Source organism: Mytilus edulis, chromosome 8, assembly GCF_963676685.1.
Source record: "Mytilus edulis chromosome 8, xbMytEdul2.2, whole genome shotgun sequence".
In the NCBI taxonomy this organism is placed as follows: Eukaryota; Metazoa; Mollusca; class Bivalvia; order Mytilida; family Mytilidae; genus Mytilus; species Mytilus edulis.
This window is the reverse complement of record NC_092351.1, coordinates 22532101-22596329: the sequence shown is the minus strand read 5'-3', so window position 1 is coordinate 22596329 and position 64229 is coordinate 22532101. Positions and strand designations below refer to the sequence as shown.

Here is a 64229-nt window from a genome sequence, read left to right as displayed (position 1 = left end):
AATTACTGATTTAAGCGTATGCGAATATTTATACGCCAAATTAAGAAATGAATTGATGGGGAATTCATTACCGAGTTACTCAAATGCACCAAAACTTTTCTGTAAGTATTCAATATGTCTCAAACGATTGTCATTATCTTGTACTACAACTTTAATTTTTATTTGTTATGACATGTTTTCCTTAATTGTAACTATGTCGTTACAATGACACACACTATTCAAAAGTTTAATTTTATATGTTAAAGATTGTATGGTTCATATGTTCATACAATAAACGAAATATGTTTTTGACATCTTTGATGTTTCAAATTGTCTGAGGGACGACTATACCTCGAAATCGTTAGTCTAATCGATTTTTTAACAGCAACACTCCATCAATAATACAGTTATAGGAAATGCAAATTCTGTAATATCGTATCAACTGGAAGATAGCATGTAAAAATGTTCTATCAAGGCATTGCTTGAATTTTGATACATAAAAATCATATCGTTAAACTGAATAGTGAATACCTTAATGAAAGCCAGTGTACAGAATGGAATACCTCATAATAATAAATACAAAGAAAAACAGTTGTACATGTATATGTATATTAAATAAATTAGATTGAAATACTTGACCAATGTCATTATATTGTTTTTAAACTGACCGGCTGTTCGCATAGTAGATCCATGCTTGTCATGTGTACATTACATCGATTGGCAGTATATGACAATACAAGAATCGTGTCATAGTTGTTGGCAACAGTTGAAAATAAAGGTAGTTCACGTTAAATATTACTTTGTTTTGTCTTGCTGTAATATTTAATAATTCTAAAAAAAAAGTTCTTACTCAAGCTATGTCATGTAATCTTTTCAGGCTTCAATACACATATCACACATATCATAGTACAATACGTTAAGGTGTAAAAACAAACAAAATGTCAAATCATAACTTTTAAATAATAAATAATATCATTTACACTCAAACTATTATTCAGAACTCTATATAGATACAAAATTAAAGTGTGCTATTTCAAAGATTCAAATGCAAACCACAACCCTTATTCAACACTTCCCTTCAACGGTTAAATACACTTTTATAAATCATTTGTGGTATGATTGCCAATGAGACAACTGTCCACAAAAGACCAAAATGACACAATCATTAACAACTATATGTTGTAACCCCCACTATACTTCTTCTTGCGTTATCAAATTTAGAAATTACAATTTCAACCAATAAATCGACTGTCGCAGGGTCAGTATTAGCATGGTTTTTGTCGTGCTAGATCTAGTCTCTGAGGTGTGATACCACCATTGATGTTCCCCCTATAAGTCTATGTTAAATTGCATGTTTTAAAAAAGAGGTTTTATCCTGCCAAATACTATAGAAAAAATTCACAAAATTTTTCATTGCGTATAAGAAAATAACCATCAATTGAAGTTGCATGTTACCAATATTTTGGTTTACCTCCTCTTAACCTGTGTACAAGCTATATTAACAATTTTACCTCAAGTTTCTAAAATCTTCTATAGAAAAAAAAAAACAAAATAAAAAAATAATGCTGTGTTGAAAGACTGAAGATATATATTTATGACCCAGAAATTTTTACTGCAATGAGATGTAGGATTAATTTCCTACCACTGTCAAATTAAAGGGAATACTTTTTTCTATGGAAAAAAAATCACAAAACTTTTCATTGCATATAAGAAAATAACCATCAATTGAAGTTGCATGTTACCAATATTTTTTTTTACCTCTTCTTAACCTGTGTACAAGCTTTATTATCCATGTTACCTCAAGTTTCCAAAATATTCTATAGAAACAAAACCAAAATAAACAAGATTGCACACGCTGAAATGTCTCGCCTTCTATACTAATCATTGATATTATGTATGATTATTATAACTGTCACATAAACTTTACATTAACCAAGATAACTAAACAAAGACCAATGAACCTTGAAAATGAGGTCAAAGTCAGATGAACCATGCAGACAAGTACAGCTAACAAATGAATGCTTCTATACAACATATAAAGTTGACCCATTACTTATAGTTTAAGAAAAATAGACCAAACACAAAAACTTAACACTGTGCAATGAACCGTGAAAATGAGGTCACGGTCAAATAAAACCTGCGCGACTGACATAAAGATCATAAAATATGTTCATACACCAAATATAGTTGACCTATGGCATATAGTATTAGATAAAAAAGACCAAAACTCAAAAACTTAACTTTGACCACTGAACCTAAAAATGAGGTCATGGTCACATGACATCTGCCCGCTAGACATGTACACCGTACAATCATTCCATACAACAAATATAGTGGACCTATTGCATAAAGTATGTGAAACACAGACCTAAACACAAAAATTTAACTATAACCACTGAACGATGAAAATGAGGTCAAGGTCAGATGACACCTGCCAGTTGGACATGTACACCTTACAGTCCTTCCATACACCGAATATACTAGCCCTATTGCTTACAGTATCTGAGATATGGACTTGACCACCAAAACTTGATCCATGAAATGAGGTCGAGGTCAAGTGAAAACTGTCTGACAGACATGAGGACCTTGCAAGGTACGCACATATCAAATATAGTTATCCTATTACTTATAATAAGAAAGAATTCAACATTACAAAAAAATTGAACTTTTTTTTCAAGTGGTCACTGAACCATGAAAATGAGGTCAAGGACATTGGACATGTGACTGACGGAAACTTCGTAACATGAAGCATCTATATAAAAAGTATGAAGCCTCCAATTCTTCCACCGTCTAAAATATAAAGCTTTTAAAAAGTGAGCTAACGCCGCCGCCGCCGCCGGATCACCATCCCTATGTCGAGCTTTCTGCAACAAAAGTTGCAGGCTCGACAAAAACTAATAAGCTTTGAAATACCGAAGATATATGTTTATGACCCAGAAATATTTACTGCAATGAGATGTAGGATTAATTTACTACCACCGTCAAATTCAAGGGAATATTTGTTTTCGACCTATACTATATGCAACCGGATGTAACATACTATGATTTGGTGGCATAATACCTCTTATTGTTCTCCATATCCTAGCTTAACAATGTCAATTGATTTGAAGTCATAATTGATAGTCTACATTATTAGGAGAATAAATAACATCTTTATTATCCTTTTTTAACATGAAACAATATAATTGATTTTCTAGATTAAATTGTTCCTATCTGCGTAACCATGTAAATGTATATATTAGCACTGTTAGGTACTCTGAATATTCCTTTGAAGTGCGCGTTGTCCATCAGGTTATAAGGGGTTTGCATGCACAGGACCATGAGTTGAATGCAACGTACTAGGACCTTGTGTAACCAGTCTGCATGCTGAGCTCGTTTCTCGCCTGTTTAATGACACTTTAAGACAATGCAATCTTTACAACGGTATTACATAAGCGTTTGTAAACACATTAATTTGACCTTTGAATTACCTTCATCCTTCTCAATTAGACCGTCGAATTGGAGGAGCACCTCTTCTTTTGTACTTCTCAAACTAATTAAAGCGATTGCGCTAAACCCTAAATTTTACTTTATTTTTAAATTACACAATGTACATGATGTATGTCGAAACCATTTACAACTGGACGCATAGATAACAAGGTTGTTTTTATACTCAACGTTTTGAAAGTCTGTTGATACACTTGCGTATCGGTAAGTCGAAATATTCTCTAATGTTGTGATTTCTGATAAAATGGAATGCTCCTCTTATTCTTTCTGTCCATCTGCAGTCATTTCTGACAAAATAAACATCTTCACTTTATGGAGATAATGAATCTGAACTACACAATTATTGGTATGACCTCATTTGGGATGAGGTTCGGTTTGATATTTAAACACATCATATTAACTCTATTTTAACCGTGAACAGAAAGGTATGTAAACTTGCTGAATATTATTTTCTAGTAACTAGGAAAAGACTTTTAAAGGAAAGGACACGCTTTTTGACAAATATAAGAAAACATCCGAAGCAGTAATAGCATTTTTTAAGGTGAGCCTTTCAGTTCTGAATTAAAGATACGGAAAGAAACAAAGTAAAAGAAAATTTATACATTGCCATTAAACTACTTACATTTATCAATTTCGGTTTTGGATTTTAAAAGTTAAAATCATTTTACTAACGATAACATTGGTCAATTGAGCAATTTCAAAAAAATCTATTGCTTTCATGAATTATTTCTTAAATCATACATTTATAAAACTGTTATTACTTATTTTTGTAAGGTTATGGCAGATCATGACTTAGACAAGAATGCTCACATCTCAAAAGCAGAATTTGATAAAGCCTTTTCAGAGGTATGTTATGAGGAGGAAATATAGTTACCTGTGAAATGATGCGTACATTGTTTGCATTCTAAACATAGCTGTTAAGGTAGCTATGATCGATACATATATATCAAAATATGTTGTACTTTCAATAATTCTATCTATTGAAAATATAATAAACTTATCAATACCAAAAGTTGAAGACCAATTAACAGATACTTGGCCGACTGCAATACTACGAAAAGATAGTAAATAAAGATTGGAACCAATTGCACCCACACGAGCGGGTTCAAACTCACAACCTTAGTGTTGTCTGGCTAGTGGTTACAGTAGTTGAACTACTTTTTATTCTCTTGAGAGACTACTTGGCCATCGTGTCCCCACGAAAAGAAGAACGTAAGCCAATAATACGCTATAGAGAAAACTTAATATTAATTAAGATTAATCCAATAAAGGGAAATTTGTTATAAAGTGCTCCTGAAAAGTAAACAGGTCTACCTGTAGTAGTGGCACCGTTTTGTTTATAATAAAAGATAACAATTTTGCATTATTTGTAGAGTTTCTGAAAATGAACTGGAACTTAGTTTAAAGATGGACATTAAGACTAGTTTTACATGAAATGGGTGTACAAAAAGAGAAAACAGTATAAAGGTACAACCACAATAAAACCATTTCGGGTAAAAACAAACAACATTGCGGACAATAATAGAAAAGGACAAAAATGCAACACATATGATTCACTACACAGAAAATTTTACATTTAGCAGCACTAACAGAAAACAAAAAGTAAAATCAATTCTAAGATTTTGCACAGTGATACCGATTTATAATTTTTAAGTTTTATATTCAACCTTTTAATTTCAACAGAAGAAGTTTAAACAAGAATATCGTATTGTTTTATTTGGGGACGAATGTAAAGACTTTGACACAATATTTCAAGCTCTAGATAAAAATGAAGATGGAAAGGTAAGCCTGCAAAAACACATATTTATTATATAATACGATAATATCAAGATGAATTTATTTTCAGTCTGCATTCTGGTCGACTGGTTTTAACAGGGAATTCTATCAATGTGTACTGAAATATATTTTAACGACAATACTCAAATCATTGTATGCCTACTGTTCATGACCGCCAAATAAGGGAAAAAAAGTCTTATTTGGTGTTTCAAGCATTGGAACATATAATCAGGATAATGCAAGGTTTCTGTTTGGTAGTTTCATTTGGTTGAAACAAGCATTTATTATTTAAACAAAATAAATAGCAGGTAATGCTTCAACTGTTTGGAGTTAAATCAACTTGAAAAATCTAATAATATTTTCCAGTTGATAAAGGTTATAACGTTCCAATTTTGTATCATTTATTAAGTTGCATTATGAGTCATGATCCTGTCTTGAATCAAAATGAACCAGTATGCAACAGATTTACTATATCAACCTATGGTATATATTGTCATGAATAAGTTACACTATAAGTCTTAAGAGCTGTTGGCTTAGTCAGCAGCTAATATTACATTTGTGTTGGGTTCGTTGAGTAGATTAATCTCACTACACACTCGGCATTAAATTCTTTTATTGTGGTTTGTGCTCTTTTATACTCAGAGTTAACCCTTCACTTTTATATTGACAAACTGCAATGATTCGTACAACACTTTTAAAACTATTCTTAACAGAAGATGTCTTGTGAAATTACACAAAATTTTAACAGTGATAAGAAGTTTCATTTGTTATACTAGTTGTCAAAACATCTTAAAGCCGATGGTCTTAATTAAAGTGTAGGATACTGAATAAAAAAGGAAGTATCGCAACACGGACATCTATTTGGTATACGTAGTGAAAAAATATGAACACATCAGATGACAAACCGTCTTTTTACAAAATTATCCAAAATGAAGACGTTTGGGTAATGTAGTATCTCAAAGTGCCTTCGGTTGCTATGGGCAGCTTTTTGTTCAGGTTATTGTCTCTTTGACACATTACCTGTTTCCATTATCAATTATACTATGAAGTTCTTAAAAGGTAAATAACACATAAACCAGTAATACCTTTTTTATACATGATAAATTTAGGCAACATTAGTCCTACTACCTTCAAACCTCATAATCGATTAGAAAAAAATCATGGTCGCATACAAAAATCGAATTGATTATAATACAGAGCTTACGCGGAATACAATTGACATGTTGTTCTCAATATATATTTTAAATAAAAAAAAGTTTGTCTATTGATTTTGTCGACGTAGAATTTATATCCATGCAATAAGGGGTATCAACTGAAATTGGTACACCATAATTATAATTATAAAGTATGAGTTATTGATTTTATATGCAGTCAATATGTGACACTTTAATAAACAAATTATTGATATATGTTTTTATTGAGTTGATCGTTTGATATATCCTGGAAGTATTCCTCACATATTTTATAAATATTTATATGTATTCTAGATCGCATTTAGAGAACTGGTCAATTGCATAGAAAGTACAGGTATATTATTGAAAGATATGTACTTAGGCCACACAAGGAGACAGGTGACAGGTGTGTTTTCGTATGTCTGGCATATAGCCATGGGTATGCATGAAAACACCAGACGGATACACTTCAAGGTATTAATATTGTTATTTCCTTTTGGAGGGGAGACATGGTTTTCATTCATTGTTATTACTTTAATATAATTAAATAGTTATCAAAGGTACCAGGATTATAATTTAGTACGCCAGATGCGCGTTTCGTCTACATAAGACTTATCAGTGATGCTCATATCAAAATATTTTAAAATCCAAACAAGTAAAACAATAGAGTGACGTTTCACGTTCTTTGGTCTCTTTACTATATGTTTTTTAAATCCAGGGTTTGCATTTCCTATCCTGCTGAAAAGGTAGTTATCAAATCAACAAGATCAGTAGAATCAATACAATTTCAAAATACTGATGGATTCAGTCGCGGCCTATGCCAGGCAATAGGCTAAACACGAGAAAGAAGATTTAGATACTCTTTCTGAATGGATTAAGACTGTGAGGTCGTTTATACAAATGCGAATTAAGAAACTGAATGGGTTTATCAATACCCACGCTACGTCAATTTTTAAAGACCCAAATGTTTCAAAACATTTGTCCTACCTCCATGACAAATATGTTGTTGTCCCTGCAGATAAAGCTCCAAACAATATCGTTTTTGTGTCTAAATATCATTACATAAACTGTTTGACAAATGAATTAGGTATGGACAATTCACTTGAAACTCAATATATACCCTCACGACACTTACCAAACAAGTAAATCCTAGATATTCATAGGTCTGTTCTATGTTCCTTTGGAATTTCAACCAAAGATGGAAAACTGGATCTTTCATCACTGCATTGGATACATAAACTACATAAGTGTCCTTTCAAACAACGGGATATATCTGGTTCTCCAAGTGCACCACGAAAGCTCTTTATTAGTTATAAACATCTAGTTGATCAGAAATCAAAGCCGGGCTCCAAAGTTATTGTGAAACTGCCTTTTCAGGTTGCGTCAATAAGATGTGGATAATAAAACAATCCAAAGATATGTTAGAGTACATACAATCTGAGACTTTCTCATCTGGCAAAAGTTTTCCCCACTCCAAACTTAAAGACAAATTGAAAGAGTTGGTATTACTTTGTTCCATTAAACAGAATAGCGAACATAGATACAAGTATCTTGTCTTGCATTGGGGAGGGATAAATCCTTCTTTGTAAAGAATCCCTCTGATTCAAACAAAACATTATCTGAAACTGACATTATCAGTATGCTTGATTTCTTGATTGACAACAGATATGTTACGTTTGGAGGACGGTTTTTTTAACAGACTGTCGGAATTCAAATGGGAACCAATGTTTCTTTATTATTATGAGGGTGACTTCATACAGGAATTTCTTCAGAAGAAAGATAAGAAGTTAGCAGTATCCTTTAACTTTACGTTCTACTATATAGATGGTGTTCTCTCCCTAAATAATACAAAATTTTGTGACTATGTTGAACGAATCTATCCGATCGACCTAGAAATAAAGGAAACTACAGATACAGCTATGTCTGCCTCATATCTTAACTTACATCTAGAAATTGAGAACGAGGTTCGGTTGATAACAAAACTGTACGACAAAAGAGATGATTTCAGCTTTCCAATTGTGAACTTTCCATTTCTATGAAGCAACATTCCAGCAGCACCAGATATCTCCCAATTGATACGATATTCCCGGGATTGGATGATGTCCTATCATGATTTCCTTTATAGAGGATTGCTACTCACAAGGAAGCCATTAAACCAAGAGTTACAAATGGTGAAGTTAAAATCTTCCCTTCGTAAATTTTACGGACGCCATCGCGAGTTAGTTGACGGTGATGGAATAACCGTTACACAGATGATATAGGATATGTTCCTTATGTCGTAACTACAGTACCCTTCCCATTTCACGAATGTGGCCTACCGTGTTATACTATTTATCGGCTTTGTAATGACATAAGCAACACGACGGGTGCCACATGTGGAGCAGGATCTGCTTACCCTTCCGGAGCAACCCAGATTTTAGTGGGGTTCGTGTTGCTTAGTCTTTAGTTTTTTTTATGTTGTATCTTCTGTACTAACATTTGTTTGTTAGTCTTTTTATTTTCAGCCATGGCGTTGTCAATTCATTTTCAATCTATGAGTTTGACTCTCCCTCTGGAATATTTCGTACCTCTTTTAAGTATGTTGCGGATTTCATGATTTTAATGATTTAATCTTTTGAAAACGATTTATACCATAAACTAAAGTCAGGGGAATATCCAAACTACTGAAACATCACTTTCTCAGTTGCATAAACTGTCTTACATTGACAATCTTTCTTAATGTTTTGACTGATATAACTTTAAAACAATTGTCATAAGAATCCTGCTTCCTTAAACTGATATTTTGGTTTTTGTTTTATAACAATAAAACGAAGATGTCGACCGCACTGTAGGAATTAATACATGGTACATAAATACTACTGACTTCGATATAAAAGAGAAAGACAAAGATTTTATGGTGAACGTAAGTTCGTAATAAAATTTCAATTACATTTATTCAATTAGTTATTGTATAATTACTTCACAATTTATGCAAACGCTGTTTCTAATGCGTACCACTTTATTATCCTATTCATGAGACACATTCAATGTATTAATCATTTGTTATGGCCTTAATTCTAATTGTTTTAAATTTTTAATATAAAGGCATTCCGACTTTCTGTATAGTACAGTTAACAATCGTGTATATCTATACACCTTATCATTATTTGAAAATCTGTCCGAGTTGACCAAGGAACCTGCCCCGCCTTGCACTTTAATGTCATACAACAATCACTTTCCATTGTGGCGTCATATATTCTGAATTATGAAGTCCAAATTTCAACGGGAACATTTGTTATGTCCAGTATTGGCGGACAAATAGCGATAAGGTGTATACCAAAGATGCAACAAGCTTTTTATAATGCAGCTAGAATATTTTATCTTTTCTGTCTTTATCTACCATATATATTAACAACGTGATATTTCGTGCAATGTAAATTTTGTGTCACGTCACTGTTTACCAGAAATAAGGGGTTCGTTAAGTAAACCGTTAATTTTTTGTGATAACATATTCATCAATAACATTTTATACGTTTTTTGTTTCTACAATTTTCAGCAAGGAGAACGTTCCACCTTGAAGTATTTAAATAGTTATGTAGAAAGTCATACTCTTCCTAAAGTGTCTGCGGCAGAACTCAAAAAAAGAAAAATACCAACGAAAACAACATTAAGATCACGAGAAATTAAACAGCTATTAGATGTTTAACTCTTTGTTCCAAAACTGAATGAAATTATTCATAGTGTATAGTTGTTATGAGTAAATGTATTGATTGATATTTTTATGCCCCACCTACGATAGTAGAGGGGCATTATGTTTTCTGGTCTGTGCGTCTGTTCGTCCGTCCGTCCGTTCAGGTTAAAGTTTTTGGTCAAGGTAGTTCTTGATGAAGTCAAATCAACTTTAAACTCAGTACACATGTTCCCAATGATATGACCTTTCTAATTTTAATGCCAAATTATAATTTTGACCCCAATTTCACAGTTCACTGAACATAGAAAATGATAGTGCAAATTTCAGTTTAAAGGATTTGGTAAAGGTAGTTTTTGATGAATTGAAGTCCAATCAACTTGACACTTAGTATGCATGTTCCTTATGATATGATCTTTCTAGTTTTAATTATAGTTTTTACCCCAATTTTAGGGTCCACTAAACATATAAAATCATAGTGCGAGTGGGACATCCGTGTACTATAAACACATTCTTGTTTATATATATATATTTGATAGTTTACGTGAACTGGAATGTGTATTTATGTTCTTAATTTTGAATGGAATTTCAAAAGAATAATATTCATATTTCATTCGTAGTTGTTATGTAGTTGAATGGGTGTTTAAAGAAGTTTTGACCTCAAGAGATATAGTATAAATTGTTTGCTTATGCATTAGATTATTTGTTCAGCAATAGTTTACGGTTACACAATAGACATCTACTAATCCCTGATGCCTAATTCCAAGGTGCAACTTGTCGACTCAATGTCAGATGAATAACACCGTTGGTGTCACTAGTATCGCAAGAAATTCCTTTTTCTTTTTCCTGAACTTTTCATTTTTTTCTTCTGTGTTGTTCCTATGCATTGTTCGAACTCATCATCGGTAGTTCTGTTTTACTTGCTGGGTAAATATGTTTGTGCGACCTCAATCACACCTTAACCTGTGACAGTAGTGCTGCAATACGAAATAAGAACAATATAAAATTTTCACAACAAAAGACATAAAAAACATATCTCAGAGTACTCGCAATTACTGAAAGTGATATCAAAGCAAATAACAACAGATAAAATAAATACTTATATATGTCTAAACATCAACATACAACATCCAATTTATTTAGTGTAAAGACGTCATTAACAGTACAAGTCAGAGAAACACACGACAGTGTGCAATACCGAACTATATGTATCAAGAAATTGAGGTACAGGGCATACTAGTACATGTAATATTTAAAATGGTTTTAATTTACGGATAACAAAATCAATATTTATAACAATCGTATCTAATTTCCTTGCTCGGTTTGCAACATTACCATGAAATTTCAAAGGTGTTACTCCGTTTGAAATAAGTTTTCAGATATGTGCAAACTTGAAGATAAAATCTTTGTATCTACTGAAGAATTTAGTAAAAATGTGGTAACGAAAATCCCCGACTTAAATATTTACAAGTAATAAAGAGATTTCGCTCATTGTTATCTAAAACATCACTACGGAAACGAGTATACCGAATCAGTTAGGAAAAAATAAACAGCGAAAGAAGGTCACGCAGGAACATCACGGTATTGAAAAATGTTTTTGTAGATTTTCTGATGTTATACTGAATAAATTTTAAATTTAATTTTAGATGTAACGCGTCCTCTGATTGGCTGACGTCGTTTTGTTTATCATATCATAGACACAATTTTGTCTTCAACCTTTTTTCATGATTTACACCGGTTGAAAATGGAATTAAGAATAAATTATAAGAAATAACTGTAATATTTTGTCAGTCTATTCGAAATAACATAAAAAATGTGGTGCACAATGTATTATAATCCGTTACGCGCGTTATTCAGCGTGCACCACATTTTTCATGTTATTTCTTCAAAGACAGAAAAAATATTACAGTCATTCCTTAAATATCTAAATCTAGGAAACAACAGTTACTGCTAAATTCCTCTTGGTAAATTTCAGCATCATATCAAGAAAATTATACGGTTCTTACATTTATTACACTGAATGACCTGGTTAGTTTTTGTCTCTGCTAACTTTTATTTTTCGTATGGAATACACTTGATCATTGTTGTCGAATATTTTAGTTGTACAATTATTCATTACTTAAAATAATTATATTACATAGTTATTTCTATTGCAGTTAGCTTGCATTGGTCTGAATATTCTATTACTAGTTTTACATGAAATAATCATAGAGCAAAGGTCAAATTCGAAGCCGAGGCAATATCATTATTTACAACACTTTCTCAAAAGATTTCTGTAATAGTATTGGGTTTTCACACAATTTGAAGTGTTTCATATTTTTCTAATTGTTTCCTCGTTTACAAATGCATATTTGACAATAAAAGGACATTATTGTTGAACTAAGAGTTTCCGTTTTGACAAACACTGTCATTATGGATGTACCGGAACGTATTTTGAAAATATGAATCAAACCCCAGTAAACAAAGCTTCATTAATTACACTAATAAATTTGGAATCGAAAGCATTCTAATGAAAAACAGAAATTGTAATATTTAATGAAAAGTCTGACTATGGTATTTAAAAAAGAATCAAATTGGTCTATATAGGTTGTGTTTCAAATGCATTCTCATGTTTGTTCAAGCATATATTTTCTAAACCAAAATACAATTGAAACATTTGCAGAGTGATCTGTATGTTTCCATATATTCTAAAAATAGATTGATGATACTATCCTAGAGTGTAATTGGAAATGGCAATCCCAATTGTATGTTAAATACTAAAACAACATTCACGTACATACTTGTCGAGACCTTGAGCCTTTTTGGATACATTGTTAAAGCAAATATATTTGATGAATTCTTTAGAAAATACAACTAGTTGTTAATGCAAACAAACAATACACACCAATTTTCTTTCTAAAATGCGTTATTTTCAGTAACTATATATATCGTCTATAAAACTGTAAATCTTAACAAAAGACAAACAATAACATATTGGTTGATGTGTTTTATAACCTCTTTGACTAACTTATATAAATATTTCCGCTTCAAGGTTAAACCAATTTACTGTGTTGGGTTTCGAACTAAATGAGTGTAATGGGATTCACTATTCTCGATAGTTCTGTGGTTTTTTTTTATGACGGATGTTTGTCAGCTAGCTTTTTGTGTCATACACTAGTATTATTCTGTTTTTGTTCGATTAATGGTGTTTGATTGTCACGTAGTTACCTTCTCATGGCAACTGTATTTATGATAACTGTAAACAAATACAAATTGTCCACGTGACTTTAAAGTGCTTTTGAACAACAAGGACATCCTGTTCTCCTTAATTTATCAAATAGCAACAGGTGATAGGTATTTCAAACCAATCCATATTAATTAAAATTAGTTTGTTTCCGAATAAATATGTTCTATGTTTAAATATATATATATACGTATTTGAACGAAAGAAAACATTTCCAAATCAACTATGCTATTACAATGTATGATTCTCTGCATAATCTACAGTGCCCACGGTAAGCCTTAACGTTTATTTAATGAATACATATGCTAGTAAAGTATAAGTTGTACTGTTACAAAATAAAAACTAAATTTAACGGTCGCTAGCATTGCCTTTAACTTTGGGAATAGCTAATTTGTATACTATATACTACATGCACGTAAATATGTCTGTCCTCTGAACTTCTAATTGCAAAGTTGAAAATAAATAACATGTAGGGTTCACAGATATCAGACCTACTTAACTTCAAATCGCTATGAGGAACATAGCCTGATGTGTTTGTTCTTCCTTTGAATGGTAATTATGGTATTCAATATCGACTCTTCATCTCGTTTCATGGAAGTTTCTCAATGGTTGGAAACAAGTATTCACAGTGCAAGCACATTATATGAAGTTATTGATAATTAAGTTAGTTACATTTTTTTTGTGTGTAAGATAATCAAACAATAATCAAACGATCAAACCAAGTTTTTTTTTTAATTCTTTAAAAATTCATGGTGTTACACAGATTTGTTTTTTCTGTGTAATAATTATACTTGTTTGTAAACCCGCTTTACACACAGGATTATAAATTTTTTCCCCAATTATTCTACCCTTAATGATTACTATGTTATGACTTCCTGATACATTGATTCTTAATTTGCTTTTGTTTTATGTTGCTTTCTTCTAAGTCAATTAGTATTTCGGAGAAAAAAATGTCACATTTTCTTATACAACAAAAATTAAATTTTATTATTTAAAGATAGGCTTTTAAATGTAACATTTGTACTATCAATGATGAATTTTAATATCAAATATCAGTGAAAGTCCATTGTGTTGAGACATAACATGAAACCTATTCAAACTAAACAATATTTGTGTCAGGCTTCTGTCAATATTTATTTGTGTTAGTATTGCACGAGTTCGAATCCCGGAATATTTTTGTTTTGTAGATTTAACATTGTAGTGCTGATATTTAGGATAGCTATGAATATGATATGTGTTTTCAGCCAAGAATCTTCTTCAATGGAAATCCAATGGATTATTTTACGACAGCTTATTCTTTTAAATTGGATCAGCATTGAAGAATGATTCACGACTAAAAACCTACATATTATAATTTCATAAATATTCTAAATATCAACAGACAATGTTCAATCTAAAACTTTGCGGACGCAAATAAACGGTTCGTCTCAAAGTTTAAAATCATTGATGAATAATATTACGTTTACATCATTCTTCGATTTATCGTTTTACACTATTTGGACGAAGGAACATATTTCAAAACTTACTAGAACACAAGCGCGAAATCGCGTGCATTTATAACGTGATTGAAACAGATGTCTCTGGTTGAAAGTATTTAACCGTTTATGGTGAATTTTTATAAAAGATTGTATAAATGAAGAATTTCAGGAAAGGTATTAAAAATCATAGATAATGCGACAGGACATTTTTTTTTAGCCCTGTCCCTTTTTTCCAAAGTCCGATATTTTTTTGTTTTCTTTTGATTTTAATTATTTGCGCGTTTTCTGTATACTATGAATATACACAATATTTATTATAAATAAAGTGTTTAGAAATTAGCTATTTACTATCAATTCCAACATTATCACCCACAGTTGTCATTGATATATTAAATAGAGAGTCTCTATAAAGTATAGTAGTATCATCATAGTAAACATGCAGATAAGCGCGAAAAAAATTGTCATGTCCCCGAGTAGTTATAAAAATTGTGTGTACATTTAAGACAGTCCCAAACGGAAGTCTTGTATATGACATGCAAGTCAGCCCGATGACGGAAACAACACTTTTTTTCGATATCCCCTCCCCCCCCAAAAAAAAAACAACAAAAAAACAAACTGAATTATAATCAGAATGGGTGACAAATGCAACTACGCATGGTACCTATAGGACACAGAGGCATAATGATTAATTTGAATGAAGCGACACACAAAATGAGGTCTTCTCATTTAATAGTATAGATTTATATCTCTCTTTTGTATACCAATCTAGCAACATGTTTTACGACATCTAACGTTCAGTTTACTAAACTTTTTAGTAAATAAGTACAGCAATAAATTCACATCGTTATCGTAATCTGCCTTTTTTTTCGTCTACTATTTCACTACATTTTTAATACAATCATGATTATGTAAGTATTAATATAGGTGAGTCTGTCAATGCAGATTGAGTCACATGCCAATATCGATTTATTTGTTTTTGTAATGAATTTAATGAAATTTGCGGAAGACATGTTGTAACAGTACTTCTGTCCGTCAGCAATAGTTTGTGTGATTTTTAACTAATCTTCGCGTCACTTGTTGTACACGTTCAATTGTGGAATGGGTCAAAGGATATTGATTCAAAAGTCAGAAAAGGCCATATCGGTTATATGGTTACAAGGGACTACTCTGCTGTACCATGTTAACGAGTAGATGTTTCCATTATGAACTGGTAACATTAACGGCACCATTTGATGTTGTGCTTTATGAGCATTTCAACAATTATTGTCTCTTAAGTGATGCATATTTTATAAACATCTCAACAGAGCTTGTTCTCATTAGAGTTTTTTGGACAGGGTCGAAACAGTAAAATCACAAAATACTTAATTCCTAGTAAAAGTCAAAACGAAAAGTCCCTACTGTTTGGTTGTTATAGATAATCCCTCACCTCGAAAGACAACATGATTCCTTTCCCTGTTCTCGAAAATGATATTTGTCTGTTTTGTAAGAAGGTAGATCTGCTTACTCTTTCCCTTTTTAGCACATAGTTTTGATTTTCAACTATTTTTGTCATGCATAATGGTCTATAAATTTCATCTCTGACTATACAAAGGGGAGGTGTTCGATCAAAGAAAGAAACTATATTTCCATTTTCGTCTTACTTTAATTAATTTTTGGGGTTAAAGATCGGGAATCTTTAACCGTTATGCAGACCATGTGGTAACAATGAAATTTTATATAAATATTCTTCGCAAAATGTATCGTTAGTTCCATATTTTTCTTTATCTATACGTATCGTATTTAATATATTTTAGGTTATTATAATATAAACTGTATTTGTTTAATAACTATTGATACAATATTTAGCCCAGAATTCGAGGCAAATAAAGTGCAAGTACAGTATTGGACCATTTGCATGGTCTTATTCGTATTGTGGGATAAAGAAAGCGTGTTGCTTCATCGATAGTAACTGGAAATGCATAGACACAATTGGTGACGCTTGGTCCATTTCACACAGATGCAAATTTCATGAAAGGTTCGTTTAATGCTATTACATCTTAATTTTATATTTAGCTCTTACTTTCATCGCCATCGAAAGAACGTTTTATTTTATTATTCGTTTTATTTCTTTCGTCACAATCTGTCATTTAATAGTAGTTTGCTGTACTTAATAGTTTTACAAAATTTGTTTGCGTGTTAGAATGTTTAAACTGCACTCCATAACCATCTGTTTAATCGAGATCTTTTGGGTAAATTTTTTTTCTTAATGTGTATGTCACTCAATTCAAGAGTATGTAATTCCTTTTCGATACTTGCTGTTTGCCTTCGTTATTTTCACTTTTTGTTTTGAGAATCAATTAGGCCGTTTGTATTCTCTTTTTAATTGTTTCACATCTATGCATGCCTTTTATATCTTACTCTATGGTTTTATCACTATTGAAGGCAGTAAGGTGGTCTTTAGTATGTTGCTCATTTATTCGTTGGTTTTTGGATTGATGTTGAATTTGAGATCAACAGGATTAAGACGAACAAACGTACGAAAGCGTATCACTGACGAATCGTACAAAACACGAGCTCCTGTGTTATAAATAATAATGTATAAATTTGACAAGAAGCCGCTGGTTGAAGTAAAGTAATTAGCATCGTCTACTTGTAGTCATAAAAAAGGTATTACCTGCACGTATCTGTATCTTACTACTCACATTAATAATTCAATGTGTTCTAGATCAATATACACAGCTCTGCTATAAAAATTGAGGTAAAAAAAGGGTGTTAGATAATAAAAAGGGGTTATAGTATAGGCATTAAAGTAGTTTTCTGAGGGATTGGTCAGTTTCGTTAAAGGTTGGGTAGGGAAAATCTTTTCTTTTATTCTTTAAGAAGGAAAAAGGTAAATAAAAATCCCTATGTAAGAAAATTATCCACAATTAAATAATTGAGTTGATGATATATATCAACTTTAAAGGTCATCGTACTGACACAAACGTGACAGATGTAAAACAATACAGAACATATTAGTTTAGTAATTGAAGTGAACATATTCTTGAATTTTCTAGTGTCTGACAAGAGCTGTCCTACTTTTCATAAGATTAGAACAGTTCTTTGATAGAAATGATTTTGATTTTGTTTTATCTATGTATAAGTATACATGCAATTATCTTTTTTTTGTTTTTTTTTCAACTTCAGATTTTATTTTTTTTTTAACTTCAGACATGCAATTATCATCAATCTACATAATTATGCATCACTTCATTTATAAACATTTGAATACAGTATTCATTTAATCTTAATTTTTTCTCAAAAGATCTACCTGTATTTATTAAGCAGTTCCAATTTCATAGCACTGTATCCCGTTCTTTAATGTAAATATATAGAAACAATATATTTTTGAATTCAACATACAATAAGCTATAATTTGACACTAAAAATTACATTTCTATACGAGTTATAATATTTTTCACAACAAGATATATAAAAGTTGGATTTATGAAACTCTGATATTTGATACACAGGATTGCAAAATATTATCTGATTATTTCAGTTAATCCTCTTATAAAAGCGAGCATCCCATTCATGCACCATAATAATTGTATTTGAAGGTCCAAATCTCATAACAAAACCACGACAACACGACATCTGATGAACACAACTACTTTACCAGCCTATATCAAGACAACATATAACCGACGACAAAGAAATAGAAACATGAATAGGATGAACATTGGTCAAAATTCTGACAAAACCCTAAGGTACATGTAAATATGTATGGAAATCACTGGAGAAATTTTGTAATGAACGTATTATATTCGAAACAGACAGTAATAGAAAAGATCACTACCGTTTGGGAAAAGAAAAATATCTTTCTCACCAAAAGTATATATTTTGAATACGGATATGTATACGTAGACATGATTAAATTGGGAAAACACTTTTTAGTACATTTTCTAACTAGATTTCGTCCTTTCAAATCAAGATTTTATTTTAGAAAAAGTTAGACGATATGATACTTTCAAAAAGAAGCCTTGGTGATATGAATTCACAGTTATGGAGGTTCTTTGTTAGTTGTGATTTTTTTGTTATTTTAAAAAAAAAATCTTGTCAAATGCTAATTTTGGTCGAATTTGTAAATATAGTAGAATTGGATTCGACTGCCATACAAGTGAGAGGTTTAGCGCTATACAACAAAGTTCATTGTAAACCAAAAGGGACATTCATAAGTTAAAAATAAACTGACAACGTCATGGCTCAAAAACATTAAGATAAATAACAGCAGATGGAATGCAGCATAGAAAACCAAAGACCGAATAATATGAACCACGTCAAACACCACTGAGATTCTAATGTGCTCCAGAAGAGTATGTAGGTCCTGTCCTTCACGTGGGACCCGTTGGTTTGCTTACATAACAACACATCCAGTAATAAGTCTAGTTGTTATACCACCATTAATTCTCCCCTATAACTGTTATTTAAATTTAAAAACAAACTGGTGCAGAAAGTATCTTGTTTTCAAATAAAGAAATGCATGGCATGTGAAATTTTTTGTTATTTCCAATACTATAGACAAAGTGTCATATAATATTTCATTGCATATACGAAAAACAAACATCACTGGAAGTTAACCAATCAAATGTCTATCTTTTGTTTTTGTTTACAAGCTTTAGTAACCATGCAAAGTCGAGTTTCCAATATATTCTATACGAACACTCAATAGAAGAATAATGGTCCTTCAAACCACTCAAGATACATATTTATGATTTTTTTTTACTGCAATGGTATGAAAGATTAACTGATGTGACGTACTATGATCTGTTGGTATTACACCTCTAATTCGGTAGGTCGCATTCGGGGAACGGTGGACAGGACGGTAGTTACGGAAATCAGAAAAAAAACCAACATCTATCATCTTTTTAACGGATATTCCATAACAGTCAACCAAATCGTGATGTTGTCTGTAAAAAGGAATGAATTCAACGGCACCACTAGAAAGTCTTAGTTTTATAGTTCCCTCTTGAGCAGAAGTTATCTGTCATGGAAATCATTGTAGGAAAATACAAGACCTGGGATATCGTATTAGCTGTAAAATATATAATTCGTATGTAAAAAAACAATTATAACTCGTTACACTAGTTGCCTATAAAAATGTAAAACTGACGAACGAATGAACAGAACACTCATCCCGCATAAGATAAGCATCGGTATATCAATTATGTGTTGACATGAATTATCATTTATATACTATAAAATTTACTCTTAGCGTTCAATTCATTGAAATATTTAAAATTTACTAACACAAGGTTATAAATTCGTAGTTCAAAACACCGTTCGAATTGTTTGGGCGTCAAGGCTTTTCGGATTCGTTTTTTTTTTCGTTTTGCGTGTTTTTAACCGTGACAATAAAGTTGAGATTTACACATTACGTTAGCCTTTGATCTTCTGGCAAAAAAATTAAAATGAGAGCTTTTACCTCATCATGATTTTAAAATGGACAACAACAATACAAGTAGTAGTCACTTGCTTTTGGTGTCATGAATAAAAACAGCATATTTTTTTCTTGAATTATAATAGTCTGTGGTTGTAAACATCTGTTTATAAAAACAAACCGTCATATGCATATTTCAGATGTGGCTTAAGGTCTTTGGTTACTACACAGCTAAAAGCACGTTTTAATTCATAAATGCTTTTTTTTGCTAAATATATTTCCTTCATTTGTAACGAAATTGTACATAAGTTTGTTCTGCTTTTTAATCTTATTTTAAACAAAATATTGTTACTTTCATCGATATTTGATTAAAGATTTTTATAAGATGTCACTTGGAAAATAAGAACAAAAATGTGAGCAGTTATATGATATTTATTTTAGAACTAATATACTGTCCAGAGGATTTCCAAGATATATAAGAAGCACAACAGAGTACAGATATTCAGAATACGAACCTACTTCAGAGGTCAACCTGTTCCGAATTCTTCCAGCGTAAGAAAATCGTATACTTAATACTTAAAACGTGTAAATAAATACCCAAAACATATTAATTGAAATACAAACATACATCCTTCATTCTCAAGATAAGTACATATCGATTTGAAATAAAACAACTCCAATATAGTAAACACAAGACAACTCATTTCAAACACCACTTTTCTCTACTCTATTCGGTTTGATGTTAAACACATTATGGCAAAGCCTTTTTTTACCTCAAGGTGTCTTGATGTTAGCGTTGTAAATTACTGTAACATACATGTAAGCGTATTTTTTTTTTTACTTTTATTTTTTTTTATTTCAACAATTACAACATATACATTTGTACATGACATTCTATTAAAAAGATCAAGAAAAATAAAATTTAAATATTAAAAATAGGGAAGAAAAAAAAAAAGAAAAAAAACAGAAAAAAACCGCAATGGTTACATCCCTATCTCTATTCTAAATAATCACATATTCGTTTCAAAAACATTCCATACTTGGTCAAATTCAGTTAAGAAATAACTGATGCAAGCTAAACTTAATAGTAGTTTTAACATGGGTAGGCATTATATTCGTGATTATTTATGCCCGAGCGATGGTGAGATAAACCTATGAAATCTTTGTGTGGCTAAAAATTCTATTTCAATTAATTTAGAGTAATAGTAGTGGCAATGATAATCTTCGTCTGTTTATGTTGCTGTTTAAACAACGACAGGAAACAACGTAAGATGAGACTTAAAAATAGAAGACGTCTTCAACAATCAAGGGCCTTACAACAGACAAATGAACAACAACAGTTTAGCGTTATAGGTAAGATTTTAAAAATCAACCTGAAACAAAATCTTCCAAAAAAACAATACAAAAACACGTTACTCAAAAATAAATATGTTTTTCTTCTTACCTTGGAAATGCTGAAACCTCAAAAAATATCGAAAAACACATTCAACAATCAAAAGTGTAATAAAAGGACAAACAAGACCGTTATTGAAATATCAAAATTCAAAATAAAGAATGTTGATAAGAAGACATTAAATAAGAATAACACACTATCGGGATACGAAATAATCTTTGTGCTTTTAATTCATTAATGTAAATATCTTGTATAACAGATGTGTATTTATTAACACTAGGTTTGTACTATGACAATGGAAATGCTGTTGCCGGTGTTTCTTATCCAAGGACACAGCTGAGCTATGGAGCCGATTTGGAAAGGCTCATCAATTCTACATCTGACTGCTCAGCATCCCTTCCCACAGTTAACCCACCAGCATATGAAGCTATCATCAATAATGGCAATAAAACCGCTATTGATTCATATAATCCAAGGATATACACAGGAGACGTTGAGAAAAGACACACCCAGCATATACCAAATAACGGCACAGTATTTACATTCATTGACGATACAAAATATATACCCACAGTTAGTCCACCAGCATACGAGGATATCATGAAAGAAAATGCAGCCGCAATTGTTTCATATAATCCAGGAACACACACACAAGACAACGAGGAAAGGCTTGCCAATTATATTGCGAATGACGGTACTGTTACTCATTTATAAGACGATCCAACATCGACATCTACGTGCACAACAAATCCCCATAATACGAACATTATATGTATAAACATATCGAGATCGAGTGCACGTTTTAATCTTTGCATTTAGACATCATTTGTTTTGTCATCTTTTTTTGTTGGACATTTCCTTAAATGAATTTACCTTTGGACTTTTCTATTTTCTCTTTTATTGTAGTATTATCATTGTAATTAAAACACAAAGAATGTTACGCTGCCAATATGAATAGTGTAAAAATAAAGATAAATCTTAAATATGTTAGACTCAGATTTACTTAAGGCCTTTAATCGACGTCTGTTCCTCAAATCGACATCTTAATATGACATAACAATCTCAAATCGACGTCCAATATAGTGATTCTATAATCCGACGTCCTGTATTGCAAAAACCACATCCGATTGATTTTAGTCGTCTTTAATTCATGTTCAATATCGATAAATAATGAATGACTGGGCTTAATTTACACTTATACATGCATATGTTTTGTAGGGTTTTTATAACAACTAAAGTTTCCAACATTTATACATAGTTTCCATAAAATATGCTAATAAATGTTTATTTTTTTAATTTTTTTTTTTAATTTATCACATTTATTGAAATCTGTACATTTGTTAGTTTATTGTTGATCTTAATGAAAAGTTTACCCAACAGATCTACAAACTAGTGTATCGTTCCTATTCATAATAATAAATGATACTAGTATGCATGTATGTGTATGTCAATGAGAAAGCAACCCAACGACAAAGAAAACCAAACGACATCTAGAAGCATTATTTAGTCTCCCACAATAGATAAAATAAAGATGTACACCTAATTGATTTGACATTATTATAATTTGGACTCTCTGTAAGATATTCGTATCCAATTTCTGAGTTTAACAGTTGAAATTGAATACGCAAAAATTGTTCTGCTGTCCTGAGTGTTTGATGGCTTCTAATTGGAAATCATACCACATCTCCTTATGCTTATATCTGTCCATTAAACTATACAAAAATGCATAATCACTGAGCATAAATTTATTATTTACAATAAAATGTCATTCTTAAAACAATGAATCATTACAATTCAAAAACATACCAAGTTTTTTATATTATTTATACAAGTAGTAAACAGGATAAAAATTGCAATATGTTCAAAACCATTAACATGTGCTGTGTTGAGGCACTAATTATTCATATTCTGAACATGGTTCACTATCAAAGCAATATTTTCTGCAAAGCTAATGCTTAACTGTTGGTTTATATTTAAGACTTGGTCTTTATTTTTAATTTCATGGATGCTGTTGATAATACTATTTAATAAATCAGATGAGAGTCCAGTCTTTGGTATGTTTATTGGGAAACCTGAAGCTTCATTTTCTGCATCAAAGTACTGCTGGAGCATTGTTATTAATATCTTCTTCTTATTCATAGCGAGCCTTGGCTTCTTTGGTTTTTTGACCTCATAGTCATTTGAGCCGTCTGAATGCAGTGGTTCTTTGCATAACTCACACATACATGCTAGTTCACAATTATCACAACAGTTATGATGAAGAACTGTTCTGTCAAAATGTACACCAAAGAAATCACTAAGAAATTTCCACCTACACTCAGAAGTCATTATAAAATCTTTCATTTTTGGTTCCAGTGGCATATTGTTACCAATATCATAATTGTTGAAGTACATAATGGCAGAAGAATCTTTACCATTACGTCCTGCTCTTCCAACCTTTGCATATAGGCTAAAAAGAAAATAACATATATGATATATTTTAAATGTACATATAATATATAGATATGTACATGTATATGCTATACATCTAAAACTGACCAATTTATTATGGAATAAATATTTACACAGGATATACATGATATTTGCAGTCATTACCTGACAAATATACCTGTTTTGCACACGTTAAGTTCTTTTTAGTTCAGTGTTTATGTCTGAAATGCTTAAAACATAAACAACTTTGTATTAGTTTTCTTTTTCTCTCTCTCCTTTGAGTACTAGTGTCCTCAACATCTACATTTACTTAATAAACACACTTGTAGCCTGTTGTTCAGTAGTTATAGTTTGTTGGTGTAGTGCATGGCTCTAGGAGTTTTTTTTCATTTCTTGTATTGTATATACATGTAGGCTTGACGTTGATTTTCATGTCTGAATGTTTTATACTGGTCATTTTGGGACTCTCTATACATTTGTTATTGCTTGCTGTTTGGTGTTAGCCATGTGTTCTGTGTTGAAGACTGTACTGTGATCTATATACCAGGTATAACTACATTGTGACTTTGGATAGAGGGTTGTCTCATTGAAACTCGTACCACATCTTCGTATTTATATACATGTTTTCAAATGAACAGCATAGTTGCATAAGTACAATTTTTTTTGTGAATTAAACAACAGAATTGAGGATCAACTTACTTTCCAATGAATTAGGTACACCAAAATGAATTATTCTCCTTATATCTGGTGCATCAGTTCCCATGCTATATGCTTCTGTAGCAAACAAAAGTCTAAGAGAGTCACTTGACATCTGCTGGACAACATGTTGCTTCAACTGAAAAAGGAAAGTACAATGCTAAAAACATTTATCAATAAATCTTCATTTTAATTAGTCTTCAAATAAAAACATATTGAATTAAACTCTTACTTATATTAATATTCATGAATATTTAGCAATACATCTCTGTGATGCGATTTTTTGTTGATACAATGTTATGTAGAATGAATACCCAAGCTTTTAATTTTAAGAATAAAGTAAAATTTTACGGTTCACAATGGGAAGTTATCTCTTTGCAAACATTCCACACTTACAAGTAGTTGCTTCTTCTAAACAAAATCTTTTATAGTTTTTCATTGTAGTTTTCTAGTATATGTACCTATAATTATTTGATCATGTACATGTACATAGTAATAAGCTTTCAATTTTTCCAGTGAAGTTCACCTTAAAATGAGGGTTGACACAAAGTTTATATCTTTTTTTCAAGTTTCACGAAATAACTTTAATAATGTTAGAAAATGCACATTAATCAGTTAGAACCGGAAAGTTAAATATTATATTGTCTTCAAAATCAGCATTGGTAAATATGTTCCTCAAAACAAAACACATATACTTTTAAACTATGTGCATGTACATGTATTACAATTTACTAGTCTACACAAATTAAAATATTATTTGCTTACCTGTTCTGTTGATGGAGCATGGTACTGACTGACCAATGTCTTCATTGTTTCATCAACAGGTGTGCCATTATTTTCAGGAAGCATTGCTAACTGGTATCCTGCTGCACACCATTTCAGCTTGGAATATATGACTGTCTTTGGAAAACGGTCTTGCTTTTCTTTCCACTCTTTGATAATAGGCATGAGAACAGATCCATGAGAGTCTGTCGAATTCTGTACTGGTCTTTTCTTGCAGGTTAGCTTAATATTGTCACGTACAATCGAAGTGCTTACAATTTTCAGGTTCGTGAGATGTAGTGTTTTCTTAATTGCCTCACAAGTCTGTTTTGTGGCTGTCCCAGTTAAAGCTAGCACCTTTGCATTTGGGAATGTTGATCGCAGCATTGAGAGTTTTTTATAATCTTTTCGAAAGTCTGCCCCCCATTTCTCTACACAATGAGCCTCATCTATAACAATAGAGGTGGACGTTTCCTGCCATGCTGCATTACTAAAAATGTCAATAATAACTTTATTCAGGAAATGTTCTGGATGTCCAATCACAAATTTAAATTTAGCACTGACGAATTTGCACAAGACACAGTCTAAAGACATAGTAGAACAAGAAAGTTTTTGGAGACGCTGCAACAATTCCGGAGAGACACAAATGGCCATACTGCCATATCTATCTAATTGTTCTGTGATGATTGAGTTTAAAGGGTTTATAATTAAAACTGATGATCGTAGATGCAGGTGAGCCAATGATTCAAATATCAAGGATTTGCCGTAACTGGTTTTCAAACAAGCAATCACATCGGATTCTTTCAAATGTAACAAACAATCTACTTGCTTAGGCTTCAGGAATCTGTATTCAGTATTTCTGCAACTGTTGATTGTAAATAATGCATGCATTATGCGGATAATTTGTTGTAACTTCTCTATAAACATTGTATCGCACCGATTAACTATGGGAGGCGCCATGTTTGTTATGATTTGATGCTTTCCCACAATTCAGTGCTGCGGAAGAGGTAAAATTGTCCAATCAGATAATCGGAGTAATTGTATTACGCCTGGCTAACATGTAGCGGAGCTAATCAGTAGCCAGGACCCCAGGCTATTCTCCGGGCACTCCGTCTTTCTCCACTAATAAAAACTGACCGCCACGAAATAGCCTATATGCGGTGCTTAAAAGTTGCGTTAAAACACAAAACATCGAGAATCAAATACTAGTATATTGAAGATAATGATTATAGACAAAGGATGCTTGGATATAGAATGAAACAATTTCTAAAGTGTCTCTGTTTTTATCTTTTTTTTTAAATTTAAATAAAGAAGTCTAGTGGTAAGCAAAGTTTATCTCAGATGAATTCAGCTGTTCCTTTATATGACAGATCCATCTATTGGATCAACATTGGAGGTAGCACACGGATGAAAACACATTTTATATTCAAAAATACCCTAAATACTGATCCCATGCCTAATATACCATATTCTGTGTTATAATTCTAGGCTCTACTAACATGGAAAGTAACACTAGACAAACGGAAATGGAAATTTTTGTTCATTTGCTTCCAACATTTGGGTTTTAGATGACGGTTTATCAAAATAAATACGTCATACAAATCGAATGTAAAATGTGGTATTAAGGCTTTCTGGCACTTGGTCAGCATCGCTGCTAGAAGACTTCTCGCTTTTATTCTGTGGTTAGCAAGTCGAAATGTACTTTTGCATTGTTTATTTGTGTGTTTCTCTGTCCTGAATGTTCTTGTATCTATTATTGTATTCCTGTCATGTAATGTTGTCATTTTAGTATTATATTTAGCATTGCTATAAATACGCGATGTTTTGCTAGCCAAAAAAATCAGGTTCAACCCAACATTGTTTCTTAAAATATTTTGTACCAAGTCAGGAAAATGGCAATTGTTACCGTATAGTTCGTTTCTGTGTGTGTTGCATTGTCGTTTGTTTTTTGTTGTTGCACATCAGTGTTTTAGTCGGGCCGATCGGTGAAAAAATTGCTCAAAGAATGAGGAAAGCACCAATTTTTGCATGATGGTACATTTTTGTGTACTAAGCAATTTCAGCTATGGACCCACCCTTAAAATTCAAAATGGCGGCTTATTTCAAGATGGTTGCCGTACGTTCTAAAATATTTTCAAATATTGCACAAACCACAGTTGATTTGATGCTAGAAGCACAAAAATCAACATATTTTAATGACTTGGTGTACTAAGCAAGATTTTGTTTTGATCTATCTTTGAAATACATAATGGCGGCTATTTTCAAAATGGCCGCCTTGAAAAATAAGCAAATATTCATTATTGAGAATTGACCTGAATATAAGCATTTTATTGATTTAAGGTGTCATTTATAGTTTCTGTCCCAGTTCTGTCCTTTTTTATTTTGCCTTCCTTGTCATTTCATACACAAAGTAGTTGCTTTCATAAAAAGCTGCAGTTGTAGCTTCATTAAAAGCTGCACTGTGTGTTGTCTTGGGTCACACATCAAAGCTGTGGTTTGGGATTTATCTGCCTTAAGATATTATTCAGTGCCTATCTTATTTCTTGGGTCGCAATATTTTGCTATTTGAGATATTAAACTGTGAACTGAGATTCATTTAAACACATATCAGTGAAATGGCAGGAATTGAAGACAACACGGACAAGAACATTAAAATGGCAGAAACTGAATCACTTGTGGATATGGAGAAACCACAGCTGAAGACGTTTTAACAGAGGACAGCTCAGAAATTACTATTAAACTATTGTACCAGGAATTTTTAGCAGATAGAAAATCTAATGCTCAAAGAACAGTTGAGATTTACCGCAATATAAAACAGAGCGACGCGCGAATTGATAAGATATGTGTTGGTCACATTACGTTTAAAGCTGAACAGAAAGAGGCAATGAATATTAATAACGAACAGATGAGAGCAATATCTCGGCAACTTCAGCAGTCTAAAGACATGATAGACCACAAGGCTAGTAATAATTGCTTGGCGGAATTGATGGTAAGACCAATACGATATTTAATGTTGTGGTGAGATGAATGGACAAGCTGACAACAACTGAGGAAGGAAACACAGTTCAATTTAAAAGTGCATTTGAACAGCAGGGTACCTTCCAACAACTGGCATCTGTTGTAAATGAATTATTGGACAATCGAAATATAGAAGTTAAAATTCCTCCAATGGACACATCATCTAAGCCAAAATGTGACCTTAGCCAGTACAACGAAAGTTTACCAAAAGTACACAACAAAATCCATGCCTTGGGTCTTTCCCCAATTGTAGTTCGCATGAACCATCAACCGCACCAACTATGTTGAAGGTGTCTTCACCATAAGTCAAAAGTCAAAAGTCCTATGTCAGGGCCCTTGGCCCTGCATGAGACAGTTCAAATTATTCAACAACAATCTCTATTTAAGAAAATACTACAAACCTCTAGTACTAATCATGTGTCTTCTTACGCGCACTGACCATCTACTATGAGTCAATAATATTAAGTTAAGAGCAGCACACCATTACAGAAACAATTGTCTGCAAGTGGATTCTATCAAGCTTCTCCAATGCTGAATGCAGTGCCTAATACTTACGGTATCATCCCCGTCGAGTCAATAATAAATCCACCATTTATCACTCCAATTATGACAACCTCGTCAGCGAAACCAAAAGAGTGTAGCAACACCTCTTCTTCAGACTCCTCATTGGAGAGAGAATATACCCGATGGATCCAAGGGACCGGAGCCGAAGCCCACCTCCCAAAAAATGCAAAAACTCAATTGGAGAGGATCCATGACTTGGGCGGCGTTCATTTACCAATTTGAACGAACTGTCGGTAGATAACAATGGTAAAACAGGAAAAATGTGTGTAGATCCCAGATTGCCAGGCTGATGTTGGCTTTGAGTACGCTCGCAAGGTAAAAACAGATGATAATTCCAAGGCCTTAAAAAAAGAATTCATTTGGAGCAGCGCTTCAGCAAGAAAAATCAAACCGGATTGGAACTGAAGCAATCCGTTGAGGATGTAAAGACAAAGATTCTATAAGGCTAGTTCTAGAGAGGAACCCAGAAACATTCAACAAGGCGATTAAAACAATTGAAAACTAATAGCAAACCAAATGGCGATATATGGATCAAAAAGTGCCAATTATGACCATCGACAAGTCTACTTTGCTGATGGCGCAGTATCACCGACTGATAAAAGAAATATGAGCAGTCCTTTGGATAATGAGGTGCATAACTTTACACAAATTGTCACAAAACTAACTGATGTTATGCTTTCAACTACTAATCAGCATAACCGTGGATTGGCCGATCAATATAATATCGGTTCTTCTGATCAAGTAATCATGGAAGATCACCAGTTAAATGGTAGATCACCTGATCAATCTACACGTGGAAGATCTCCTGAGCAATACAATCGCGATAGATCGCAAGATAAAACTACACCCAACCTTAATGCCTATCGATCAGCAACACCCCCCACTAAGCTAGATATCATATGGTTAGCATCTCCACGGACAAACTCCAGAAATCCAGGTTATTTCAGACAACGGTCACCTTCACCAGGATACGGAGCAAATCAAAGTGCAACAAAGTCTATTGGCCATGAAACATCACCTCATCACAAAATCGATCAGATGCCCACGTCCTCGTCAAATATTTTCATCAGAAGTACCATGTGAAAGAGCTTAGCAGTAACAGGTACTATACATGACCAGAATGTGAGCATGATTGTGGACACTGCTGCAATGATAACATTAGTAAATGAGAAATTAATTCCGGCAAAAAAAATGAGATTTGGAGAACGTAACGCTACGTGGTGTGGGTTAACAGCTTGTCATTTGGGAAGATTATAAAGAACGACTCTTGACATTAATAGAATAAACATACAATTGGATGTTTGCAAAGAGCCATTAACAGACGATGTTATACTTATGGTAGGTACTTTGGACACATTGAGCGCAGTGATAAACCTGAGTGCTCCCACAATTACCATCAACAATAGAGTGATAAATGCGGCATTTGTTAACAATGAAAACGAGATTTCAACTCAGCAAGTTTGCATAAAACGAACCATCACAGTTCCGCCAAACTCAAAAATGACTGTTACCATTAAAACTAATAAAAGTGCTGACCAGGAGTGAATTCTAGGACCATACTCGCGAATAATTGCGAATTTGTTTCGCACGTAGTTGGAAAAGGAAATAGTTGACCCTTAACCGTTTTAAGTGAATGCAATCGTCTTACCCCCCTGAAGAAAGGTACATCTATGGAGTACATAGAATAATTTGACGATGCAGTGGGTACGGCAGATGAAAACTCGATAAATGACGTAAGACGTGGCATTGAAGAGACACGAGACAAGGTGCCCTCGGCACTGCCTCAAAGCTCAGATGAGTAACTTACTATTCCACCACATTTAACCGACATATATTAAAGTTCAATCGACTAGTTTCAACCTATTTCATTCCAACCATTAAAACTGAAAGCGTTTAAAGAACAATTTCAATAACATGTAACATATTGATTAACTTTTTGAATTTCTCTTTTTTGTTTTTGTATATGCAGCCATATTTGCAAATGTATGTGTTCTAGAAACAACCAAATATTTTTTTTTATATTTTGAAATTAATTGATAACAAATTTAAGAACATGAAGTCCATTTTTAAAGAATCATTTCTTTAATCTCCGAAATTATATAGAATACCTATAGGACAATCTTGATATTTATACCGTTTTTCCGCCATCTTGAAAATGGCAGCCATTTTGGATTTTTCAGAGTGGGTCCTTGGCTGAAATCAAAGGGTATATAATCAAGAACTTCTATGCAAAGTTTCACGCTTTCCTCATCAAGTGAGCAATTCAGCTCTATATCTGCACCAATCGGCCGGACTATTTCTGCTATTTCGTTGTTACCCTCTTATAGATTATGTGTTTCACTCGGTTTCAGTTTGTGTTCCTGGTTTGTTTTCACCCAATCAATTTATGACTTGCGAACAACGGTATACTACTGTTGCCTTTATTGATGATATCATCAGTTCAGCAGTCCTGGCGTACTAAATTATAATCCTTGTACCTTTGATAGCTTTTTTTCAATCTTGACACTTTTGTCCGTTTGTAAGTCATATTTTATTACTTGAAATCACTATCACCATTTTGACTTGTAATTGTTTGACTTGTTGTTGAAAAATACTTCGAATATTTGTTTAATTCAAGTAGAATTTGACAACCAGTGAATGAAGTATTTACAAGGGAAATTAATCCTGCCTTATTCGGATGAAACAACAGGAACTGGAATATAATTTGATATGTCAGAAACGCGTTTCGTCTACAAAAGACTCATCAGTGACGCCAAGATCGAAATGGTTAGAAAACAAAGTACAAAGCTGAAGAGCATCAATGACAAACTGAATTTATATACATTTACCTACTTCTAAGTCTGTGATTCGTAATGAAATATCCTATGTACATTTTTAGCTCACCTGGCCCGAAGGTGGCCAGGTGATCTAAAAGAACATAGGGGTCAAATGCAGTTTTTGGCTTATATCTCAAAAACGAAAGCTTTTAGACCAAATTTTTAGATGAATCAAACAACCCATTGTTGGGTTGCTGCCACTTAATTGGTAATTTTAAGAAAATTTTGCAGTTTTTGGTCATTATCTTGAATATTATTATAGATAAAGATAAACTGTAAACAGCAAAAATGATCAGCAAAGTAAGATCTACAAATAAGTTAATATGACCAAAATTGTCAATTGATCCCTTAAGGGGCTATTGTCCTTTAATGACAATTTTTCACAATTTGAAAAAATCTTCTCTCTAAAACTACTCAACCAAATTCAACCAAACTTCAACTGAATGATCAGTAAGGTGTATAAAATAAAGTTTGTGTTTTTTTTGCTATTTTGTCAAGAAACATGGCCGTCATGGCTAAACATAGAACACAGGGTAAAATGCAGTTTTTGGCTTATAACTCAAAAACTCCAGCATTTAGAGCAAATAAGACAAGAAAGTTATAGTATTTATTAAGTCATGGTCTACCTGTCCTGAAATTTTTAGCCCAATTGGGTAACTGGTTTTTCAGGTATAATGCCCCTGAATTGATGATTTTAAAGAAATTTTGCAGTTTTTGGTTATTATCTTGAATATTATTATAGATAAAAATAAACTGTTTATAGCAAAAATGTTAAGCAAAGTAAGATCTACAAATAAGTTAATATGACCAAAATTGTCAATTGACCCCTTAAGGAGTTATTGCCCTTCAAAGACTTTTTTCACAATTGTTCATCATGTTGACTTACTTTAAAAAATCTTCTCCTTTGAAACAGCTGAATCAATTTCGGCCTAACTTAGGCTAAATGAGTTTCAGAGTATTTAGTATAAATTATATATTTTATTTCCTTGTATGTCAAGAAACATAGCTCCTATGGCTAAAATAGAACATAGGAGAAATTTTTTTTTTTTGCTTTTGAAGAAAATAGGACGATTCAAAGAACATTTAAATAAATTGAAAAGCCAAAATAATCATTGATGAGAGATTTAACCAAAAAAATTACGGTGAGCGATTCAGGCTTTTGAGAGCCTCATGTTTTATATGAAAGATGCATTAGATATACCTTTTAACTCTTAAAATATAACGCACACTATGACACTCCAAATTCATTCGAATCATTCAAAAATATATAAGGTTTTTTTCCTTTATATTCAGTTGTTACTATTAAGAAATAACTTTGTTGACTACTTATAAAAAAGTAGTGATTTTTTTTGTGTGTTTTGTTTCTGTTTCATAAAGGTTGGTTTCTTAATTAAAAGTATTTCATTCATAATGATACCAATACAAGTTTTAAGTTTAAACCTTATTACTATTACTACTGTTGACAGTCGATGCATCTTTATATCTTTCATGAAAAACACAAGAAAAATACAAGTTTTTAAATTTCTCTTATCCCCCCTTTCCATACGATATCAACTTATGAATATATTAAAACTTGGAAGACAATTTAAACAGAAATCGTCGCTCAAGAATATTTTCATCGAATGTTATGTATGTTGAAGACAAAACAAAAATCTTGAATTTCACTCACTTATTGCCTGCAATAATGTCATGCCTTCATTTATCGTATTGCCTAGGTTTTAACCTTAATGTCTTACTTCACTTATTGCGCTAATTCATATATTGTACATATTATAACATCCACATACATTATATGAATACATACAAAATAAGGCAAAAGCATAAGGAAATGACTATTTTTAAAAACATTCGAAAGCGAACTATTGAAAAATAAACACATTTAAGTTTTTATTAAAAAATGGGTTCGGTTATAGTTTTAACTTTTATTTAATGTTATCGTTAACGATTTTATGGTATGTCTTTCAATATATCGGTTTATTGCACAAGTACAATATAACTGAAATTTTATGTCAATATCGTCGCATTTTTGTAGTTTTGGATGAGAACTAGAAACCGGGAAGAGAAATATTTACTTACTGTTTTGAATTTGGGGTTGGTCACGTTGTATTTTTTCTTCTTCATTTCTATCGTTTTAGATTCATTAACTAATATCTGTTTTTAGCTAAGAGTAATGTATGAGGTTATGCGATTATCTATTGAAGCCAAATATTTCAATATGTTGTAATTATTTATATAAACTTTCTGAATATAGTCAATATTTAAATTATTGTTTTGAAATATTCATGTTTTTTTAATTTTCATTTGATATTGAGATTATTGGACGGCGAATAAGCAGCCAGCTGCTAACTTCACACACATCGTATAGTTTAATCAAGGTACATTAAAGGTGCATATGATATGTAAAAGAAATTGTTTGTAAATACACATGTACACACAATAAGGTCAAGACAAAATAGAATTCTTTAAAAAATGAAAAAAAAGCAAGCGAACTACCCTAAAATAAACATTGTTTTGATTTAATAGCAGTTCGGGTTTTTCCGTTTTAGCTATGGATGACTGATATCACTAACGATTTAATTTGAGGTCTTCAGAATACAGGTATATTGCACAAGCACCACAGAAGAAAAGAAATTTAAGGTCAATAATTGTGTATGAGGTCTAGACTGGTGTGGGCGTCGTTAACTTTGATTTTTTATCTGTTCTTTTCAAAAATAAATAAGCTGATACTATCAGACAAATCATCATTTATATACGTCATCTATGAAAGGCTACAATAATATGTATGCAAATATTTACACACAACATGCATTCCCTTTATTAGCTCCCTATTCAGAATGAAGTTTTTTTTTACAAATATGATTGTGTTTACGTATTAACCTTTCTTTAGAATATGATAACAGGAACTGTTCCTGTTGCAGTAAAAATAAATTGGAATCCCTCCTATGAAACTTCCTGTAATTATCAGACGACTTGTTAAACGCAATGGAGCGTAATAGTTTCCACACTTGTTTTCCTTACATTTGTATTTGATTTATTTGAATCATCTGGTAAGTGATACTAACATTTATTATTGCATTAATTTATGTATACGGTTTCTATATACATCTCGAATAGTTGCTAATGGATCCTTAGTTGTAATCCTAATATAACGCTATTGATCCCAAGATACAAATCTCGGTCGGCTGTGTGTAAAGGATGTTGTTTGGTCCTCTATACTCTTCAACTTCCTACTTTATTTGGCCTTTTTAACTTTTTTGGATTCAAGCGTCACTGATGAGACTTTTGAAGACGAAACGCGCGTCTGGCGTATATACTAAATTTAGTCCTGGTATCTATGATGGATTTATTTGTTCCCACATATTCTGTACCCATAATCAACCATTTCTTCTATTTAGAGTGATATAACATGTATAGGCGTATAACCAAACTACATGGAATATTTTAATTAAATAATTAATATCAGTACTATTTTGGATTAAATGAAAAATATACGATTTCTAACTAGGTATTTTTCATTGAAAAGCGAAATCCAATTGGCGTGATTTTATTTTAGTAATAGTTCATCAAACTCATTCAAAAGAGCTTTGATGCTTAATAGAAGATAAAACAAAACAAATTGTCCTAGCTAACATTATCTGTTCTGAATTTCAACAGTTATTGCTTGCTTGAATAATATACCAAAAATATACTAAAAACTTTCCCCTCCTTTCTCCAAATACTGTTCAATCAATTGATTTTAAAAAGCTTTGTTAAACGAAATATCTCGATTGCTGTTGTTTATATTTAATCTTTGTATAATTATTCATATTGATATTGTTTCTTCTTTTCATAATGTTTTTCTGATTATTGTCAATACTGTTTGCGATGCGTTAATTTACAATATTGGTATTACATACTAGTAGACGACTATTTAGATTTTAAATGTGTTTATGATCATCAAGTATGAAAAAATCTAATACGTATACGCCATATACAAAATTTCAAGAAGGAAAGATTTGTCACTGTAACGCAATAATAAAATGCACGTTGATATTATTTACCATTATACTGAAATAAACATATTAAATGGGTGACATGTAATGTATAAAGTAGCTGCTACCATTGCTAAAAATCAAGGATACTGGCACGAAAATTTACTTTCTCTCTTTGCATGTATGTATGTTTTACGTACAAACAAGAAATTAACAGGCATTGTTTTTCAAATCGTGTTTAAATTTCAGTTATATCGTCTTTTATGTCTTTAATGATAGATAAATAACCAAATAATAACCATTAGATTAAATTTTATCGACTTTTGGTCACCGTACGACCAATAACAACGAGCAAATTATATATCTCATTTTTAATAAAAACAAACAAATGGCATAGACATGACGAAATGTGAAAAACGAAGTTCGATTGAGGTCAAAGAAATTTAAACAAAAACGACAAAAAAAAACCAGTACAGCAATTAATAATTACACCACTAAATAACATGTTCTGATTTGGATTAGACGGAGATGAACATGAATAATAAACCCACGTCTGCAATTGTGACGACCAATTGATATTCCGGAGGAGGGAGGAGGATTTTGAAAACAAATAACTCAGCCTTGATAATCACAACAATGAATGGTTTGTTCTGTGGTAATTTGAAAATAAATAACCTGACTTACACTGTATAAAAAATAAATAACTCGGCAGGTCTTTTAGGCCATTTCATAAATGTTTTCCAAAAGTATGGGATGAACTAGATTCGTCATAAAATTCATCTTTTTTCAACAAAAAAGAGTCACTTCCCAAATCTTTTACTAATAAAATTCTAAATATTATTTAGATATACTTGAACTTGAAATGTCTGAAAATGGGTTTCATATAACTTGAGGTATATTGTCTTAGGAACACTTACCTCACTTTTATTCAACATGGTCGTAACTACATTGAGGCTAAGGCCTCATGTATGAAATTTCACAACCAAAATCTTGTCTGCAAATAAAATTGATTTCAAGAAGCAAGTTCTGTTCTCCCACGATTATTGCCTCTGTTTTTTGTGAACCTATGTTTCTTTTTTATTTTTAGATTTTTCAGTGTGCGTCATTTCTGTGTGTTATCTGTTCATCAGTTTGCCTTAAGTGTTGCATTCCTTTTGTATTTCAGTTATTTTGTTTTATACTGATTTGATTATTGTTGACTTGTTGGTTTTTTTGTTATGACGGTTTATAGATTTTGGGAAGATTCGGGTCTCACGATAAACCTCTCCAAATGGTCATGTGCTTTGAACGTTATTCAGTATTTTAATGTTTTACTATTAAGTTGTAGTGTCATGATGTCCTCATATTCAACCAACCTTCCAATGATAAATTATTAAGTGTAATCAATGAACTGTCGTATCAACTACACCATTGTTCTTTTTGTTTGTTTTAATGAATGTCCTGCTGAATAATGCAGTTTAGAATCATTGCGCTTCCATCACCTTTTTGCCTTTAATAATATTTTCGGTTGCACTTTGTAAATACAGCTGATTTAAACTACGCCTCTTTTGGGGAGATATATGATATTCACAGATATATTAATTTGTTAACTGTACTCTTGGCATGTATAAAATTCTTGGACCACGTCGATGATTTCAATAACAATCATTACACATACGTCAGGTGTTTGGCAATTATGTATTTACTAATACATATAGAAAAATTTGGGAAGTGACTTATCAAAACTCTCAACACTCATTGTTTATTTATGTATATTTTGAATTTTGTTTTTAATTTCTGACAGTTAACATGTTGTACATACATATCAACTATACTTACTTTAAATGTATCTCATTTCTTAGAAATTATGTTATAAGGCTAACAAAGGTCATTTTTTATTTCCGCCTATGTTTTTTTTTTGTGTGGAAGATATCAATTGAAAAACGCATTTTGTTTGTAAATTCACATGTGAAACGCATGATTTACGTTGCGTTTATCTCATGTCGTAGTATTTGAACTTCAATACAACCAATGGCTTTTATTTCACCTTCGTTGTCGTTGTTTAATTTATTTTTGTGAAAGATATCGATTGCAAAACGCCCTACATTTGTAAACTGAAATATGAAATTCTTGATTTCAGAAAACCGACACTGTCCAGAGATTCTTCAAGATATACTAGAGGGGAAACAGGAAATTAGATACACGCATATTTAATGGATAATTCTAATGAGACGGAAACAAATTCTGGAGCTATTGCGTAAGGAACGAGTAAAACATTAAAATTGATTAAATATATTTTTTGGTATTAAGCTAGAATTTTATTAGATAGAAAAACCAACTCCGTTTATTACTATTAATTAGTTAAACTAGATATACAGAGGCTGGTATTGTATTTACGCATTACAGGCACCCAAACCTCATTGAGCTAAGCTGACGGAGTTTGATGTTTGCTGTGAGCAGGGGCTCCGTGTTGAAGACCGTACTTTGACCTATTATGGTTGATTTTTTTAAATCGTGACTTGGATGGAGAGTTGTCTTATAGGCACTCATAACTCATCTTCTTATATCTACTTACATACATTTGCCGTTTTTAATTTTTGGTTAGACGTATAGCTTTTGAAGTTGCAGCGAATTAACAAATTCGTGGGTTTCTAATGCTTAGATTTTTGTAAATCCCAAAAGCGTTTCGGACACACCATATGTATTAAATATTTAGTTCGATTAACGAAAAAGATTTTAATAAAAAAAAAACCAGTTGTTTTGAGCTGGATTGTACTACTTTTTTCACTTTGAAGCACCAGTTTTTGTTAACATGTGTCTGCATGTGAGTAATTGACAAACATATACTCATAAAATAGTTTTGATGCATTGTATCATGGAATAAAAGGCTATAATTTTCGGAAAAAAGATATATGAGACAGTGAATACTATTTAGACGCTATAGAAGAAATGAAATAATGTCACATCTTTTGTATCTGATTGTTTTCACAGAGAGGTATATTTGAAATACGCTAGGCCTATTTAACCTATAAATAAATGTTTCAGAAACATTATTTTTCTTTTTATATTAAGTTTGTTTTAAACAAAAAATTTATTTTTAATTCGTTTCAGGGCAATTGTTTTGCCTTTTGCAGTTACCATTTCATGTTGCCTGTCTTGCTGTCGATACTATATGAGGAACGAAAATGCAAAGAAACTAAAAAATATCAGACGCTTTCAACAATCAAGGACCTCACAATTAACCAACGAACAACTACAATATCGTATTATTGGTAAGATGTTCGTATTTGGATATACTTTAAGGTCATTGTGTGGCTTAAACACCAAGTAAAAGTTTGCTTTTACCAACAAAAAAATGGTCTCAAGCTGCATTGCAGAGATGCTTATTTTCAAAATGCACTTCTGGTGTAGTTAAATTTATAACAATAATAGTATAATATATTACGCGACCAAACGATAATCGTTTATAATCAGTAATTCAAGATCTACTGGATATTTCAAATTGCATGTATGTGTAAGTGAATTTCATATAAAATGTGTCCCCCTAGGCCTATTTCCCCCGAAAATTATAATAACAGATACTTTTTGCGCTGCAAGCGTCAATTATTGTATTGATTGCAGTTTAACACTTCATTAAGAAATTACGATGTGAAAGAAGCACAAAACCAAGTCGAAACAAGGCCATCATTCAAACCAAGCCAAAAACAGTTTCGTGGAAAACAATTTCGAAAAAGTTAATACTATACAAACGTTGATACAAACATACAATGTACGATCTGTATTGTATTATTTACTGTGAGAGGCATATAATGTTTAACAACCGTATCAGCTGCCATTATCATATAGAATGACAACTGTTGTTTAAATTGATAAAGTAGAATTTGCATTGCAATTGAAGCACGAAAGTTTCGTTAATTAATTTGTTTATTGTGTCATTTGTATGCACGGGTGACATCCATTTGTACTACGTTTCAATACCATAAAGTCCATCATATAATGCGTGTATTTTCTGCCTTGAACAGGGTCTTAATTTTGACTTTACGTATAGTCATTTTATTTAATCTTAAACCATCACAAAATTTATGAACTTAATAGATCTTAGTTTTTGTCAGTGGTTTTCAAATATAAGGACTTACTTAGCCAAATCTACTCATTTGATATTTTGAATGTGTATACCAACAAATAATCATGCTAGACAATTCTTACATCAGGTTTGTACCATGACAATGGGAATTCAGCTGCTATTATCTCAAATCCTGAGACACAGACTGGATGTCGAAATGGTTGGAAAAGTCTTGCCAATGCTACCTCAGGTTATGACATTGAAACAAATTTTCCAGACGATACAGCATATACTCCCACTTTGAATCCACCAGCATACGAAGATATTATAAATCGAAATACAGCTGCCAAACTGAATGTTTCCTCTGATCCAAGAACACACACAGTAGTTGACGTATATAACGGCGCTGTTACTAATTTAGCAGACGATACAACATCTATACCCAAAGAAAATCCGCCAGCATACGAAGACATCATATAGAAATAACGGGTGTATACAGTTGTAGTTACTAGCGTTTTTAAATATGTACTCTGCGCATTTGTTTTCTGTTTTAATTATAAACTTGAATAAAATCAACTTTTAAATTTAATGTTTTTTTTCTGATTTGTGATTAAAGCATAACAACTGCGTATACTGCCATTACAAATAAAGATAATGTATGACAATGTCTATAGATTACATTTAAGTTTTCAATGGAAGCGTTAATATTAGATGAATGGATGAACTCAGTAAAGACCCGTCCAATTTGCATTTAATTGATCATGATAAATTCAACAACATTTACCGTTATCTTGATGATATTTTTTCGTTAAATAATCAAGAATTTTCTCAATATACTGCTGAAATTTATCTCAATGAACTTACTTTAACTAAATCAAATGTATTCGGTAATAACTGTCCTTTCCTAGATTTAGATATTTCGATTGTAAACGGGAAACTCCACACAAAAATTTACGACAAAAGAGACGACTTCTCGTTCCCTGTTGTTAATTTTCCATTTTTAGATGGTGATGTTCCTTTGTCACCATCTTACGGTGTTTATATTTCACAGCTTGTTCGCTATGCCCGTGTCTGTTGTGATGTTTTTGATTTTAATAAACGCAATCTATATATTACTGGTAAATTATCAAACCAGGGATATCGTTACCATGAATAACTTAAAATCTTTACCAAAATTTTCCATCGATATAATGATTCGGTTTTGAAGTTTGGCTGTAGCTGTAGAAAACTTATTTCAAACGGGATAGCACATCCTCATTTTTTCGGAAATGTTGTTAATCGTGCCCGTTTAGAACAGATCCATGTGAACTTGTCGCTCCATTAAATAAACTTATTCTAAAAGGTTACCTATTCAACACTGTAATAAGATCATTGAATATTGTTTTTTTTGTGTACAAATATTGATTTTGATATCAGTAAATTAAAAGCTAACTAAATATAACTAGTATGTTATATACATATACATATTCATGGATCTTCAATCTGTCGATACCTGTCGGTAACTTGGCATTGCACATCACGTTTTCCCTGGCTGTTTATGACGTCTTTACACTGAACCCATTGGATGTTGGGTGTGTACGGATTGATAGTTAAGTCTTAGATGTATGATTTTTTATTAGTTGTTAGTCTGGCGTACTAAATTATAATCCTGGTACCTTTGATAATTATTTGAACTAGCTGTCATATAGCTGCGAGTACTGTCAGATCTGTTCATTGTGTCATTTTGTGTCGGAATGTATAAGTACCCGGCCACGTCCACCTGTGTTTTTGTCCATCTGATGAGTTATAACTGATTTTTATAGTTCATTCTTATGTTGGAATGTTAAACCACTGTCCCAGGTTAGGAGGAGGATTGGGATCCTTCTTACATGTTTAACCCCGCAACCTTATTTATGTATGTGCCTGTCTTAAATCAGGAGCATGTGATTCAGTGGTTGTCGTTTGATTACGTGTTACATACTTGTTCTTCGTGCATTTCATTTTTATAAATAAGGCCGTTAGTTTTCTCGTTTGAATTGTTTTACATTGTCTTCTCGGGTCCTTTTATAGCTGACTATGCGGTATGGGCTTTGCTCATTGTTGAAGGCCGTACGGTGACCTTTAGTTTGTGTCATTTTGGTCCTATGAGGACAGTTTTCTCATGGCGATCATACCATATTTTCTTTTCTATGTATTCTAATAGAAGTAATCATAATGTTACTGTTGCAAAATAACTTTATCAATTAAGTGATAACAGCAACAGTAAACGAAAAACACCGTAATAAAGTCATCATTATATAACAGTTATACGCTATAATAGGTGTTAATAGACACTGAAAATACCTTTTGGGGGAACGGTGAATTCAGCACACATATGACAGCCATTCAGCAAGTTTTTGATCACAATATTCTGTTACAAAACTTTAAACTTTTCGAAAAACTAAGGATTACATTTTTCTTATCCAATGAATGGATTACCATAGCTGTATTTGACACAGCTGTTTTGGAATTATGAGTCTAGTGTAGACGAAACGCGCGTCTGGCGTATTGAGCTAGACTAAAATCCTGGTACCATTGATTATTAACTATATGAACTTTATCTATGATTAATTAAATGGTACAGTAGTGTAACAACACAATATAAGACCAAACTATAGAATAACTCGACAGATCGATACAAAGAAGAAAACTAACTTACAAAAACACAGAGTGTACATGGCAATATCCTCACAAATAAAGACACTAAGTACAGATCCGAAAATACTCACAGTTACTGAGAGCAAGTTCAAAGCAAATAGCAACTTATACAAAATTCATCTATCAAAGACTAAAATATCAATCAGTGTTCATCCAATAGTTCTCAAAGGTACCAGGATTATAATTTAGTATGCCAGAAGCGCGTTTTGTCGATATAAGACTAATCAGTGACGCGCACATCAAAATATTTATAAAGCCAAACAAGTACGAAATTGAATTGCATTTGGGATCCAAAATGCCAAAAAAATTGTGCCAAATACGGCTAAGGTAATTCTTGCCTGGGATAAAAAAAATCCTTAGTTTTTCGTCAAAATTCAATGTTTTGTAAACAGAACATTTATAAAAATGACCACGTTATTGATATTCATGTCAACACCAAAATGTTGACTACTTGGCTGGTGATACCCTCGGGAACGAAATGTTCACCAACAGTGGCATCAACCCAGTGGTATAAATAGTTGTATGCAGACCTATTGGTGACCTTCTACTGTATTTTTTTTTCTACGGTCGGGTTGTTGTCTCGACACATTCCCCATTTCCATTCTCAATTTTATAACATATAATTAATTTAGTGTAAATATATCATTAACAGTCAAATGAAAACCGCGAACTTATGCAATGACAATATATAGGTATCTACATATTGTAGTGTCAAGAAATATATATTGCATATAATGCATATTATGTGTAATAGTTAGTATGGTTTTGATTTACTGATAACAAAATCAAAAGGCATACCAATAAAACAATATTCAACCATTTAATTAAATAAGATGAATAAGTAGTTTTTTCTGATATTATATCTAATGAATCGATAGGTTTACCCGGCTCGTATCGACAATTCCAGGCTTAGCTAACAACATCATCATGCAATTGCGACATGCCGGTTGGAATTCTTTTTCAGCTACAGTTAAACGTCACTACAGACAATATTGTGCTAGAGGAACATCACCTAACGAAAGAGGAAAATAAGAAATATGAAAAAAAAATCCTCCCGGTGTAAAACTGTTTTTTTTTTCTTAATTTAGAGAAGAACATGCATTGCTGTAAGAAATTGGTTTATATAAAGATTGTTATTTTTGGTAATCTACACCAGTATATTAAGAGGCTTCTTGATCATTAAACATTGTTAAACGAAAAAATATCATCAAAATAACAGTAAGTGTTGTTAAATTTATCAATTAAATGAAATTGAGGTGGTATGGGTGTCTTCCTCCATCTTGAATTGTAAAAAACAGACAACCAAAGGTCCAGATTTTCTATCAAGTTAGCAAAATTTGATGCAGGAATGCAGATGTATAAAGTGAATTTTTATTTAAAAGAACCAATTTATAAGAATATAACTTATAAATATTAATATTTTTGCAAATGTTGATTTTTTTTGGTTGCTTTTAAAAACAAATTAAACTTTAAATTTTGCTATTTTGAATATTAGCCGGAAAAAACGTACGGCGACACTCTCTTTTCTTTTGATATTATCAAAGCATTGTCTGAAAGCTATCTTTTCCTTAAGTATTTAACAATTCTATCATTTTGTCTTATCACAAAATGGTGTTTTTCCTGTATAATTCATACACAATTTGTCATTTTGTCTCGTCCTGTAGCTCGAAAAAATGCGCGGTGACCTATCATTTTTATTATATTTTTCAACATAAATCAATAGTTACTACGTTTTGGCAAAGTATGGTCAAGTTCTATCATTTTTGTTTTAGACTCCCATACCACCTTTAGATTGGTCTTTACTGAGTTTTGACATAAACAATGATTCAGTACAGAACAGGAACAGGTCAACTTTTAATGGAGCTAAATTATTATCCATAGGAATGCCTATAAACGGTCAATAATCTTTATTGTCGAAGTGAACTTTAATGTTATCAAGAAGTACATTTATCGTTTAAATCATCTCGTCAAACCAGCAGTCAAATACCTAGCATATTTAGCTTTCTCATGGTAAATATAGTAATGTGTAAACATTATTACTATCTGCATGTATTTCTAAAGAAGTTGAAAGACCTGGAAGTGTACTGTAATCCAAGCGGTCCCAGATAATCTTTTACAATATTTTGAATATCAATCAGACCTTCATACAAAGGATTTTGTCACATTCCTCTTATAATTTTCACTCACACTGTGCATTCCATGACAACAGGATCCGGGAAGACCATTCTACCCACCAATTAAGACATTTTTCGTTGAAAATTTGAAAAACATTGAAAGATTCGAATTGCCTTTATGTCATTTAAAAGCTCCAGGTAGTCTTTTGCAATATATTTTGAAAAATTGTTTATAGCATAAAAATGTCACACTTGATTTACCGTGATTCATTAAAAAAATCTTAGGTAGCTATTATCAAGTTTTACATTATTTTTTGTTATCTATTTCTATTATTTAAGATTAATAAATTTTAAAAATAAATAATGTAAAGGGTTAATCGATTATCTACTGGAGTCGGATTTTTCAATCGGTATGGTTTTGTTCTTTATATCTTCTTTTAAAACCTGATCATTTTTATAAGAATTCTTTTAAATATCCCACACACAAAAAAAGAACACTGTCTCGTAAGATTGGAACAAGTCATGCGTTTAAATATTCTTTGGTTTTTCCGTTTTAACTATGACTCAATAATATCGTGAAGTATTTATGTATAAGTCGTATGAAATACAGGTATTTTTGTTGAACACAATAAAAATAAAATTGAAGGTTATAGGCCAAAATTTTATTTTGTATGAGGCCTAGACACTGTGAAAGGGCAAGGCGTTCTGTTCTTTTGTTATCAGTTGCGTTCCAAATATAAAGAAATAATACTTGCAGACATTGATAAAGTAATGTTTATTTACTTCATCTATATAAGACTACAATGATAACTATGAAGATATTCACACACAACTTACATTTAATTTAAGTCCCTTAAAGGTCTCCCTATCAAAATCAAATTTTCTGAATGAAGCTTCCTTATTCTATATTTAGGACACACCAACACAATAAAATCTTCATGTTGAATTATACAGTTGAATGAAAGTCCTCATCAGAAACTTCCTGTTACAGCAATACGATCCGACCAGTGAAAGCAATGGAGACCTATATGATTTCAGCACTAGTTTTTCTTTACTTTTGTAATTTGATTTTTCCATCATCTGGTAAGTAAGTCTATGAAATAATTTATGTCGTGTTCACAACAAATATAAATGGCATTGTATATAAACAATTTGCAAGGCTTCTATATGCATCACGAATAATCGTTTATGGACCTTTATAGTGACGGTAATGTACTGCAATTTCTCGAAGATGATATCCTTGGTTTGGATTTTTGTAAATAATTTGATTGCAACAATATACAACAATATTTTTGTAGTTGAGAAAGATAGAAAGGCATTGAGTTGTGCCACACAACAAGACAAACAGTTATTTATTATGATTACAATTTTCAAATACATTTGGCAGTTGTTCACACATAAATTGATAATCTAAATACATATTGTTTTACGTATGAAAAAATGTTAAAAAATATAATACAAATGTGGCAAACACAAGATTCCAAAAAACGGAAAGCTAATGCTTGCGTTCTTTAAGTAGTTCTCCTAGCGCAATTGCAAGGGGAGAGAATACATCTACAAAACAGCACGTTTACCCTTGGAAGGTGTAAACTTCCCAAAAAAACGTGTATGATGTAATGGTGTATGGTGCAATGGTGTAAGGTGTATGGTGCGTTGGTGTATGGTGCTATGGTGTATGGTTCTATGGTGTATGGTGTAAGGGTAAAAGTGTAATGGTGTATAAGGAATGGTGTGATTTTGTAACGTGCGATCTGGAATGGTGTGAATGAAAGGTGTAAAACAAAGTTCTTTTTATTTTAATTTTTCGGATAGTAAACATAAACAATAATAATAATCTTAATATTTGAAATTTAATTGCGTTTTGGGTAATTTCGGATCGTATAGATAGAATTTGGAATGGTGTATGGGGTAATGTGTAACGTGTATGGTGCAAAGGTGTAACGTGTATGGTAAAATGGTACAAGGTGTATGGTGTGATGGTGTATGATGTATGGTGTAATGGTGTATGGTGTTAGTGGTAAGTTTACACCAAGGACTGTATGTTATTGTTGCTGATTCTACAAACTAAGCATTAGATAGAAATCATCTTAAAATTGCTATCAGGAACGAAACTATCACTGTTTAAGAGGTTCACAATATAAAGCAGCTTTTCAGATTCTTTTTCGAAGCAGTTTGTTGAATTTAAAATTTTTTTTTTTTACTTTTTTACGACAAAGCATCGCGAGTAAAATCATAAAAATACTGAACTTAGAGCAAAATCTATTCGGAAAGTCAATAATCACATGGCAAAATGAAATAACAAAACGTATCAAAAACGAATGGATAAGAACTGTCATATTCCTCACTTGGTACAGGCAGTTTCAAATGTAGAAAATTGTGGATTAAAGATATCCATGGTTCTATAGCGCTAACCCTCTCACTTTAATGACAGTCTCGTCAAATTCCGTTATATGTACATTGATGCGTTCAATACACAGAGACAATAAATAAAATAGTCAAACTATGGGTACATCAGTCATCATCGAATATCAATTTTAAGAGGAACAATTTATCAGAACACAAAAACATCTACTATCTACGAACACATTCATTGATTTGAGTGTCTGACGTCCGAAAATTGTATACGTCACATACATTTGTCGTTCAATGTGCATACTTACAATTTAACAAATTTACATAATCAGATAATCAAAAGTTAGTGTTTTTATTCTCAGATGTAAATATGATTCGTGTGTGTGCCAATACCTGTCATTTAATTTTAAAAAGACGTAGAAATTTTATATATTGTACATAGTATTTTATTTCATATTATGTATTATTATTATCTATGCATTTTAATAGTCTCTTATAATTCTGTATAGAATGGCTCTCATTTTATTTAGTGTTATTTTACAATGTTACTATTGTATAAAGATTGATTGTACTTGTTGAGAGATGAGACTTTAATACAACATTGAATTGAATTGAATAGGCAATGTTACCATACAGGGTTTAAAATCAAAAGTATGTAAGAATAAATTTCAGAAATAAACCGAGATTTAAACTAGTCCAAAAGTTATATATAGAATGTATAAGAATCCACAAAAAGTTAATTCCACTACGCGATTGAATGATTTTGACGTTTGTGGTTCAACGTATATTGTTATTCATGATAGATAATATATCATAATGACATATAACAGAACTATATCATACTGACGGGATCTTTTAAAGTATAGAGTCACGTGATAAGAACAAAAGAAATACAAAAAGTTGTATATACAAAACAAACCACCAAAAAATGAGAGCCAATACAAACACATTGACGAGATGTATAAGTACCGAGCTACGTCAAACGGATATCACATACAACCATTCAACAGTAAAAGTAATATTATTAATAGAACAAAGACAAATGAAAGAACCATAAAACACATTGCTAAATTGATAAACAACATCAGGACGGAGAATCTATACATCAAGACCATCGTGTATTATTTGAGAAGTTGATACGGAATATTTATCAACACGGTCTTGGTACCTTTCGATAAACTGTTTTTAGAAAAAGGACGAGACGTTCTTTGACATACTCCTGATTCATCAACTTTCTACTCAAACTTACAAAGTATGAGTAGGAGCTGCAAGCTCTTGAATATCGAACAAGTTGGGGAAATATATATCCCATATGCAGGTGAAGTTGGTATATTGCTACTAAGGTGGGGGGAAATTATAATTTCAAAATTAAAATCGTTTGTCATAGATTCTGGTACTGAGATGACTGTGTAAGTCAAATTCGAGATAGAAGCCTTAAAATGAAACGGAGTTCGCCGTGTCTGTTTTTCTTTAATCTCTAGTTCTGGGGGATATATTAATGGAACCTAATCGACAGAAACTTCAAACAGAAATCGAAAATATGTTTTGCCAAATGGCCAACGTATTGTATACATTTCTTACTCTGTTATTTTTTACTTTATTTCAACCTAACTTTTATATTTCTTTTGCTATTTTTAGCCCAGGAGCCGTACATGCATACAGTGTGTGAGTACATAACGTCGAATAGATACTATTATTGTCCATTACTGAACAAATGTTGTTACCTCAATGGTAAATGGAAATGCATAGACCAAATTGACAGCATTGTCAATGGCGATTATGGAAACCAACCGAGTTGTGAAAATTATAAAAGGTTCTTTTGATTTTATCATTATCTTTCTTATTTTGTCTTACCAAGAAACGAACTTCTCATTTAGTTCTGACTTATTTTTGTTTTCCCGTTAATTTGTTGTCTTGTGCTATTCTGTAACATGTAAGTATATGATAAAATATGAAGCATTAGCTAAATAGAGTTATGGAATCTTCAAGACTTACTCTTTTTAATCCAATACTGTTTTTGATAAAAGTTATCTTTCTCAACACACACTTTTGATACCTGAGGGGTCAAGTGAGCTCTTGTGAGCACTTGACATTCGAAAAATGTTTTCTTTATTATTTTGGAAACCTTCCAAGTTAGAAATTCTGAGAGGAGCAAAATGATTGTGTTGATAAATTTGTCAGATAACGTTTAATTGAAGTAGTTGTCTTTGAATCACAATTTTGTATTCTATAAACAAACTTTAATTTGCTTAAAATATCCTGCAAGGGATTATGAAATAACGAAATTACCATCGACTTCTAGTTTTTCCCCTGAGCAATAAAGATTATACTTTTTAATAATATACAAAACATTCACATGATTCATCTTTATATATTCTTTTTTTATCAATTATTTATTTATTCGTAAGCGTTAAAACTAACTGATTTTATTCTGAGTTCCTGAGATAATATTGTCATACTGTACGCGGTATTATTACAGAAGAGAAGCTTTTGAAATTGATAATATTTCACCATTAGAGAAATGATAGTATGCAATCAAATCTTTATAACACTTATTTGAATTTTCAATTTTTCTCTCTCAAATGTTAAAAATTCATATTTATTACATACATATTATTCCAGTCTAGATTTTATTTGATTACGTTAAATTCATCGCATGTCCTAGTAATACAATTTTTCATTGACAATTATTACATCTTCATTTTTGTTTAATTTATTTAAGTGTAAGCTATTAATTAGAGAATGCACTTTTTTTAAACAGGAATACAAATTTCGTAATTTCAGAAAACCGACGTCAAAAGGCCCTTCTAGTTCTATAAATAAGAGAACGGGATATACCATAAACACTTATTCAACGGATGACTCTGATGAGACGATAAGTTCTGGAACTATTGGGTAAGTAAACAGTTTATAATTAAAATAAGTAATACTTTGGTCTCTAAACATAATTTAAATGAGGTGAACAAAAATTCGTATACGACAACTTATTACAACAACTCGATATATATACGTTACCAGCGTATTAACGCATCCCTGGATTTCAAACTACTAAAAGCAAAGCCAACCTTATATGCATGTTTCTATTCAATTTTGGTTCTCCTTTGTCATATAACTTCGAATCTTGCAGTGTATTTACGACTTACTGGATTAAAAATGTCTAGGTCTAAGCGTTCCTGGAGTAGTTAAATCAAGGAAAGTGTTCAAGACTGTCAAATTAATGTGGTAGTTAATAATCAAATCTTTTTTCGTTGATTTGATATTTTGTTGATTTGATGTTTGTCTGTTTTTGCACATGTCTTGATGTGAAAATAATTTAATATCTGTTATATTTGATTATTGTCAGAATGGTGTATATTTGAACTAGTTGAGGTCTTTTAAACCTAGACTATGATTTTGATAAATAATATTTTGATCAAAAATGAATTTTTAATTCGTTTTAGTGCGATTGTGATCTTTTTGGTATTTACCGTGCCCAGCTGTATGTTTTGCTGCATATTCTACGTGAGGAAAGCAAATGCCAAGAAACGCAAAATCATACGTATCCAACAATCGAGGACCGTGAGACCAATTAGCGAACAATCACAGTACCGTATTATGGGTAAGAGTTATTTTTCTGGCCAAACTTTAGGTCCTTTCTCGTTTGGACACCTTTTAAAAATTTGTAAAAGATTTTGTTTTAACAACAAATGTTGGCTTCAAACTTCAATGTACAAATGTGCATTTGTGCAATACAATTTAAATCTTTAATGGTATAATGTCGCGATAAAACCATAATCGATTAAAGTAACATGAACAAGTACTACTGACGATTATTTAAGGTGCATATACAATTTCAAAATATATCTACACGTATGTGTAATTTTTGCGTATAACTGGTTTTGTTTCTATTTTATCGAATACTTTTATAACACATAGCATTTGTATGTTTATTGTCAATTTAAAAAAAAATAGACATTTTCTAACGTCATTTATGCAAAAATTGGAATAAGAACAATACATTGGGACATTTAAAGGTGAAAAGCAACATACTAGATGAAACATATTTAAACAAAGAACATTTCGAAAATAATAATTTCCAGTCAAATGTCAATACAAAACGAACAAACGAAAGATGCATGTATATATAAGATAGTATAGAGTAGTCAAGTTTAGTTAAATAGTAATAATTCTTTTATAAGGTTTGTACCATGATAATGGGAATTCATCTACTATTATCACACATCCTCAGACAGAGGGTAGATGTCTAGATGGTGGGGAAAGGCTTGACACTTCCACCTTAGAAAACGACAATGGATCTTATTTACATGACGATACAACCTATACTTCCACTGTTAATCCACCATCATACGAAGATATTATAAACCGAAATGCAGCTGCCATTGATTCCGTTGATCCAAGGTCACACACATCAGTTGACGTGGAAGGGCTTGCCAATTCTATCATAAACAACGGCTATGTAACTAATTTGTCAGACCATACAGCATCTGTACCCAAAGTCAATCAGCATACACCTATGGTATAAAGGAATAATGTGTGCATGTACTTGCAATGATTTATGTTTTATTTTAAGTTTGCGTATTTGTTTTGTGTCCGAGTCATTAATTTTAATACAATTAACTTTCAAATTATTAATTTTATTTTTCTGATTTTCTTTAATGTTATAATCATATTAAACAAAATATAAATACTAACCATTGTTATAACGATAATTCTCTACAAATATGTGTATACATGTAATAAAATAGTTACACGCAAGTACTCATTAACAAACAAAGCTTCTGAGGGTAAATATATCGACTAATCTACATTTGTATTATTTCAGAAATAAACATAATGTTATCAAAAAAAAGTTGGCAAAATAGCATAAAACATTCAATGATAATAATAGCAGTAACCAATGAACAACACCCAATATCTGGTATACGGTTGAAAGGCCAAACAAGTCTCTTTACAATGCAACCTTTATTTTTATTATCGTTAAAATGCTTTTGTTGCCTTGAGGCGAGAAATATTTGCCACTCGACGTTAAAAAAATCAATCCTTTGATATAAAACGACCAAAGGAAGTGATGATTTGATTGATTGGAGTATAAAAAATCTTTTTCTTGATTACAAACATACATGTGTAGACCTGAAAGCTGATTGTCAGAATACCTACACCACTAACTTACTTTTGATTTTTGTTAACAGTTGAATCATGTTAAAATTACGTTTAATTATCTGAAATATTAACCAAATTATTCAATTTATTTCACTTAGTTCTATCATAAGTACTTTCATTTCAAATATTATCAGAACATTTAGCTGAAATTGTTGATCTATTTTATTAAAAATGACAATACAGGGCTGGTATGGTTACTAGGAAGGCATTTCTGTTGCCCATGATTCACAAGAGTGATAAGTCATCAAGCGTTGACGGTCTTTTGCCTCTATAAATATAAAAAAGAAAATATGCATATATTTTTTGTATTTAACTTGAAATAGATATTGAAAGATCATCATTAAATGTGTTACTTTTATGTAAGGGGTCCTTGGTAGTATTTCATGTTATATGTTGTAAATCAAACTGGTACTTTAGCCTTATGTACATATTCAACAAAAATAAAAATAAAACATTCTTTTTTATAGTTAACGTAATTACATATTAGCATATACCATTGTTATAACATATGCCCAGTCTAACTGAAACATACTTTCTATAGATCAGGAAGTTCAATGTTATTCAAGTGGTCAAGTGGTCCGCAGAAGTCTGTTACAACATATTTTTAGTATCAAAATGGCACTTTGAGACCATCATACTAAATAAAGAAAAACGGTTTCCTCAAATTCCTTTTATAAGTATCCGTACTTACAATCCAACTTACTTTGTGCTAAATTCCATGAGGATTTGAAGATAATGCAGATTTATCTTACCCATCACTACCGCTTCCGTTAATACTTTAAATTGTTTGCATTCAAATGTAATTGACTTTGAAAGATCATGATTGTCTTTTGTCATTCTAAAGGTCACCGGTAGTCTTTTGCAACATATTTTGGAAATATACTTCATGGTTTTCCATAGTTTTTTTAATATTTTGCATCAATATCTGAGTTTTAGTTCTTTTAATTTGTCCTTGTTTCGCTCAGCTTTGAACCTTATTGTTTTATTTTCATTGGTTTAAAAAAAAAATTAAATAACAAGAAGGCAGTCTCAAACCATAGTCGAAGAAAAACAGATGACAGCATGATCAAGGCGAAAAATTAGGACACACAAAACGTCTTAAAATACTATACCGAAGTGTGCGAATACTACATAAACAAGTAATGTGATTGCAGTTGACCAGGAAGGATATTCAATCTGAAATAATCTGAATAATTAATTTTCAGAAATATTTAATTAAACAAGTATATAATAATGCTCTAACATAACAAGAAATTCGACGGATTAGAATTTCAAATGAGAAGTTACTTTGTGCGTTGAGTCTTCGGCTAACTCGTATTTTTGTTTGTGCTGGATTAGGTTTTTGTATGTTATGTATCCGTTTTTGTTATGTAGTTAGTCACCACTTTAATTTTATCATATTTAGTCATTTTATAAAATTTACTGTTTGCAAAAGTATGAATTATTCTAAATAATAAGGATGTTCTTATCCCAGGCAGAAAACCCTAGCCGTATTGGGCACAACTTTTTGGAACTTTTGGTCCTCAGTGCTCTTCAACTTTGTACTTGTTTAAGCTTTCGAGCGTCACTGGTTAGTGTTGTTTGGACTAAACGCACGTCTGACGTTTTAAATTTTAAACCTGGTACCTTTTGTTAGCTATTATTTGTATGTTTCTCTGTCCTATGTGTTTTCCCATTTTTTCGAATTGTAGTCCTGTCATATAATGTTGTCATTTTAATGTTATATTTAACGTTGCTATAAATGCAGGAGGTTTGGCATGCCACAAAACCAGGTTCAACCCACCATTTTAAGATATATTTCTTTAAATGACCTTTACCAAGTCAGGCCATTTTTATATTAGAGTTCGGTTTATTTTGTGTGTTACGTTTTACAAATATTTATTATTGTTTATGTGTTGTGTCTTTGTTCTCTCTTTATATTTGATGCGTTTCTTTCAGTGTTAGTTTGTAACCCGGATTTGTTTTTTCTCAAACGATTTATACGTTTCAAACACTGGTTTACTACTGTTGCCTTTATTTGTTAAAAAAACTGCATGATACAAACAGTTATCCTTTGAACATTGAACGGGAATAAACTTCGTTACTTGTCTTACCACATCAGATAACTATTTTGTTTTACAAAATATAGCTTTTGTGTTCATTAAAGTTCTTTCATTACACTTTCTTATAAATATGGTTGAACATTATCTGCCGATAGGCAATATTATCCAACCAATAAAAGCAAAATAATCCCCATTTACAGACGGTGTTTTCATTATAAGGCTGCATTTTAACCTATATCGCATGAGTAGCAGTTTCAAATGATGAAAAAGACCCTCAGCCTATAAACGATAAATCTATTTCTTTTTTTACATCCAAATATTCAAACTTCAGAAACTATTTCTGATTGTTTTGAAATTTTATGATTTTTGGAAGTATGATTTATAATATAACCGTATGTGAGGTGGGTGTATTAAAGTCGTTAACTAGACGTCTTTTTGAAAAATGTCAGTGTGCCATCATCTGCTTGAGTCAGAGAAACATTTCTATCTATGATTTTTATTAAAAGTTTTTGAATTATCGGTGTGTTGCACTAGCACTACAGAATAAAATTCTGGGTCGTTTTAGGGAAATTAGAAATTGTTGTATTATGTTTGAAAAAAGTAAAATCACAAAAATACTGAACTCCGAGTAAAATTCAATCGGAAAGTCCCTAATCACATGGCAAAATCACATGAAAAAAACACATCAAACGAATGGACAACAACTGTCATATTCCTGACTTGGTACAAGCATTTTCAAATGTAGAAAATGGTAGATTGAACAAGGTTTTGTAGCGCTAAACCGTCACTTTTACGACAGTTTCACCAAATTACGATGAGATTTTTATTTTAATGTGCAGACATAATAGATGAGAGACGATGTTTACTTCCTGTTTGATTGTTGTTTTATCGTTTAAGATTAGTAAACTAAACAAACAAAAAATCACTGTGACGGGAAACGATTTTCTGCTGGATTTGGAATATTTACTTCAGCATGACCATCATTTAAAGAGTTCTTTTATATATCAAGTTTAATTTTTTTGAATTTTTAAATTTAAAAAGTGATAACTGCATTATCACTAGTTTCACAAAAAGGAGGAACACCTAAAGTGCATATAGTTTACATAAAAACAATGTTAGTATCCATCCACACAATAAGGCTAAGAACAAAAGGAGAATACTTTTTAAAAAGATTTAAAAAAAGGTACGCGACCTACCATAAAATCTAAACAATGATTTTAACATAGTTAGTTTTTTTTCATTTTAACTAGGAATGAATAGTGTCATGAATGATTCAATTATCAAGATGAACGAAATCCGGCTTATTGCACAAGCACAATATAAATGAAATTTTAGGTGAATGTCTGGATAAGTCCTATTTTTTGTATGAGGTACACAATCGGGAAGGGTCGATGTTTACTGGCATTTTTTGCAGTTTCGTTCTAAATTCAACATTTAAGACATTGATTAAGTACTTTTTTACACCATCTTTGACAGGCTACAGCTTTACACCACCTTTGACAGGCTACAAAACAAAACCTAGAAACATTTTAACACAACAGACATTGATTTCCAGTCCCTTAATGCACCTGCTATTTGGAGTGAAGTTTTTACACTTTAATTAAATTTTATGAAGGCCATAGTGATAACAGGAACTGTTCTTGTTGCAGTATACAACAAAATGGAATCCCTAAAAAAAAAACTTCCTAATATAGTAATTAAAACCGTTTTAGGCAAAGAATATCAATGTAGTCTCATTATTTGTTTGATGTTAACATTTGTAATTTGATTTTCTAATCTTGAAAGTGAGTCGAATATTTAATTGTCGATGCAACATCTATATATTAGTTTTATTCTATGTTTAAGGCTGTCATATGCATTATGAATAGTTGTTTTGGACCTTTTATTGCAATGGTAAATACTAGTACGCAATTTTTGAAATCTTTTAAGTTTATCTAAGGCAAGCGTAGTCCACAGCGCAAAATCAACAAATAAATTAATATTTCAAAAATCGTCGATACAGTCATTAGATGAGTTTCTGTACATGAAAGCTAACTCTTACAGCTTTTATCTATTATCGTATAAAAACATTATTTGTAGATAGAGACTTTTAATGGTTAACAGGACAAGATCTCTATTTCATTTGGTTAATTGGTGTTTAAGCCACTTCCAACACTAAAATAGTTAATGGCGTGTTTTATTCGAAAAGAGATAAATCTATATGCAACGGTTTCGCTCAGGAACAACAATATAGGTATTTTAATAACGGACATTTTCCTTTTTTAATTTCAAAACACATTATTTGTAAATTTATTTATAATTATCTTGGTTTCAGAAACCGACCAAGTCGATTGGATATTGGATATACAGACACAGATTTGAAATTGCGTAGGAAAATAGCAAATAATTAGAATAAGTAATAATTGACTACTTAGGTTTTTATTTTTAAACATTAAATTAGTTTGTAAAAATGACTTTGTTTAAGACTACCCTTTTAAACTGGATTTGAAGAAACGATGGCATTAAATACTCTTTAGACAAAGCATATGAGTAAAATTGAAAGAAAAAAATTTACCATATAGCACAACAAGACAATGATTAAACGTATAAATACAGAGTAACACTAAAAATGAAATAAACCAGAAAGATTAATACAATTTTAAGTAACTGTGTTATGAAGGTCTCAGGAAAATAATTCAATATTAATTTTTTTTAAACATTTTTGTCCTTTTTTAGACTCATTGCATGGTCTGTTGTATGTATCATTTCACTATTTTTCTATTGTTGTCGATATTTTTACAACTTTATACGGACCCACAATACTAAAACACTAGAAAATATCAGATGTACCCAGCAATCAAGGCCCTTACAACTTACCAACGAACAGCATCGTTATATTGGTAAGATTTTCGGATTTGGCCATACTTTAAGGAGGTTTTTTTTAAGTATAAACACCACGTAGAATTATAGAAACAAATGACATCGAGCTTATTGAAATGATATATTATGTCAAAATGCACATGCAAGCACAGTAATGTTAATTTCTTTAATGTCATTATATCATGACAAGACTATCACCAATTAGAACCAGTAACATAATGGTTCTTTTAATATATATTAGTAGGTTCGATAAGGCTCTAAAATGACTCCTTATCTAACTTCAATTCAAATTGTTCTTTTTACCAATATTACATCGAATCATAGTTAATACAGTGACCAGATACCAAATGCGTCTTTTCGTTGTCAATTCATGTTCCTGTATTTTATTCATGACGTCACTAATAGTACTCGTTTTGATTATCATTGACAAATCAACGAAAATCACTAAATTATCATTGTTATTGGACAAGAAACATATAGCGCATACATAACCAAAAAAGAACTTTGAACATGATGTTTTTAATATACTTGAATATTTATTTTGTTGATGTCTGCGCTTTATGTTTCATGGTCCTAAATTTTGGATGAAATATGGCTAATTTTGTCAAATTTTGTTAGTATTCCTTAGTTTGACCTAATTGCAATTTGGGATGTAAAAATGAGCGCTACATATGTCTCTTACAGAAATAGTTCTATATTACATTCTCACATGGCCCTTATCGAACTTACTCCTTCATGTGTTACTTCAAGCTTTTCTATTTTTTCCGAATACTTTTATAACAGATACAATTTGTTTATTTAGTTTTATTTTAAATACCAGATCCTTTTGTACGTTTTTTACGTGAATTCGGTAACAAACCGGAAGATGAACATTACATCGGAAAATTTAAAGCCAAAAATAAATAATAATAGGAGACACAAGTCCATCACTATTCAATTAAAACCTAGTACAAATTCAAACATGCTTAGTGGAAGAACGGAATACTTCACAAAATAAGTCCCGCTAAAATGTTTAACCCCGCCACATTATTTATGTATCTGCCTGTCCCAAGTCAGGAGCCTGTTATTCAGTGGTTGTCGTTTATTTATGTGTTACATATTTGTTTTTCGGTAATTTTTTTATTTATTTAAATAAAGCAGTTAGTTTTCTCGTTGGAATAGCTTTACATTGTCATATCGGGGCCTCTTATAGCTGACTATGCGGTATGGGCTTTGTTATGTTTGAAGGCCGTACGGTGACCTATGGCTGTTTATTAAAGTCATTAACTGGAATAAAATTAACTTTCATATCACAATTTCATGCCCAACCTACGATAGTAGAGGGGCATTATGTTTTCTGATCTGTGCGTCCGTCTGTCCGTCTGTCAGTGTGTCCGTCTGTCCCGCTTCAGGTTTAAGTTTTTAGTCAAAGTAGTTTTGGATGAAGCCAACTTAGACTTTGATCATAATTTCAATGTCCACTGAACATAGAAAATGAGAGTGCGAGTTTAGGTTAAAGGTTAAAGGTTATGTGCAATGTAGTTTTCGAAACTAAGAACACATTTTCCCTATGGTATGATCTTTCAAATTTTAATGCCAAATAAAATTTTAACCAAATTTCAATGAACATGGAACATGGAAAAACATAGTGCAAGTGGGACATCCGTGTACTTTGGACACATTTTTGTTTTTTTCTAATTTTCTTTACTTTTATAATTATAATCAAAATATAAATACTGCGTATGCTGCTCCTTCTTATAATATTGTCCTAACAATAATTGCACTCACTAATGTTTATAGAATACAAGTAAGTACGTCTTAAAAACGGAACTCTGTTCTTAAATAGATGGGGGATATAAAAAGGGGATCTGGTATGATTGCAAATAAGACAACTCACAACAAGAGACCAAATAACACAGAAATTACCAATTATAGGTCCCCGTAGTGCCTTTAACAACGAAGAAACCCAATACCACATAGTCAGCTATAAAAGGCCCCCAAATGGTCCGAGACCACGATGGTCGTCCCTTGATTTTCGTTGTTCTTTTCATTGTTCACGAATATAGTCCCTAGTTCTGACAGTGGGTTACTTGCCATATATTTTTATACCCCTTTCAAATTTATTTCTCCATGTTTAATGCCTCAAATTGCAAGTAGGGGGATGAAATTACACTGTAAAAAAATTTTGGGTCCAAAATTTTAAAGGAAAGTAGTGATTTGGTCCTGCTGAAAAAGTTTGAAAATAAGCACTTCGGAAGCTGTCAAAAAATTTCAAGACGCCCTAAACATAAAATTGTCGATATTTTGAGTTAGAGACGATGTTTTCTGTAATTTTGATATAATTTGTCCCAAAAGTAGTACAACACACTGTAAAAGTTTCTTTGATAAAGCGCAGGTGGGATTTTTTAAATTTTCATTTATGTTCTAAAGGAAATGCACTACGAATTAATCGTGTTCTCGGACCAAATGACAAATTTAAAACTATTCAAACAAGAAAATTAACGGCCTAGTTAATGTATATAAAAATGAACAATAACAAATATGTAACACAACAACAAATGATAACCACTGAATTGAAGTGACAGGCACATGCATACATAATGTGGATGGGTTGAACATGTTTGCAGGATCCCAAACCTCCCCTTTCCTCGGACAGTGAATTTATTTTTTGTGAAGCAAGCTAAATGTTATCATATCAAAAACGCATAGTATCAATACTGATGATAATAAGAGTATACAAGATAAAGAAGATATATAGTACATGAACTACAATTAATAATTAGATTAACATAAAACATGTGTTGTCCGATTGATACACTCAATGTTTTAAACCGAAACTGTATAGTAAATTGCGCACACGTGAATCAATCTTTTTCAACTTCATACATCAATAATAGGATGCTATAATATCATATACATTATAAGCTAGCATCTTGAAAAATATGCAACCGAATCTTTATAGTTCGATATAGGTTAGTTGCAGAATTTACCGTGATGAGTATACTTTCGCCAATACATACATATCAAACGACTGAATTAATCATGAACCTGATTTTATCATTTTCATAATGCAATTCCAGCATATCTTATGTCTAAAACAACCTGTATGACTCTATTATGTTGTTGAACAAAACAAATTTGACTATTTCCAATGAAATCTTGTTTGAAAGTGTCCAAAAAAAACGATACTTTTAACTTCTTAAATCCTACGTTATGATTACAAGAGCTATAATATATAGCAACTTAGAAGACATATGAATTCAGAAATTGCGGCTCCTGATAAAAAAAAAGATAATGAAAAGGCTGCCAACTATTTCTGACAATATTTGTCGCAAAACAAATATATTCCATTTTTTTACAAAAAAATGCAAGGTGTTTTAAGGAAATTGTAATGTTTCTGCATTTTGTGCAAACAGGGCGGTGGAATCGTCTCCAAACATAACTGAATAATTTATATATGTATTGATATTTTAACAACTGTTATCAATTTCCATCAAGATATATTCATCCTAAAACCTTACTGAATGCCTAACGAATATGGACGACTGTGACATATGCTTTTTTCTGTTGAGGAATGTGTTTAATAAAGTCAAGCAAAACAAATATATATTCAACAGTAAAATTACCACAGCACAACACACGATTGTCAAATAATTACTAGTGTTTACAAGATCTGTTACGTCACAATTTAATGGAACGGCGATAACATAAACCTTAGGTTAGCATATCAGAGAGAAACAGCCATTAACAAACAAAATATTTAAAAGATTTTAAGTAATAAATTGTACAGCATTCGTTGACAGCATGTGTTCCAGGATTTTATTATCGACAGGTCTATTGTAAACCAACTAAATATGATGAGTCACATAGCAGTTGTTCCAAATGACACAACAACAAATCTTTATCAACTGCTTATTTTTGTTTTTTTTTAACTTTCAAAGCAATGCCATATGGAACAAAAGTTTTCTACCTAACATCACCTTTGACATCGTCGGCGGTAGGTAAAATACTTACAAGCTGCAAACCTGGTTCATATTGTAAATTAAAAAAATGGTTATTCTTGGATATTTGTTTTTGATCCCAACTTTTTTTTTTGTTACAGGACAAAGTCGTTTAATCACGGGGAATAGAAAAAAATTATGAAACAACGGTAGGTGGTTAAAAGTCTGTTTTAAAACGTTGAATTCACAACGATATCATGATTTCAAATACCGTTCTTATATGAACGGTATCTAGTTCACTTTATAATTTTTGAAAGGAACTGGGTTTCACATCTGCATATTTTTTATATTCAACTTCATCAGGCAATTTAAACTTAAAATAAATTCTCCATATTTTTTCTCCCTCTTAGTTATTTCTCAGCTCATTCATTATGGTATTATAGATTATTTTATTTACTTATTTTGGTTTCAACGTCCTTAATTAAGGTAACAAAGACCCCTTCTTACATATGCGTTTTAAAAAGTGTAACATTATTTTGTACTATTTAGTTGATACCGCTGTTGAGAGACATATACATTTTATAGTTTCCGAATGCCCAATCAGGTCAACACATGTAGAGCAATTTCTGTTAAACCTTGCGGAGGACCTGCGACCATTCCTAGTGTTTGGTAAACTTCGTGCTGCTTAATCTTTATTTTTCTATGTTGTGTTTTGTGTACTCTTAATTGTTGGTTTGTCTCTCTCTTCTGTAGCCATGGTTTTATCAGTTTATTTTTTATCTATGAGTTTGAATGTCACTCTGATATTTTTTGCTCCTCTTTCGTTAGTCCTTCGTTACTGAAATGGTTGAGACCAAGCTGTCAATCAGTAGTTCTTGTGGAAAATATAAGAACATATTGTGAAACTTAGGATCCAACACCCTCAATCCAAATTGATCTTAGGTGAATTTGGTGAATATTTTATGATCCCTTCTGATAATATGACTCCTCTTACCCTTGTGTATTTTTTCATCCATAGCTTTCACTTTTTATATTTGTACATCCTACAACTGGCCAATAGAATCGTTTAGAGTGTTTTAGTCATTTCACATTACAAATTGGTATGTTTTTGTGCGGAGATAGTCAATAGGGACGATACAACTCATTAAAAAATAGTTGGAAGATTCTGAAAAGATGTATTATAGTTTCACCTAAGATATGAGTTATTTTTATATGGTCTCACTTATGTGCACAGAGAGTCGTACTCTTCATACTTAGACGATCTGTTTACTGTGAATTTAAAAAGGCAAACGAATAACACTGTCGAATTATCCTTCTGAAGAACGAGAAAATGCATACTGACAATATTTTTATGACACATTAGTACATACATCAATTTATCTTATGTTTATAACGTATAGTGATTCAACCTTATGTTTCAGTCGAATATATTCATTCCTTTATTTTGTCTAAATGTACATTTTTCAGGGTTTGATTTCTGCAAACCTGACTCAATTAATGTATAGCTGATGATTAGGTATGTTTTCATTTTCCAATTGTTGAAGGTCATATTGGTGACATATGGTTGATAAAGTCTGCCCTTATTTACTAGTTTTGACACCGTGCCCTTTGCAAATTATAGCACATACATGTCTCCGTATTTAATATTATATGATGGTCTGCTAATCTTGCATCATTTTTGCGCATAAAAGAAACATCATATCTTTTTTTATGAATTCTCCAAAGCTTCATATCAGAAAAAATAACTTTTATAATAATTGATTATTGTATGGCCCTGAAATAAATTATCAATTGTAGAAAAGGGATAATGACGACGTTTGTACTTTTTCTATGTAGCAGCATTCTAAAACAAAAAAAAGTTATATCATTTGAATTAGTTTGTTTTGTTTTTAGATTTCGCTTGTTACTTCATATATTTACTAGTAGAAGACATAATCCAAAATTTTCCCTATGATATTACATATAGGGCCATTATCAAAATATATACTTTCGATATGTAACTATATTTACACTAGCATAGTGTTATGTGAGTACATTGTCTCTCTTACAATTGTACATTTTACAAACTGTTACAAAATCTTTTTTTCAAAGTAAATTGTATATGATATAGACTTAAATTATATACAAATTCCAGAAGAATGTTTTATAGATTTTCGTTGATCATCTCAACGAGTTTGCTTTTCTCGCTTGAGCCGGTACTGCGAAAGCAACAAAGCAATCGAGTTGAGATGCCGCCTTAGTTTCTAGCGATAATTTTTCAACTCAAGCGAGTACCATGATATGAATAATTATGACAAAAGAAGATCAAAGAAAAATCTGCTCAAAATAGCGATAACATTATTTACAGGTTAGAGAAACACATACAGGGGAAATTGGTCCTAGCTTGAATTGTTCAGTTGATCCATTAGGAATTGTAATATTACTATATTTAAAGCTAATTGAAAGCTGAGCAGCGGAATGCTGTTGAGGAAATACTGATCGACTTTAATTTCCCATATAAGCGGTTGGGATTGCGATTTTTTTGGTGCACTTGTGAACTATATGTAGAACGCTAAATAACTAATAAAACAAGACCAACATGCTGTTCTCTTTAAAATCTCTTCAGTAATGTTTGCAACTGTATATTAATTAAATCAAACAATCTATAACGTACTATTTTAAGTAAAACAAAACTCGGTTTAATTTAAGGTGATCCGGAATAGTAAGCATATCCTGATTCTCGTTTGAAACCCGTGGTGACGATTATGTCAGTACACATCCGGTGATTGAAAGGTATAGGCTGTATCGCTATTTTACAACATTGTTGCGATGAGATTTTTTATTGTTTTACAGTTTGACCATGTTATACATTTACTGAAATATAATTGCATTTCCCAATTGGCCATCTCTTTAGTTGAATAGTAGATTTTTTTTATTTCCAAAAATACCTTGTGCAGCAACAAACTCTGTTAATAAAAAATGATAATTATTTTGTGTCAAATGTGAGATACTTTCTACATTTGTGAAGTCATACAAATTTAAAGGACACAAAACAAGAAAGTTTTAAAAATGCATTGTACATGTTGTATGTACACATAAAAGAAGATTTTTTTCTTTCAAATATTGAATACATTACAAAAACACGGAAAATTTTAAAAATCATTGGTGCAGATCTGGGATTTTTCAGTTAATCTTTGAATGGAAATCTACATGAACGATTTCATCATAAAATCTCAAAATACTGTTGTATTGAACG

At 31.6% G+C, this 64229-nt stretch overlaps 4 protein-coding genes across 4 annotated transcripts; 3 read left to right on the top strand and 1 right to left on the bottom strand.

The window, feature by feature from the left end:
* The first annotated feature begins 13462 nt into the window (after positions 1-13462).
* On the top strand, positions 13463-22555 carry LOC139485088 (uncharacterized). The gene is made up of 6 exons (XM_071269206.1): positions 13463-13574; positions 16627-16795; positions 18360-18509; positions 20621-20731; positions 21378-21532; positions 21853-22555. Exons 1-6 carry the CDS (start codon positions 13529-13531, stop codon positions 22284-22286), a joined length of 1065 nt encoding a protein of 354 aa, XP_071125307.1. The 5' UTR covers positions 13463-13528; the 3' UTR covers positions 22287-22555.
* Positions 22556-23366: 811 nt separating this feature from the next.
* LOC139485087 (ATP-dependent DNA helicase RecQ-like) lies at positions 23367-26550 on the bottom strand. Its single transcript, XM_071269205.1, has 3 exons — positions 25464-26550; positions 24702-24837; positions 23367-24021 (listed from the first exon to the last, which is right to left on the bottom strand). Exons 1-3 carry the CDS (start codon positions 26418-26420, stop codon positions 23912-23914), a joined length of 1203 nt encoding a protein of 400 aa, XP_071125306.1. The 5' UTR covers positions 26421-26550; the 3' UTR covers positions 23367-23911.
* Positions 26551-34788: 8238 nt separating this feature from the next.
* On the top strand, positions 34789-40460 carry LOC139485085 (uncharacterized). Its single transcript, XM_071269204.1, has 4 exons — positions 34789-34905; positions 37949-38065; positions 38920-39080; positions 40020-40460. Exons 2-4 carry the CDS (start codon positions 38022-38024, stop codon positions 40349-40351), a joined length of 537 nt encoding a protein of 178 aa, XP_071125305.1. The 5' UTR covers positions 34789-34905; positions 37949-38021; the 3' UTR covers positions 40352-40460.
* Positions 40461-45568: 5108 nt separating this feature from the next.
* On the top strand, positions 45569-52632 carry LOC139485084 (uncharacterized). The gene is made up of 5 exons (XM_071269203.1): positions 45569-45744; positions 48652-48826; positions 49798-49908; positions 50454-50611; positions 51192-52632. Exons 1-5 carry the CDS (start codon positions 45678-45680, stop codon positions 51533-51535), a joined length of 855 nt encoding a protein of 284 aa, XP_071125304.1. The 5' UTR covers positions 45569-45677; the 3' UTR covers positions 51536-52632.
* The last annotated feature ends 11597 nt before the right edge of the window (positions 52633-64229 follow it).

Coding starts and splice junctions, on each gene's coding strand:
- LOC139485088 (XM_071269206.1), top strand. CDS start 13,529: ATGCTATTACAATGTATGATTCTCTGCATAATCTACAGTGCCCACG. Junction 13,575..16,626: donor CATAATCTACAGTGCCCACG/GTAAGCCTTAAC, acceptor TACAATATTTAG/CCCAGAATTCGAGGCAAATA. Junction 20,732..21,377: donor CTGTTCCGAATTCTTCCAGC/GTAAGAAAATCG, acceptor CAATTAATTTAG/AGTAATAGTAGTGGCAATGA.
- LOC139485087 (XM_071269205.1), bottom strand. CDS start 26,420: ATGGCGCCTCCCATAGTTAATCGGTGCGATACAATGTTTATAGAGAAG. Junction 24,838..25,463: donor ATGCTCCATCAACAGAACAG/GTAAGCAAATAA, acceptor TTCCTTTTTCAG/TTGAAGCAACATGTTGTCCA. Junction 24,022..24,701: donor TGTACCTAATTCATTGGAAA/GTAAGTTGATCC, acceptor TTTTCTTTTTAG/CCTATATGCAAAGGTTGGAA.
- LOC139485085 (XM_071269204.1), top strand. CDS start 38,022: ATGGATAATTCTAATGAGACGGAAACAAATTCTGGAGCTATTGC. Junction 38,066..38,919: donor ACAAATTCTGGAGCTATTGC/GTAAGGAACGAG, acceptor AATTCGTTTCAG/GGCAATTGTTTTGCCTTTTG. Junction 39,081..40,019: donor ACTACAATATCGTATTATTG/GTAAGATGTTCG, acceptor TTCTTACATCAG/GTTTGTACCATGACAATGGG.
- LOC139485084 (XM_071269203.1), top strand. CDS start 45,678: ATGGAGACCTATATGATTTCAGCACTAGTTTTTCTTTACTTTTGTAAT. Junction 45,745..48,651: donor TTTGATTTTTCCATCATCTG/GTAAGTAAGTCT, acceptor TGCTATTTTTAG/CCCAGGAGCCGTACATGCAT. Junction 48,827..49,797: donor AGTTGTGAAAATTATAAAAG/GTTCTTTTGATT, acceptor TCGTAATTTCAG/AAAACCGACGTCAAAAGGCC.